We start from the raw sequence: 72089 nt of genomic DNA on the forward strand, positions 1-72089 counted from the left end.
AAATATAACAAAATAATGTAACTATAGTTCTTCACACGACAAAAAATTAGGAGAGGCCTAATATTTGAGAAAAAAATTCAACGAAAATTTTAAAATTGTCATTTATCCCCTTTAAATACTATATAATTATATTTTGATGTAACTATATTTGGATATAATTATATTTTTAGATAATATTAATATAAAAATTGAATGTTAATTATATAATATTATTTTGAATGATTTGTATTATTTTTCTTAAAAATATTAATAATATTGTAACTGTGGTATTTATATTGATTGATGGACTAAGCCAACGAACTATTAACTACACTTATAATTACTATTAACTTCAATTTTTAAACCGTAGTTAAAGACAATTATTTGCGATAAAAATACCATCTTTATATATAGCCAACTAACTATTAACTACGGTATTTGTACCGCCTTTATAACCACTATTAACTACGGTTTTTAAACCGAAGTTAAATATTATTACTTAGGGTAAAAATACCGTCTTTATATATAGTCAACTAACTATTAACTACGGTTTTTTTACCGCATTTATAGTCACTATTAACTGCGGTTTTTAAACCGTAGTTAGAGACTATTACTTGCGGTGAAAATCCCGCATTTATAAGTAAATATTTTACTATAGTTTTAGAAACCGCAATTACAGACTATTAACTACGGTCTTATAAATCACAGTTAGAGACTATTAACTACAGTTTTATAACTCACAATTAGAGACTACTATTTGCGGTTTTATAAACCGCAGTTAAAGACTATTAACTACGGTAAATTTACTGCCCTTAATTGTTATATTCTTTTTAATGACGGAACTATTAACGGCGGTTGACTACGGTAATTTTATCGCCGTAATTGTCTTTTAACAATGGTAAATTATACAATAACAGCGGTAAAAACCGCCCTTAAATGTTATTTTTTTTACTAGTGGTAGATTGCTCATAATGATGTATTTAACGAAACATACCAAACAAATCGAAATTGACTATCATCTAACACGGCATCATGTCATTAATGGTACTATACAATTGATTTCAATTTCTTCGCAATCTTAGATTGCTGATATTTTTACCAAATCCCATTATTCTTAATGTTTTTAAGATTTAGTCTCCAATCTCAATTTGTTTAAATATATTTCATCTTGAGTTTGAGGGAATGTGTTAATAATATATTATTCTATATTTATTATAAGAAAAAAATTATTTAGACATATATATACTTGTATAACTAGTTCATTTAGATGCATAAACAGTAAAAGTTAATTTAAATGTATGTATTATTAAAATTTGACTTATTTAGCCTCTATTACACTAATGGAGTTAATTTATTTTAAAAATTTATCAATCTTTTAAAAAAATATTCTATCTTTTTCTCTCTTATCAATTTTATTAATTAATTAAAATATTGTTTTACTTAAGTACCTTAATTTCATTTTTTTTGAAAGACTTATATGAAAAGCTCTAAAATAATATCAGTCTAAAATGTCTCTCTATCTAGAAACTTAGTGCAATGTTCAGTTTAGAAGTCTATGTTTGGATTAGTTGGGTTTTCCGACGAAGGGTGATCGCTAGATATTGCAATTCACCGAAAATGTCATTAGTATAGGCTGAGAAGTTGTTTAAGGTGTGAGAAAGCTCTAGAAAGTTTTTCTCATCTTCCTCAAAAAATTATTTAGTAGAACTTTTATGGATTTTAGCGATGAGCTCCAAGCGTCTTTTATTGAAGTTAAAAATGAAATCAATCGTCTCTAATTAAAGTTTAAGATGAAACCAATCATCTTTGATTGAAGTTTAAGATGAAACCAATCATTTTTTATTGAAGTTAAAAATGAAACCAATCGTCTTTGATTGAAATTAGAGATAAACTAATCGTCTTTGATTAAAGTTTAAGAATGAAACAAATCATCTCTAATTGAAATTGGAGATTAACTAATTGTCTTTGATTGGAGTTTAAGATGAAACTAATCGTCTTTGAATAAAGTTTAAGATAAACCAATCGTCTTTGATTGAAGTTTAAGATGAAATCAATCGCCTTCGATTGTGGTTTATGATGGAATCAATTGCCTTTGATTGAGGTTTATGTTGGAATCAATCGCCTTCGATTGAAGTTAAAGATGAAACCAATCGCATTTGATTAAATTTAAAGATGAAATCAACTGAGTTCGATTAAATTTAAGAAGAAAATAATCGCTTTCGATTGATGTTAAAGATAAAACCAATTGTCTTTGATTGAAGTTAAAGATGAAATTAGTCGTCTTTGATTGAAGTTTAGATGAAATCAACCGCCTTCGATTGGAGTTATGATGAAATCAATCGCCTTCAATTGAGGTTAAAGATGAAACCAGTCGCCTTCGATTGAAGTTATACATGGAATTAATCGCCTTCAATTGAGGTTTATGATGAAACCAATCGCCTTTGATTGATGTTGGAATTAATCACCTTTGATTGAATTTAAAAATGAAACAATCACCTTCGATTGAAGTTAAAGATAGAATCAACCGCCTTCGATTGAAATTAATAAATATTCAATGCAAGATTAATTGCGAGGCTTAATAAATTATGTCTCATCGGTTCCCGCTTCACCATCAATTCGGCCAACCATATCTTTTTTTTTAACTTCACACACCATCATTATTACTTCTTCATCATTTCATCTTCTCCATCTCCCAATTTCTTCATCATTTCAACTTTTCCATCTCTTAAACAAAATACTTTCTTTAACCCATTTCTCTCTCTAAACCATTTTTCTCTACATTTCATCATGGTTTTCACAAGATATGCAAGAAAAAGTCTTCTTTCAAGCAAGACAAGTTCATCTACTCCTATATATGAAATAAACTCCGAAGATGACATGAAACTACACTTGAGAGAGCATCTACGGAGGTGGAAACTTTAAAAGCGGAGCTTGCTGCATCTAAAACAAGAATGGCAAGCTTAGAAGCTTAGATGAAGGCCACAAATAAAGGTATATACAATGTTCTTGTAGATATACGGAAAATTAATAGTACAACTATCAAGGTTGTGAATGACACAATAGAAAAAGTATGTCATATTTTTAGAACACTTTGATTTTTGTTAAAATGTTACATTTTACAAGTTTTGATAGTACTAATTTTGTTGTTTATATTCATTAGATCAAAAAAGTGTTGTTGGTGGAAAACAATCTGATTGAATACATGTTGGGTGTCATGGATGCACAAAATTTGGAAAGCAATTTGGAAGGCAACAAAAGGAGAAATATTTAATTTCAGAACTTTTATTTTGTTAATGGTTTGTATGAATATTTTGAACAATGGTTTGGTTGTTTTGTTTTATTAATGTTATGAATGTTTTGGTTATTAATGATTTGGTTATTATTGTTTGTTTATGAATGATTTTTGGTTATATGAATATTTATGCTCATGTTATGATTATGATTTTATATTTTTTGCTTAAATAATTTTTGAAAAGATTAAGGTTATAGTTTATTCATATAGTTTAGTCTTTAAAAATTACATTTTACATACATTTTTATAAACTTTGCACTTTTTTAGACATATTTTCCTGGGAAATTATTGCGAATAATATTGTTGTTCAATGTCTAGTTCAATAACAATATGTTGAAATTATTTAAGAAGTATTGCCCTGTTTGAGTGTGCAGTAAACTTTGCACTAAAATGTGTTCAACATCGAATTGTTTTAAATTTTCAATATTGATAATACGCTTTATTGTGAAAACTAGTGCAAAACGAATGACATTTATAGTAAATATTTTTTAACTCTCTGTTATAATTCTTTTGTTTGAGAGTGCAATAAATTTTGCACTAAACTGTGTTCAACGCCGAATTGTTATAATCCTTGTAATATGGATAATACGCCTTATTGCAAAAACTAGTGCAAATGAATGACATTTATAGTAAATATTTTTCAACTCTTTGTTATATTTCACCTGTTTGATAGTGCAGTAAAATTTACACTAAATCGTGTTCAATGCCGAATTGCTTTAATCTTTACTTTAATGATAATACGCATTATTGCGAAAACTAGTGCATAACGAAAGTCATTTTTAGTAAATATTTTCAATTCACTGTTCTAATTCCCCTCTTTGAGAGTACAATAAACTTTGCACTAAATTGTGTTCAACGTCGAATTGCTTTAAACCTTGCAATATTGAAAATACGCTTTGTTGCGAAAACTAGTGCAGAACGAATGACATTTATAGTAAATATTTTTCAACTCTCTGTTATAATTGCATGTTTGAGAGTGCAGTAAATTTTGCACTAAATCGTGTTCAATGCCGGATTACTTTAACGTTTGCAGTATTGATATAATATAATATTGCAAAACTTATTGCGAATATCTATTAAGGTAAATATAATGTCTTCTTATATATATATATATATAAGTAGATAATATTCTCATTTTAATTATATTTTTAACCAATTTTAAAGTTAAAAATATGTAAGTAGTAACATAAGTTATAAGAATCTTTAAATATTATTTGATGATCTATTTAACAAAAGAATTGTAATAACTATTAAAAAAAATAGTTATTTAGTAGTTTAATACTTTAATAGTTGATGTTAAAATGATGATATATGATAAAAGAAATAGTAAGAATACATAAATTTGAAATTAAGTAATGAATGTTAAATACTGTATTTTAATTATTTAATTAGACAAGTATGTGAAAAAAAAACTTAATAAATTAAAACATCATCTTATATTACTTAAATTATTTGTACTTATCCCTATAGAGCTCATATATCTTATATAATATATTTGGCGGGCCTACAGGATTTCAGCTTTCAAGATTCATTTTTATTTAATTAGATCCATACAGAATTAGGTTAAAAATAAAATTAAGAAATTTTCTTTCATTCAAATAAAGTAGTTAATCAAAAAGACAAAAATACGAATGGAAACCAAATCGAATGGAAACCAAATCGATGTATATGGTGTAACACTTTCACACACGCTACGAATAAATGTCCAGTCAATAATAATCTAAAAACGAAGGCCAATAACAACACTCAAGTAAGCGATATCAATGACTCTAACCAGGCTCAGGTTGAGAGAAATGTGAACATGTCTGAACTTAACAGCAATGAACGCACTAAGGATGATAAGATGGGCAACCAAAAGCAAGAACAGATAAGGGTAAGGAAGAAGATAGGAAAAAGAATAAAGTGGGTAATGGTACAAGCTGGCCCTACTAACGTTGATCATATTGGTCATGTTCAGGGCACCGGTCCTAGGGATTCTGTTTTCTCAAGAATAGATCCTGTTCAAAATGTCAGTCCTGGTCAGGGTATCGGTCCTGATAAAGCTGGACATAGACACACCGGTCCTAGAGCTTCTCATAAAGTTACTGTTCCTGGCCATATTGACCATATTAAGCCTGGTCTTGGACTTGTTGATCATGAAACTACTCAAGCTAGCAGACTTGCTACTACAGGTCCTGATGAAAAATGTGCAACCATTGCTGATCCCGGCTATATTGGTCCTGATACTGGCACAAGTCCTATTATTGTGGATGATACTATTGTTGGTCCTAACTCCACCGATCCCAATACTGATCAAAGAACTAGTCTTGATGTAACTACATGTCCTAGTTCCAAAGTTTCTGAAATTCAAAGATCTATGGGACGGGGAATACTTGGCCCATATGAAACAAGCAAAATTGGATCTGAAGGCACTCCAATAGTTCGTGAGTCTACTCTTGACAGTTCTAGGAATGCAAGCAGGAACCGAAAAAACAATGTCATCAAAATTCGAAATGACCTGATCCTTGGGCTTAGAGCCACCTTTCGAGATGATGAACAGGAGAATCTTGGAATAAGTAATAAAGAAGCTCTTGAGAATGGACGGGGAAATCTTGGGTTTTGTGAAATCAAAAGATCAAGTGCAGAATAAGACAATTTGGTCTTGAATAAGGCAGTGAGCCTTATTCTGAAGTAGGGCGAATTGAAACCGATAACAAACATGAATCCAGTAGTGAAGAGGTTCAAAGTCAGAAAAGACCTACTAAAGTAGAACAAGATGAAAATCGAAGACAAAGTAGAAAGATCCTGGATCCAGAAGCTACTAAATCTATCATGGGAGAAGATGAGATCTACATGAGGCAACCCTCACTCAATGGCAATAGTATTCCATGTAATCAAACTGTAGCCATTGAGGATAGTGAGGCAAGTGATGCTTATGATTTCTTTGATAAAGAGGTCCAGGACAGTCTGGAAAGTCAGAAACCCAACACTTATATTCATTCATGAATATAGTGACATGGAACATAAGGGGACTCAATGACCCTCTAAAATGTAAAGAAATCAGGAGGATCATTGAGAATCAGAAGATCACTATTATGGGTATTCTTGAGACAAAAGTCAAAAGTCAGAACGTTGAGAAGGTTAGCAAACTGTGTATTGATAGTAGCTGGGAAATCATTCACAACTCAAATGACAAAACGGGCAGAATCTGGGTTATTTGGGATAACAAAGTTGTTGAGGTGATGACTCTCTTTTCGAATGATCAAGCAATCCTGGTGGAGGTCAAAGACAGAATCACAAGAATCGTGTTTAATCTTACTATTGTCTATGGTAGGAACTCAAGCACTGACAGAAGACTCCTCTGGAATTGTCTTAGAAACTGGATCGGTATTGATAAATCTTGGGCTGTCCTCGGTGATTATAACGTAACCAGAAACGAATCTGATCGTAGCCCAGAATCTGAAATTACTCGGGATATGATTGACTTTAATGACTGCATCAGAGATATGGGTTGTATCGAGCCTACCAATTCTGGGAACTTATTCACTTGGTCTTCTACGAGAGGGAATGAGCAAATTAGAAAAAGTAGAATTGACAGATGTCTGGTAAATGAGAACTGGATTAACCAATTTCCAAGAAGTCAACTTCATGTTTTGAATCCGGGTATATCTGATCATTGTCCGATTAAATTGTTCTGGGAAAAGGAAGAAAGGTTCAAAAGGCCCTTTAAAATTTTCAATTTCTAGATGGATAATGATAAATTCAAGGGTATTCTCGAAAGCGTATGGTCAACAAATATCAGAGGTTCCAACATGTACAGGTTTCTGAGAAGCTTAAGCTCCTGAAGAATCATCTCCAAAGCTTTGACAAGAAGAAGTTCAGCAATATCTCCAATAGAGTTCTGGCTTCTAGAGAAGAACTGTAAGAGGTTCAGAAAAAGTTATTAAGGGATGATAGTGATGAACAACTCAATGAAACAGAAAGATATACGCTTGAAAACTTCAGGAAGCTGAGTCTGCTTGAAGAGAATTTTGTTAGACAGAAATCAAGACAGAGCTGACTTTCGTTGGGTGACAAAAACACAGCTTTCTTCTACAGAAAATGCAAGGCTAGAAACATGAGAAACAATGTGTACAAGGTGAAGAATGATGATGGTGAATATGTTCAGGGTCAAAAGGGTGTCCAAGATCTGGCTATTGATTTCTATAAACAACTTATGGGTACAAGAAAGCAGCATCAAAATCACCTGAATACCTTGTATCAAATTATTGATAGAAAAATCTCTGCAGAAGATAGTCGTGAGTTGATAAGGGTGGTCACGAAGGTTGAGGTTAAAGAAGCTCTGTTTAGTATTGATGGGAATAAAAGCCCGGGTCCTGATGGGTTTAATGCACAGTTCTTCAAAGATAATTGGTCGGTTGTGGGTAAAGATGTTACTGATGGGGTTCTGGAATACAGCGGTCCTAACCTTGATCCCCAAAACTGCGGTACCTGAGAAAGTACAAGATTTCAGACCAATTTCCTGCTGCAATGTGATTTAAAAAATAATTTCAAAAATCATTTCTAAACGTTTTAAAAATGTTATAGGAAAAATAATAAATCTTAATCAATCTGCATTCATCCCCGGTAGGACAATCTCTCATAATATTCTTCTCATGCAGAGCCTATTAAAAGGCTACGGGAAAAAGAAAATATCCCCGAGAGTGACTTTCAAAATAGATATCAAGAAAGCTTTTGACTATGTTAGATGGGAAGCCATTCGAGACTTTCTGGTTATTTCTGCTTTTCCTATGATTTTTATCGATTGGATTATGCAATGCGTTTCATCATCCTGCTTTGTTGTTAGCGTCAATGGAGTCCATAGAGGCTATTTCAAGGGTGAAAACGGGGTAAGGCAAGGGGACCCCCTCTCTTCTTACCTTTTCGTAGCTATCATGGCGATCTTTGAGAGCATCTTCGCGATGTTCCGAAAGAATTGTCCATACATCTTTCACCCATTCTGTGAGGTAGAGGAGGTAACACATTTATGCTTTGCTGACGATTTGTTCATTCTAGCGCACACAGACGTTGATTCCATTAACACTATTAGGGCTGCACTAACGTTTTTTTCTGAGGTAACAGGTTTAACTATTAATGAAAGCAAAAGTGTGGCATTTTATGGAGGCGTGAAGGATGAAACAAAGCAGAACATCTTCAACATTATGGGCATCAAGGAAGACAGCTTTCCCATAAGGTACTTAGGAATTTCGTTAACTACGAAGCAGATCGAGATCTCACACTGCAAGTCGCTGATTGGAAAGGTAAAAAACACGATATCTGGATGGACAGCGAAAAAACTTTCTTATGCAGGGAGGATCGAACTTATCAAAACCGTGGTTATGGGCATAGTTGGTTATTGGGCGCAACAAATGGTCATTCTGAAGAAGGTAAAATGAAGGAACTCGACACACTGATGAGAAACTTTATCTGGGGTAGTAGTGGAAGAGGAGGAAAGAAAGTCAAATGGACCGCTCTCTGCAAACCGAAGGACGAGGGAGGCATCGACTTGAAGAACTGTATCGAGTGGAACAAGGCTCTAACCTTCAAGCATTTGTGGGCTTTGGAGCGCAATCAGGAGTCACTATGGATCAAATGGGTGCATACGAGATTTATGAAACACGAAACCAACATCTGGACCTGCAAAATTCACGAAGGTATGAGCTGGTCTCTAAAAAAGATTCTTAAACTAAGAAGCGATATTGCAGATCTTTATGACATCCGACTAGGGGACGGGAAATGTACTTTATTCTGGCACGACCCTTGGTTTGAAAACCAACTTATCATCAACAAGGAGGAGTTTCAAAATACTCGTATCAGAAGGGACTGCGCAAAAGCGAAAATTAGAGACATCAAAGACGGGAATTGGAACTTGCTCTTGAGAAGAATTCCAGAAGGAAAGATGATACTTGATCATATAAGTAACATACAACTACACGACAGACCGGATATTCATGAATGGAAAGCTGAGGACAATGGGAAGCTGGTATTGAAGAAAATATGGGAGGTAATCCGGGAAAAAGCGCAGAAAGTAGAATGGTCTCCTCTTGTATGGTCAACGAAGATTATCCCTCGACACCAGTTCATCAAGTAAGTATCAGTAAGTAATCCTTCTGGGAAAGACTCAGCACACGTGATCGTATTAGTAAGTATATGAGCATCCTGGATGTGAGCTGTCTTCTATGCATAGGAAATGAAGAAACCATAGATCACTTATTCGGGAGCTGATGTATTGCTTCAGAGCTTTGGGACAGATTCAATAAAAGTCTGGAGCTGATTAGTTTCCCGAGCGAATGGAATGAAATCAAAGAAGCGGCACTACTCAAAACCAAGGGAAATAGATTTGCAACAAGCGTGTTCAAGTGCGGCTTTGGAGCAGTGGTGTATAACATTTGGCAAGAACGGAATGCAAGGGTATATGACAGAATCCGTAGGAGCATTGACGAGTTATAGAAAGATATTGTATCGGATTGCAGCGCCCTCGCGGGAACGTGGAGAGGAATTCCAAGCACGGAGCAGAACTGGAATATTTGTAGGAATTGGAATTTACCGTTTTTAAACTCACTAGAATTGAAAACATTGTAAACATATAATTCATTTACGTTTTTAGCTTTTATTCAGAATGTTACGACTTCAAAATCATTCTAGGCCTGTCTAGAATGATATCTTAAACTCGTGGTTTTTTTTCCCGTTTTGGGGAATTTTTAATGAAATGACGCTAAGTCGTTTTTCCTAAAAAAAAGACAAAAATAAAACAAAAAAATAAAAATAAAGACACAAGACGCACAAGGGAGTTACCTGAAAACATGACAACAAAAGATGACCAAATACATTAAAGATAAATAACACCAAATAAGCATTTTGAATTGTCCACACATTAACCCTACCGAAAATATTTCAAAATGTCAACGATGAACCCCACTTCCCTCTGAAACAAAGTGAACGTGTATAAACTAGCAATTAAAATAGGATAATCCAAACATGAACCAAATATATCAATATTAAATACAAATATAAATCATCAAAAATACCCCAATAACATCAATGTGAACAATAACATCAATAAATGATATATCAAGTACAATAACAACACATATTTTATTGGTAAATATGATTCACAATTAACATCGGAAACATTGAAGTACTAATCTAACTCTTTTGATTCACAAGTTTTCTAACCCACGGGAGAGATTTTTTTTCGTACTTTATTATGATTTTGGTGATTATTAATATTTGTGATATTTTTAATTAAGTTTGAATAATATAACTTATGATAAATTATGTCTAGCTTAAACTATACCATATTATTTTTATAGGTTTTCACTATTTATTATGATCTTGTGATTTAATATATTTCAAAATAAGTAAATACCATTCACTATCCAATAATATAAGAATTAGTAATTCACTTACTTATAGAACACAAATAAAATTGTTTTGTAAGATTAGTGTGTATTACATTATATCTCAAATAAATACTTGCAATTTAACTAATATATCAAAATAGACTCCAACTATTTTAAGTTTAATATTCCTTATTGAGAAAATTTATGTTAAAAATATATACATTCCAGGAATGTCTAGAACAGAGGTATTGATGAAGAATTGGATTGGAGTAGTTGAAGAAAAAGAACCATTGATAATATTTATTTATATATACTATATTATTTGTAAGTATTGAAATCAATTTTCTCAATTCAAATATAAGAGCTAACACACTAAGATAATTTAAGTAGCATGGTTCTTAAACGATAAAAATTACGGAATCAATTCTCACTTAGAACACCATAAATTGAATTGAAGAGAATGATTGTTGGGTTAGAATGTGATCTATATTGATTTCATCTCTTAATTTATTGACAAAAAATTGTGATCATTCTGCAATTTTATATAATTCAAAGACTTTTACTTTAATTCTAGTGTTAGATTTACAAATTTTTATATCATTTTGATCCAATTTTGAGCTTCACATAATATCATGATCAATTCATCATTCAATCACATCTCAAGGTATATATAGTTCTAACTTTTAGATAAATGTTGAAATCAATTTTGTTAATTCTTCAAATGGAGAGTTTCATAGATAGCATCAAGTTGATCATCAAATCATTCAAACTCAATCAATTTAGTTTGTTTTAAGGGATGAAACCACAAATTAATATCCAAGAAAAAAAAGAAACGTATCTTGGATCCATTTTCCCCAATTTCCTCTATACAAATTAGAAGAACCCATCTCAATATGATAGAGAAGATCCAAAGTGAAACACAAATTTTTGGAAAATGTCAATCCTTTTATGTTTATGACAATTCTCTCATCCCAAGGAGAAGGACACAATTGGCTTTGTGACAAACATCAATTTCTATTAATGAAACATTTTTTTTTAACATTCAATTTTAATTTGTTAAATGTTATTTTGTTTAGAAAAAATAAACATAAGATAAGATCCTACACTATTTTTAATTTCATACTTTGTTCTTAAGCCACAATCCAACCTACAATAATATTGATACTCCAATTTACATACAACTTTAATTAGATATTCAATTAAGGTATTCTTAGTCTACAAGATTCTTGAATTCATTTGATAAATTAGATATCTACTTATATATATAAATTATTATTTGTTGCTCGCGAATAAGAAGAATAATTACTAAAAATTACATTGAATCTGTATTAAAAATGGCATTGTCCATCAATATGCAGTTCAACGCTAAATGAAAATTAATGCATTGATAGTTGCTATCAAAATATGTATTTGTTATACAAAAGATGAAAAATAATTAACAAATATGTCATTGGATCTGCATTAAAAATGGCATTGGCCTTTAATATATATTATTGCCAAAACTATTGCAGTTTAGCGCTAAATGGAAATTAATGCATTGATAGTTGTTATCTAAATATGCATTTCTTACCCGAGAGCTGGAAAATAATTATTAAATATGCCATTGGATCTGCATTAAAACGGCATTAACCTTCAAAATATATTATTGCAGTTCAGCGTTATATTCCACTTTAATGCATAGGTAGTTGTAGAACTCTTTAGTCTAAAATTAATTCGCGATATATATTTTTTAATGCAAAAATTATTGCAGTTACCTTTCGTTGAATTTTTTTAATATACCGCGTAAATATTTTATTAGCGCCAAAACTCCCTCCCAAACGCAACACTTAACCGATTACCTTCATTTCTCTCATTTCCTTCTCTCTCCAAACCTTCTCCTCCCATTTCCGCCCACATCCTAAACCCTAGCCTCCCCAAATTCTAGCCAAACCCTGTTGTCGATTCTCTAATACATCACCGATTCTTTATTACATCGCATATTCTCTAATACATCGCCGCCCATATCGCCGATTCTCCAAACCCCGCCAAACCTCAAAGCTAATCCCTGATTATCTAATACCCGATTCTTTAATACCCCGCCGCCTCCCTTAGCCAAACCCCTCCTCCCATAGATTCACTTTTGTAGAAGACAATGAATCTATTTGAAGACAACAAATCTATTTTCTATTTGTAGAAGAAAGATTCGCCTCCTTCTTCACGATGAATGTTCTTCTCATTATTCTTTATTTGATGTCTCCTCATTCTATTTGTAGAAGACAGATTCGCCTCATTCTTCACGGTAACTATTCGCCTCATTCTAATTTTCCTAATGGGTTGTTGTTCTTCTTAATCAATAGATCAACGGAGAAGCTTCTGGAGTAATATTTGTGTTCATCTTGAAGTCGAATCATTATAAACCACAGAGTAAGTTCTTCATATATATGATGCCTCTGTTTAAACTGTAACTGTAAACCAATTGTGTTTTTCTTGAAGTAAGTTCTTCATATATATGATGCCTCTATAAGTAAGTTCTTGAAGTCGAATTTTGATAATTGTGTTTTTCTCTACTACATTGTGAACTCTACCAATATGATGCCTTTGTTTAAACTGTAACTATAAACCAATTGCTAGATTGCTAAATATTATAATATATATGCTTTTTATGATTTATATGATGCAATTCATATATTATGATTTATATGATGTTCATGATTTATATGTTGTAATTCATATATTATGATTTATATGCTTCATAAGAACTCATATATATGATTTATATGTTGTTAATATTACTTTAGGTGATGACTGTCATAGTACTTTATTATCTTCAAGTCTATATTATAATTTATATGATATTTATGATTTATATGCTCCATAAGAACTCATATATATGATTTATATATTGTTTATATTACTTTAGGTGATGATCGTCATATTACTGTATTATCTTCAAGTCTATATTAATGTTCTTATATTACTGCATTTTTTTTTATCTAATTGTAATTGTTGAGATCATTCTTCTGACAATATAATTTCAAATAACTGTTATATCTTTAGTGAATTCTCTTGCCTAATATTTAATGTAATATGCTGAAGATTGGTAATTTCTTTATAAAATATCTATTTTGCTTATAGCTAATATGATGCTCTTAGGTGATTTGTTTATGTTGATATTTCAAGTCTAATATGATGCTTATAGCTAATATGATGTTCTTATGTGATTTGTTTGTGTTGACATGTTAGTTAGTATAGAATTATGTTATAGTTTAGGATTGTTTGAATATCTTATTTAACTTCTAAAACTGTAGTTTCTTCAACTTTAAGATCCAATGTTTGAATTCTAATTGATTTTATATTTCATATTGATTGAATAGAGTATCTTACAATATGAGTAGACAATTTCAAAGAAAACGGGATCTAAGTGAATTTGAATATACAGAATCTAACGAGGTATGATTTGGTTGATAGAGTTATAGTTTGGTTAATAATGTTATCTGTCTTTACAATGTTTATTACTTATTGTAGTATGTACGTGAATATGAAATTAGCGATAGAAGAACAAAAAAGGACAAAGAGGTTCCAAAGACAAAAGCTTTTATTTAGTAAGTTTCAAGTAATTAATTTTTATGTTCAATATATGAGTTCTTTTAATGTTTCTTTTGTTGAATATATAAACTACTTAGCCAATCTAATTGATTATTTTGTTGAATTAATACAGGTTTGCAGAAATGACTGGTGTGCTTCCTGCTCGCGAGGAAAGAAAGAAGAGCGATAAGGTTGGAGAATGGATGGATTGAAGCTAGCATTATTAGAAGTTACTAGCATTTAGCCCCGTGCATTTGCACGATTAATAATATAAAAAACCGTGAAAAAAAAATACGGATAACATTTTTAATTTTATTTTTAACCGTTTTAAGTTTATGGGTAGGTCAACCCATAATCCGACCCAAGTATCCATTTACTCAACATCATTATATATATATATAGATTAGTTAGTTAAAAAGTTAAACTTATATTAATATTAAAACGTCCTGCGTTTATCAAATTTAGTGTTGAATTTAAAATATAAAATCTTTGTAGCCTAGTTGGTTAAAGAGTTGTACTTGTTTTGTTAGGTTGCAAGTTCGAAACATACCTCTAGCATTTTTAATTTTATTTTTAACAGTTTTAAGTTTATGGGTAGGTCAACCCATAATCCGACCCAAGTATCCATTTACTCAACATCATTATATATATATATATATAGATTAGTTAGTTAAAAAGTTGAACTTATATTAATATTAAAACGTCCTGCGTTTATCAAATTTAGTGTTGAATTTAAAATATAAAATCTTTGTAGCCTAGTTGGTTAAAGAGTTGTATTTTTTTTGTTAGGTTGCAAGTTCGAAACATACCTCTGGCATTTTTAATTTTATTTTTAACCGTTTTAAATTTATGGGTAGGTCAACCCATAATCCAACCCAAGTATCCATTTACTCAACATCATTATATATATATATAGATTAGTTAGTTAAAAAGTTGAACTTATATTAATATTAAAACGTCATGCGTTTATCAAATTTAGTGTTGAATTTAAAATATAAAATCTTTGTAGCCTAGTTGGTTAAAGAGTTGTACTTGTTTTGTTAGGTTGCAAGTTCGAAACATACCTCTAGCATTTTTAATTTTATTTTTAACCGTTTTAAATTTAAAGGCGGGTCAACCCACAATCCGACCCAAGTATCCAAATTAACCACAGCTCTTGACCCGGCAATCCGGACATTTTAAAAATTAAGCATCATTATATATATAGAGATTAGTTAGTTAAAAAGTTGAACTTATATTAATATTAAAACGTTCCGCGTTATCAAATTTGGTGTTGAATTTAAAATTTAAAGTCTTTGTAGCCTAGTTGGTTAAAGATTTGTACTTGTTTTGTTAGGTTGCAAGTTCGAAATATATCTCTATCATTTTTAATTTTATTTTTAACCGTTTTAAATTTAAAGGCGGGTCAACCCACAATCCGACCCAAGTATCCAAATTAACCACAGCTCTCGATCCGACAATCCGAACACTTTAAAAATTAAGTATCATTATATATATATATATTTGGAAATGCTATTTTGTGTAAAATTTGGCATATTTTTGTTAATATTTTTGGCCATATTTATGGAACATGCATAAGTAGTTGATGAATTTAATTTGCAAATGTGTTTTGTAAATTTGTATTGAATTTATGTTGGTGTAATACAGGAATCATTAATGAATATAAGCTGGTTTTGGTTATTATTTATATACATGAATTTTAATTCAATTGAATTACAATATATGTTTTTTAAATAATGCGCTAAAGGTTGAAAAAATTATGCAAATTTATTGCAAATTTTGAAAATATATTATTTAAAATTATGAAAATCGTGCATTACAAATAATGCAAATGAAGTTGTATCGATTATTATTAATATTAATGCAAAGTTGTGAATAGTTGTAGTTTTATCAAATAATAACTGTTGCTATGATAATGCAAAGAAAGTTGCAAATATGTATAATGCAAATGATAATGCTATAATATACGAAAATATAATTTGGGTAATATAAATAGAATTTCAAACGAAATAATGCAAATTGAATTACACATATATTTGTAATTGATTATGCAAATTATAAATATAGATATTACAAAGATTATTGCAGTAAGAAATTTAATATATTATTGCAAAGAGTATTGCGTAACATAATTTTATAAGCTAATGCAGTTTCATTGAATGTACGTTTTTATATAAAATGTGTAAATAATGTAGTATTTATTGAATATACTTTTATAGAAAGATGCAAATTGTGTTGCTTCATTTTCATATATTTGTTATATTGGCTATTGCGAAACATATTGCAGTTCATAATTTTATACGTTAGTGCAGTTTTTGTTGAATATATATTTTATTGTTAAATAAATTTATCTTATTGAATTTCTATTGCAAAACATTAAATTTATTTACAAAATATATATTGCAAATCTTATGGAAAATATACTTTAACCATGATTAGTTACATTTTCAGAAAAAAATGAATTTTCTACAATATCTCTGTATTTAGTAAAAATTTTGTTGAAACAGTTAGTGTAAACACCAATGCAAATTTGTAATCAGAGATTTGCAATGTTTTTCGGTAATTACAAATGTGGTTACAAAATTCCGAAATAATGCTAAGACAAATGCTATAGACCGTTTTAATGCAAAGATAGTTGCGGAACACCTGTTGCAAATGAGCAGTTTTTTTGTAGTGTATCTTCAGCGGTTCTACTTCTTCCACTGTGAGTTCTTGAATTTCTTTCTTTTCAGATATTATATATTACTGCTCCAAAGTAACATTTTAACATACTTACATAGAAGGATCTTCATTTTGTTTTATTCTTCATCCACTCTTGAATTTTTTCCCATATTCTTAGAAAGTTGATGATGTTCATGTTTGCAGCATACCTCCTCCAAATTTGTATTAAAATAGAGCATTCTACAAATAAATTGTTTATGTTTTCCACAACTCCCGAACATAAGACAAAGTTGATATTAGGAATGTTTATGTATTTTCAAATTCTGTATTTTATTGTTAACCTTTTTTTGTGTACCAGACAGAGAATAAATATGTGACGAGGAATAATCTTTGGAGACCATACCACATTATGTCAATCTAACTCATATCCTTTTGTTCTAACCATTTCTTATGTCTTTCTTGTAATGAACTTCTCATTGTCTTCTATTTTTCAGCATATTTCATTATTTTTTTCATTGTGTTGCTTCTGCCTCATTAGATTTAGGATTCTATCACCTTTTGAAATACGCCTCAAAAGTGAATTACATTTACCTTCATAGACGTCTATATGAGTATTTGATGTATTCTAAATTAACTTTGTTTCCTTGCATTTCTTCTTTGAATATATTGGGAATATTATCCAGCCAATGATCATGCTAGAATAGTACCCCTCTTCCATTTCCAATTGTGGTTTTCACCATTTAAAAGCATTTTTCTTGTTTTTAGGATCTTCTTCAATGACCATGCCATTCTTTCATTGATCTTTCGTGTCCAGATACTCCGCTCTTCTTTCATAAATCTTGTATGCACCCATTTGACCCACATGTAGTCCTCTTTTTGCTCTAACTCCCATAAGCTCTTGATGGTGAGGGTTTTGTTTCATTCAACACAACTTTTTATTCTTAGTCCGCCTTCTTCTATGGGAGTGCAAACATACTCCCATTTGACTTTTTGCCTCCTCTGCGTTGTGTTCCCCATATGTAATCTCTCATGATTTTATCGAATTTAGCCGTTACTTTTTTTTCAAAAGAGAAAATTCTAATATAACTAGTTCTTGTCTTTGTCTTTTTACTACTCAGATTTTAAGAGTAAACTGGTCAAGAAAGACGTGTGAGACGCAAAGATGATCAAGAAAGACAAAAAGACTTAAAGACTTGAAGATTTGAAGACTTAGTCTAGATTTCCTTATGCTTAAAATGTAAAGCTCTTTATGAAGAAACAATGATTGATCAATGTGACGTGAGGGCGATGGGTGCATTGTTTGCGATTGTGAGTTTGCATTTTATCCACAAACATAAAAAAAATTGTTAGAATTTTTAAATTAATTATATAAATTCCATTAATGAATGGAAATTAGAACGTGTGTAATAAAATTAAATCAAATTCACATGAAATTCAAACATGAATTAAAGGGTGAAATTTGATCCAAATGTATAATTTGAATTAATTAATTTAAAATGCATTGATGACCAATTAACAAAATGTTTTAATCTCTAGTGTAACTTATATGAGTTCATTATTATTAATTGTTTAATAGTTTAATATTATTATTAACAATTGAAAAAACCATGTAACGTGAGTATTGCAAAATAAATGTTTTAATTAATTTTAACAAACAATTACCCTTTATTAAGAAGAAATATTAAGATAAATAAATAGGCATGCAATGTCAACTGTTGGATTAATTGATGATTTAATTAACAATTATTATTTCAACAATGTAAATAGCCATTATATCCCACACCATCTCATGTACAAAAAATACTTCATCCTCTTATATTTTCTCACACTAAAACTCCAAAAGTCATCTTTTTGTTTTTGCAGAATCACTACTAGATTCATTGTACCTTAGGAGACGGTCATCTGCGATAAGCTCTAGCACAAACGGGAGACAGACGGTCATCTGCGATAAGCTTCAACACAAACGGGAGACAATGAAACTATTTTAAGGGAAATGTGCTAAGAACATGCTTCGAATCAACATCTCAGTCGGTGATTTCGTTCTTTGTATATTTTATTTATTTGTAACATCATATGTAATTATACTTTCTGTTATTCAAGACAAGATTTCTAACAATCTTAAAATAGTTTCTTTGTGCTAAGCTATTTAAAAGCTTGTACCATCAATTTTTTTGTTTGTTTGTCTTTGATGTTTCAGAAATACGAGCTGCGATGTTGCGAAAGAGATGATGTTCATTTCGAAAAATAAAAATGGTTCATCTTAAAGAATAAAAAACTTAAAAAATAAAGATAAGTCTTTATTGTATATAGATATGTTGATTATTAACAAATTTGTTCTTATATTGTTAAAGCTTAATTTTATAAGCTACTATATTTTGATATAAATGTTTTCTCAAAAAACATTAATATGTATATTCATTATACAAATATTATATAGAAAATAAATTAGAATAAAATAATTTAATTTGTTCTAGTTTTAATTAAAGATTTGATTGGTTATTAAAATTATTAATAATGAATGAATAAAAATAAGAAAGTAACTAATATGTTAGCTTTCAATTTTATGAAAATTAATGGTGTTAAAGTTAATGGTGTTAATAGTCCTCTTTTTGCTCTAACTCCCATAAGCTCTTGATGGTGAGGGTTTTGTTCCATTCAACACAACTTTTTATTCTTAGTCCGCCTTCTTCTATGGGAGTGCAAACATACTCCCATTTGACTTTTTGCCTCCTCTGCGTTGTGTTCCCCATATGTAATCTCTCATGATTTTATCGAATTTAGCCGTTACTTTTTTTTCAAAAGAGAAAATTCTAATATAACTAGTTCTTGTCTTTGTCTTTTTACTACTCAGATTTTAAGAGTAAACTGGTCAAAAAAGACGTGTGAGACGCAAAGATGATCAAGAAAGACGAAAAGACTTAAAGACTTGAAGATTTGAAGACTTAGTCTAGATTTCCTTATGCTTAAAATGTAAAGCTCTTTATGAAGAAACAATGATTGATCAATGTAACGTGAGGGCGATGGGTGCATTGTTTGCGATTGTGAGTTTGCATTTTATCCACAAACATAAAAAAATTGTTAGAATTTTTAAATTAATTATATAAATTCCATTAATGAATGGAAATTAGAACGTGTGTAATAAAATTAAATCAAATTCACATGAAATTCAAACATGAATTAAAGGGTGAAATTTGATCCAAATGTATAATTTGAATTAATTAATTTAAAATGCATTGATGACCAATTAACAAAATGTTTTAATCTCTAGTGTAACTTATATGAGTTCATTATTATTAATTGTTTAATAGTTTAATATTATTATTAACAATTGAAAAAACCATGTAACGTGAGTATTGCAAAATAAATGTTTTAATTAATTTTAACAAACAATTACCCTTTATTAAGAAGAAATATTAAGATAAATAAATAGGCATGCAATGTCAACTGTTGGATTAATTGATGATTTAATTAACAATTATTATTTCAACAATGTAAATAGCCATTATATCCCACACCATCTCATGTACAAAAAATACTTCATCCTCTTATATTTTCTCACACTAGAACTCCAAAAGTCATCTTTTTGTTTTTGCAGAATCACTACTAGATTCATTGTACCTTAGGAGACGGTCATCTGCGATAAGCTCTAGCACAAACGGGAGACAGACGGTCATCTGCGATAAGCTTCAACACAAACGGGAGACAATGAAACTATTTTAAGGGAAATGTGCTAAGAACATGCTTCGAATCAACATCTCAGTCGGTGATTTCGTTCTTTGTATATTTTATTTATTTGTAACATCATATGTAATTATACTTTCTGTTATTCAAGATAAGATTTCTAACAATCTTAAAATAGTTTCTTTGTGCTAAGCTATTTAAAAGCTTGTACCATCGATTTTTTTGTTTGTTTGTCTTTGATGTTTCAGAAATACGAGCTGCGATGTTGCGAAAGAGATGATGTTCATTTCGAAAAATAAAAATGGTTCATCTTAAAGAATAAAAAACTTAAAAAATAAAGATAAGTCTTTATTGTATATAGATATGTTGATTATTAACAAATTTGTTCTTATATTGTTAAAGCTTAATTTTATAAGCTACTATATTTTGATATAAATGTTTTCTCAAAAAACATTAATATGTATATTCATTATACAAATATTATATAGAAAATAAATTAGAATAAAATAATTTAATTTGTTCTAGTTTTAATTAAAGATTTGATTGGTTATTAAAATTATTAATAATGAATGAATGAAAATAAGAAAGTAACTAATATGTTAGCTTTCAATTTTATGGAAATTAATGGTGTTAAAATTAATTATAATTGAAACATATGGTTTCAGTTTTAAAATAATTAGTTATAATATATATACATTCTTAAATTAATTAAGCGTGTTAATTAAAAGAATGTGATATTATAATTGATAACTAAGAATAGATAATATAATTATTTATATAAGTACATATATATTGTCTTATATATTATAGTTTGGTTATGATGTTAAATTATAATTTTAAATATGTATATATTCATTTATTGACATAGTTTAGTCAAATACGAAGAATAAGTTATCTCTAAAAAGAAAACAAAGGGTCGTAAAAGCGGTAAAACGAGGAAAGAGTGCGTTGGTGCAGTGGTTCGAAGTTCGGACGCAAGTGTGCAAGGCGGAAATGTGCAAACGATGTTCAAAATTCGGTTCGAATCCTAATTTGGAAATGATTTCTTTTATAGAAATATGATTTTCTAAAATGACTGTGGTCATTGATGTTAAAAACTATTTCAATTTTTTATGTAGAAATTATGAGTTGAATGGGGGTAGACAATGATTTCTTTATAGAAATCAGACTAGTTAAAATGACTTTAGTCGTCATTGATATTGAAATCATTCCAATTTCTTGTGTAAAAATAATGAGATGAATGGGATACTCGATGATTTTTTTGTAAAAATCAGACTTGTTAAAATGACTCTAGTCATTGATGTTGAAATTATTCAAATTTCTTGTATAGAAATTATGAGATGAATGCGCTCCGTCAAATAATTTTAATCATGGATGTTGGAATCATACTAATTTCTTGTGTATAAATTATGAAATGAATTGTGGGCACTTAACAGTTTCTTATATATAAATTTAATTTGCAAAAATGACTTTGTCAATGATATTTTGAAGCATTTTTATTTTTTTTATAGAAATTGTGTGATTAATTATTAGATGACATAGAATGAATGTCATTTGTGTTATAACTCATTATATTAATGCATTCAAAGAGACAACTATATGAGTCAAAATTATTTTCGCAAGAATTATCTCGGTGAGAACGATCCACCTATATTTGTTTTGAACATTGTCGCTTCACGTGTATTATCGGTCAAAGCGCGATAATGTAATTACTTCGATTAAATCATGAAGTACATTTGTAGCTATATAATGTGTTGCTAAGTGATTTCTTATATATATAACATGCATATTAGCTAATAATATGATAACTTGTGTTAATTCATAATATGTATGATTAACTAGTTATTTGTATACATACGTGCATAAAGATTATTGTATATCTATTTTATTTTAATAGAAAATTTTAAACATTTTTATAATTTATGTGTCTTTTGTTATACAATAACTCATATGGAGAGTTAAAAGTCATCATCAATTAAGAAATTGATGAATTGATGAATTGATGACATGAATAATCTATATATATAATGATGCTTGATTTTTAAAGTGTCCGGATTGCCGGGTCGAGGGCTGTGGTTAATTTGGATATTTGGGTCGGATTGTGGGTTGACCCGATTTTAAATTTAAAACGGTTAAAAATAAAATTAAAAATGCTAGAGGTATGTTTCGAACTTGCAACCTAACAAAACAAGTACAACTCTTTTACCAACTAGACTTATCTGTAATTTTTTTTCACAAATTTTTATATTATTAATCGTGCAAATGCACGGGCTAAATGCTAGTTATTTATAATAATTAGTTAGTTCTATATTTGATTAAAAATAAATTGTCAATAGTCATATTAGTTATAATAATTAATATTCTAATTAATTATAATAATTAGTTATTGATGTATTTTATAAAAGTATTTGTTTAATGATATATGAAGTAATTATAATATATATGAATATAATAAATATTACTTAATTTGATATTTTTGAAATCAAATAATTATAAGAAAAAGTCTTGTTTGATTTAAGAAATAATGTGGCAAACGTGTCGATATTATGGGATGCAAACGTGCAACCGAAAATAAATGTTTAAGCGACTTCGGTCAAAGATGCTTAAAACATTATGGTTTCTTTTGTAGAAATTATGTGATGTGGTGAATATTTATTTGATTAAATATCATAATTTCTTTTTATAGAAATTAAGTGTTGAAATAAATATTTTAATTAATTAAATATTTTTAATTTATTATATAGAGATTATGTGAAGAATAATTTATATATGAATAAACATTATAATCTCTTGTATAAAAAATATGTTTTATTCAATTAAATATTTATAATATATAGTTATCTTATTCAATGTATGATAAGTATAACAAAATAAATTTGTAAAAGAATTGTGTAACAGTTTTTTAATTAGAAAATCATTGATTTAAATCATATAAATGTGTGTGATTTAAAAAATGGTACCAACACGAATGTGAGGGCAAATATTTTTATTAATAATAATACAAAAATAATTGTGTATATTATGATAAATAAAAGATAATTTATTGTTAGTGAAATATGTTCTCTACAAAAGATAAAGTTGCGCAACTTTACAAAAAAAATAACAAGAAAATGTCTTGTTCGTATTTGTTGAGTTGGTGCTCAAATCGATATTTTAAATATAAGGATTTTGAAATCAAGAAACGTGTCATATTTTGACATTATTTTCATAAAAATTTGAAGAACCAATGTCTTCAAAATGATTTTATGAAATAAATGAAAAGGGAAGTTTATAAGTTTTGATATGACTTATAACAAATTTTATAATGATGCTATGAAAATTTGATCATACTTTTATTAAAAAGTGGATGTGACAATTATATATATCATGAAGGCAATGAAAATTATTTCATTACATATCTTTTGTACGATATTTTATCGTTAAAAATTACGATAAAAATGATTAAATTTATTAAGGATGTGAATTGCACTACACGAAATATCATGTTGTTATCAAATGATATATTGATATTATTAAATGAAAGACTTTACGTCTACAAGTGAATATGTTTATATTTGAAAGTGCAATCTACGTATGGAAATCTTCTAAAAAAATTATGATTGATAGATTAAACGTTATAATCTATAATTTTGACTTATGTCAAAAAATAAAATATTTTTATGCAAAATGTATAATCGTTTACACGAAGGCATAATAGTTCAAATACATTTTTGTCTACTAGTTAGCCAAGTAAAAACTATTTTCATTAAAAAAATGTTTAAATGGTAAGCATGTACGAATGGTTATTTTTCTTATTAGAAGATATTTCAAGATTATCTAAGAATGTACTAACGGAAATTTCTAATTATTGTAATAATAATTTGAAAATTGGATAATTTTAGAGTTTATGAAAAGTCTAGACATAAATGTCTTAAACATAATGTCATTAAACTATACTCTCTAATAGAGTTATCACATTTGACTATGTTAGTCAAAGATAACATTGTGGATCCACTAATCAAATTATTGAATAGAGAGTTAATTTGAAGTCTTTTGATATATTAGCCTACTATAAGTTGGTTTGAAGAAAAACTCAACCTATGTAGACTGGAGATTCCAAGAACTATGTTCAATGGGACAACCTAATTGTACTGACTTAGAAAGTTATTGTTGAGGATTAATCCTATAATGAAACAATATATATTTTGACGAGGATAAAAATACATTTTGTCTACTAGTTAGCCAAGTAAAAAATATTTTCATTAAAAAAATGTTTAAATGGTAAGCATGTACGAATGGTTATTTTTCTTATTAGAAGATATTTCAAGATTATCTAAGAATGTACTAACGGAAATTTCTAATTATTGTAATAATAATTTGAAAATTGGATAATTTTAGAGTTTATGAAAAGTCTAGACATAAATGTCTTAAACATAATGTCATTAAACTATACTCTCTAATAGAGTTATCACATTTGACTATGTTAGTCAAAGATAACATTGTGGATCCACTAATCAAATTATTGAATAGAGAGTTAATTTGAAGTCTTTTAATATATTAGCCTACTATAAGTTGGTTTGAAGAAAAACCCAACCTATGTAGACTGGAGATTCCAAGAACTAGGTTCAATGGGACAACCTAATTGTACTGACTTAGAAAGTTATTGTTGAGGATTAATCCTATAATGAAACAATATATATTTTGACGAGGATAAGCAAATCACTTTTAATGATTCTTTGTGAGCAAAAAGATCACCTATGTGAGAGAAAAGTGGGTCCGCTTCGAAGGAATCGCATGGCTCAATTCTAGACCCTCTCACAGAACCAGACGCGTGTTCCATGGCCAAAACGGACACAACCCTAAGAGCTTGACATGTATCAGGGAGAATTCTACGTGAAAGTGTGTAATCATTTACACAAATGGCAGAATAGTTCAAGAACATTGAGTCTATTAATCAGCTAGTAAAGTTATATACTTTCATAAGGGAAGGTTCAAAGGGTTACCCCTACCTATCCTATGTATAATTCAACTGTTGAACCTTTCACTAGGTTAATCTTTTAATTTCCTTTAATGTCGTTGGAATTTGTAAGCTAATTATATAAATTTCATTAATGAATGGAAATTAGAATGTGGGTAATAAAATTAGATCAAATTCACATGAAATTCAAACATGAATAAAATGGTGAAATTTGATCCAAATGTATAATTTAAATTAATTAATTTAAAATGCCTTGATGACCAATTAACAAAATATTGTTAATCTCTATTGTAACTTACATGAGTTCATTATTATTAATTGTTTGATAATTTAATATTATTATTAACAATTGAAAAAAACCATGTAACATTAGTATTGCAAAATAAATGTCTTAATTAATTTTGACAGACAATTACCTTTCAAGAAGAAATATTAAGGAAAATAAAGAGGCAATCAATGTCAACCGTTGGATCAATTGATGATTTAATTAACAGTTTATTATTTCAACATTGTAAATAGGCATTCTATCACGCACCATCTCATGTACAAAAAACATTTCATCCTCTTATATTTTCTTACACTAGAATTCTAAAAGTCCTCTTCTTGTTTTTGTAGAATCACTACTAGATTCGTTGTACCCTGGAAGACAGTCATCTGCGATAAGCTCCAGCACAAACTGGAGACGATGAAACTGTTTTAAGAGAAATGTGCTAAGAACATGCCTTGAATCAACATCTCAATCGATGATTTTGTTCTTTGTATATTTGATTTTATTTTATTTATTTATAACATTATATGTATATATATTTTCTGTTATTCAAGACAAGATTTCTAACAAAATTAATAAATTTAACTCTTTTGATACTCACGTCTCTTTTTCACATAACTAGTTCTAAGGATGAGCTATTATTACATGTTAGGAATTACGTGCATACGAGCAACACATTGCTTGTCCTATTTTGATAATTTCTTGAACTTACCTCATTTCTTGAACGTAGAACCCGTCTTTCACAACTACTTCTTCACGCGATTTGGGGTGAACTTAGTTGAAATCCTAAGCAAGAGATTTGTGACACAACCACACTAGTTGGTGCTCTTGCTTGAGTTTAAAAAATGGATAGCCTAGGTGTGATTTTGTGGAGGAAGAAAAACGAAAGCGTCTAAGGGTACTTGGAGATAAAAAAAATTGTCATTTTTTTAAGTGCTAAGGGTGTGTATTTATAGGGAAAACATGAGAAAATCTAGGACCCAATGCCCATTTATCACCCTTAAGTCATGAGAAAATGTTCCTCATGACTTTGTAAAATATAATTTTTTATTTAATAAAAAAACACCAACTCTTAAGTTATCATTCCTTGCTCATGGTTAAGAGGGGCATTTTAGGTCCTTCCACCGCCTTCTAGGCCTTTCACTTGGATTTGAAATTCAAGAGTTAAGCAAGTCATGGACTTCCCTTTTCTGGCTCATGGTTAGAAATCTTCTAGATAATTTCCACCACCTTCTTGAACTTGAAACTCTTCAAAGTCCACTCGATTTCCCCATTTTGCTACAAAAACATGTTAAACAAAATAAATAAAAGAGAAAAGATTGTATTTATCCTAAACTAAAAAGAAATAAAAAGATTATACCCAAAAAGATTTTATTAAATTAAATTTAATTAAACTAATATAATTTAACAAATTTAACGAAAGATGTTTTGAAAATTTCGTTAATGTTAATATAAAAAACGTTTTTTTTTATATAAAATACTTTATTAGTTTATTTTATCTTATGTTTAAGATGATTTAATTAATTAAAATTCTTTTACATAATAACTTATTTAATCAAAACTTAATTAAACAAAATGTCCAAAATCTTGTCATTACACAAAAAAAACGTTTTTTTCATTAAATTTTTTATTTTATTACTTAAGGTGTTATTAAATGATAAGGATAAAATCCTTGTCTTCCATAACTTAGGCTAATTATTAGCTTAACTTTATTGAAATCTAAAATTAGCTTTTCTTGAAAATTCATTTATTTCAAAAATTAATTATTTATATACTATAAAAATTAGGGGGTGAAAAATGAGTGTCTACAAAATGTCCTTTTGAATTTTTTTTATAAAGCACTCAGTTTAGAAAAATGCATGTTCAAAATTGAACATAGACACTGCGTTTTGAAAATCCCCAATTTTATAATTTATTTCGGATGTATTGAGTGAAAAGAACAAGTTTGACGAGTTCCTCAAGTACTTGTGGGATGACCCTTCATTATTTAGATTTGTTGAACAGTCTAATTAATGAGGACTCAACTCTATCTTAGAATTGATGTTAAATACCATGCCTGAGGTTTCGGTTGTCTTTTTTTGAAGTTCAAAGTGAATTTGTGTAACACCAATCGCCTTAGATTATTTATTCATAAACTAAAGGAAATAAATCTAATTAGCATAAAAAAATAATCTTTTTAACGAGGAAAAAGACTAAGTTGATAAGCGGTAAACCTAGTATTATACTAAAAAGATTTTATTTAATAAAAAAATTAATTAAACTAACCTAATTAAACAAATTTAAGAAAATATTTTTTGAAAAATCCGTTAATGTTAATATAAAAAACGGTTTTTATATAAAAAAAATCTTTATTATTTTGTTTTATCCTTGTTTAAGTTGATTTAAATAATTAAAACATTTTACATAATAATTTATTTAATCAAAACTTACTTAAACAAATTATTTATTTAATCAAAACTTACTTAAGCAAATTATTTAAACAAAATGTCTAAAATCTCGTTATTACATAATAAAATTTTCTCTAATTTCTTTTTTATTTTATTACTTAAATATATCAAGTATAATAAAATCCTGTATTTTTATAACTAGGTTAATTATCACTTTAACTTTATTGAAATTCAAAATTAAATTTTCTTGAAAATTTAATTATTTTAAAAATAGTTATTTACAAACTATAAAATTTGGAGGGTCAAAAATGAGTGTCTAAGCTCTGGTAATATTAGAGCGGACAGTTCGCATCTTGAAGGAGGAGAATGCAGACGATGAATAGATGGTCCAAGTTGGTTGGAACTCGATTAAGAATCCTTCAAGGACACCATATTGTGAAGTGGAGATGGGAGTAAGGTGAGGAAAAAATTTATGGGCGATGACGATGAAAAAATTGTGTGAAGAAGAAAAACATTTATTTCATATGAGAAGCAAAATGTTTTAATGAGTGGGTGATGTTGAAGAATTTAATTAATAAAAAATGACAAATTACCTGGGTGATCTTTCAATTACTTAAATCGCTTATTTTTACTCCTCAAATTATTTTTTAAAACAAATCGTCTTTCAGAAAAGTCACCAAACGACATTTTGTCATTTTTCCATTATGTTTATCCGCCCTTTTAATTAAAATCTCTTCAACTATCCTAATTGTTGATTTTTAACCCTCCAAATATAATAATTGTTGACTTTTAACTTTTGAATTATTTGTTTACATTAATTGCCCCAAAATTATTAAAATGTTCATTCATGACGTTTTAAAATTTTATTATGGAGATGTGTAATCTATTTTTTAAATAAAATATGTAATTTATATTAATGGCCAAATTTACAGATAGTTTGATCTATGCTAATCTATTAATATTTTTTTCTCTTTATAGAGTAATGTAAAATTATTCGGGTGACCCTCCAATTACTCTAATCGCTTATCTTTAACCTTTTAATTGTTTTTTATAATAAATTACTTCTCAAACTTTTAAAAAGGGTCACAAATAACCCTTTTGTCACTTTTTCATGTTAACGACATTATTATGTAAAAAAAATTGATACAACAAACAAAATTATCTACAAATTTAATTATAAAATAGTATAAATTACATATTTTATTTGTAAAATAGATTACACATCCTCTATAATAAAATATAAAAAAAAAGTCAAAAAGTGAACATTTTAATAATTTTGGGGTTATTACTATAAACAAATAATTTTAACAATTAAAACTCAATGAAAAAAAAAATTAGAGGGTTTTAGTTAAAGTTGTTATATTTAATTAAAAAAAAAATTGACAGAAAATATCATTGAAAGTTTGAGGAATAATTTATTTTAAAAATTAATTTAAAAATTAAAAATTAACGATAAGATAAATTGAAGGATTTGGATAATTTGAAATGTAAAAATTATAAATGAAAAGAGAGAGAAAAAGATAGAATATTTAATTAATTAATAAATAACTCCATTATTAACCTAGGCTAATTAAGATAAATTTTGATAATATATATATATATATATATATATATATATATATATATATATTTAAATAAAATTTTAATAATTTATATGTTTAAATGACGTCATAGTTATATATATATATAAGTGCCTAAATAATATGAGCTTTTTTTCTTTAATATATTTTTATTATATTTATTAATATAACTCATATATAAACAATATTAAATATACATACACAATATTATTTACTTTCTCTCTTCTTACAAGATCATTTTCAATTTATCGAATAACTCTAGCCGACAAATTTTATATACGTGCCTTTATCTATTTCAAATTTCATAATAAAGTAAATGTCAAATTGCAGATCTTAAGTAATTCAAGCATGTATGTGTTTTAATTATTAAACTACTTGTAATTTGGTTCAATTTTAAGAATACAAAAAAAAAGAGAGTCTAATTTCTATTTAAAAGACAAAACCCTAAATCGATTTTAAGAATAAACATACCTAAATCGGATTTCTTTGTAAAATATTTAAAAAAATACCCCAATTTAAGTTTAGAAAGAAAAGAACATTTATTTAAATTTTAAAAAACTCTAAATTGAATTGAAGAACAAAAACCCTAATTTTAATTTTAAAGACTAAATCTCTATATTAAACATTTAAGCATACCGAATTAGAATAGTTAAGTTGTGGGGCAAGTTATGAATGAACGGCGACGAGAGATGGCCAAAGAATCGCAAAATGAAGGATATTGTGGTCTTGCTTAAGGTGAATTACAAAATGGAGTAGAGTTGTTGTAATCTTGATCTTCTAGGTGGTAGAGGAATTGCGACAGTGGTGAAGACAGAATTGTTGGTGGAGTGTCTTGTAGACAAAACAACGCGGTGGAGGAGAGCGCATAACGGATGAAGTGAGTCTTTTTCGGGTGTAGTGTTATATGCTTCATATCATTTTTCTTATCATTTTAATGTATAGATATTAACTCGTTAAAAAAAATAGTTAACAATCAATTAATGACATTCATTTTTTTTTAGTTATAAATTCTATCTCGTAAATAATAAATTAAATATTAAAAACATTAAAAATAAATCTCATTTTTATAACTTTAATGATAAAATGTGTCAAAGGGTCCGATTTAGATATCCTAAATTTCAATTAGTCTTTAATAAGATAAAAATATTAATATATATATATATATATATATATATATATATATATATATATATATATATAATATATATATATATGCGTTTGTTATATTGTATTAGTTATATAGGTATTAATTATAAGAGGTATAAGTTATATATGTTATTTGTATTTGGTTGAAAATATAACAGGGTTATAAGTTGTATAGATTTAATGATTTTGTGTTTGGTGGGTAGTATAAAAATGTTGTATAAAATGTAAAAGACGATTTTGCCCTTTATATTTATATAAATTTAATTTAATTGTTAAGTTAATATTTACTTAATTTTAATTATTTTATTATTATTTCTCTTCATTAATGTATTTTTTTTTTATTATTTGTAATTGGTAAACACATTTTTTTTGTTATGTTATAAAATGTTGTTAACAAAAGGAGATCCTTGTTCATATTAAATAATAAGACTTTAATTCTCACTTCCAGTTTTTGTATTTCTATATTCATTGGAAAATCTTATACTCTTTTATCTAATTTAAAAAACAAGTTTCTTATCATGGTATTAAATTATGACTTTAGTAATAAGTAATTTTTTTTACCTCATTTAAAAATATATTAGTTGTTAAAAAAAATGATTCAAAACCAAACAACTTACACTGCTCACATAATTAAATTACCAAAATTATAATTAAAATAACATATCAAATAGGGATGTTTAAGGGAAAAAAATAATCAAAATAGAAAGATAAATATAAAAATATGACTTTTAAAGAAAAACTACATAATCAAATTTAAGGGTAAATATATAAATATATTTTTTATACATGTTTATAACTGGTTTTACTAGGTACAAGATAGTACCTAGTTTAAAGTATAAATTATATCACTTTTAAATACTGTTTATACAAAATAATAAACCAAACAACTAACTAAATTTACTATTAGTATTATAATCCTATATCTACAGTTTATTACTACATAACAAACACGACTTTAAGTATAAAATATTTTGAATAAAAATTCTATTTTAGACCTAATGTTTCATATATTAAAATTTTAAATATATATATTATTAAGTTTTTGAAAACAACATATTATAAATATTTTATTTTAAATGATTTATTTTATAGATTAAAATAAATTAAAGACAATAAATTATATTATTAATTTGTCTAGTTTAGCTATGAAAAAAAATGATTATTTTTACAAAATTCTCTGATTGACAATGAGAAAGCCTTCCCCCATAGTTTGAATCTCTCCTTCATTTATTTATATCCAATTGGTATTCAAACTTATTTATGGGGTCCATTTACATCCATTCCTCTATAAAGAAAGAAAGAAAAAAAAAATGAGAGGGAGGAATTAAAAAAATGTTAAAACAAATATTTGAAAGTTCACTTTTTCACATTTCCTCAACCTTTAGGTCACGTTTGAATATAAGTTTTATTTTTTTGGGTAAGACCTATTGAATGGCCGTTGGCAGCAGCAGCTTATAGTGCATATATGGACTCTGCTGAAAGTTTGTAACTACTTCCTTATTGATCTGAGGCGTATCGTTCTCCACACGCGACGACGAATTACGATGAACTTGCTCGGAAATCCTATCCCATTTGGCCGCATATAATACGTGTACAGAGATATTTAAATAAGAGGGAATCTTCACCCAAAAGATCAATCCTTTTGAGTCCCCTTACCCTCAATTCATTACATAGAAGAAGAGGGGCAAATTTCTCTCGTCAACCCTCGTAGAATTTCGACCCAGGCGAATAGGTTTTACGGTAGGTCATCGATGGCGCCTAATTGGGCTTTCATTTCCCGAATCACCCTTCTTCTCCTCCTTGTCGGAGCTATTGTCACCGCTTGCCTCACTCTCCCCGTCGATAAGGTCAGCCTCTTTTTACAGATCTGATTGATTGTTAAAATCTTTGTTGGGTTTCATCAAATGATTGTTGTATCCCTCCTCGTCTTCTCTTGATCTTTATCAACCCTTTTTACATTGAAAAGGATGTGCTTTATCTGAATGTTCATTTACTTTTGCTGGTCATTATGTTTATGAAATTAAATGGTTCCTGCAGATAATGAAGAATTTTTTACAATGGATTCAAGAAGATCTCGGTCCTTGGGGGCCAATTGTACTGTATGTGAACTTGTCCTTTCCCGTTCTTTAAATTTGCTATGCACAAAAACCTCTTTGACTATTTGTTTCTGAGAAGATGATCTCAGAATGTGATTACATGGGCCATAGGTTGATATCAATTTGGCTAGATAAATAACAAAGTTTGCATAAGTTGTATTGTATTGTATCTACTATGTTTTTGATCATGTATAACATGCTCCCATTAGAAGAGCTCAACACTAAGGATGAACTATTGGGAGGGAAGTGAATGTTTTTTAACACTAGTTAACATGTATATAGCATCAATTGGATTTGAGAAGATGGTAATTGATTTCTTTGTTTCGCGTGGCTGTGTTGTATTAATGAACAGAAGAAAAAAGAAAGAAAGGTTGTAGTCTTACACGGATTCATTTTATTTATTTATTTACAAAGAATTGTTTTGAGGGTCTCTTCAAAACTCAAACATCTCTCCAATCATGGCATTTTGTGAAATTATATGTTCCAGTGAAGAATTTTACATTAGCCATACAGAAAAGGATATTGCATCTTTTTTGGTTTAGTAGTAACTGGTGCCTTCGCATTCACGGATTGATTTGTTTTCTTTGGGAGATCTTTGCAGGGCTTTAGCATATATTCCTTTGACTGTTCTTGCTGTTCCAGCTTCGATTCTTACTGTAAGAATCTATCGCTCTCTCACTGTCACTCATTAGCTTTGACATGATTTCTCAAGATCTTAACATATTGTTGATTTCTATTCACTGGTATATATGATTTTTGTTTTTTCATTTGAATTGTCTATCATTGCTATACTTCTTGTATTATGATATTCCCATGTCAGACATGGAATGATAATTACCATTGATCAAGTTTCACCATCAATACCTGATTTCTACCAAGGATTGTGTTATGATATTATCATCTTTTCTATGTGGAACCAACTTGGGAGATGTTGGGCTCATTTGAAAACACCATTTATATCATATTTTCCATAAAGATGTGGATCCAAATGAGATCGCATATGAAAACATGACAGTTCTGAACTTAGTGTCTTAAATGGAAGTGGAAGTCATGGCTGTGGGGTGTCATGCTAACTTCCTACATTGAAAAAAATGGTTTAAACTTAGTGTGTCACAAATTAAAAAAATTATTGACAGTTTCTCTATGAGATCGAGATTCAGAAACCAAAGTGTTTTCAAATGGGGACATTCGTTCAACTTGCTACGACTGATACTTCATTCCTATCTCTGTCCTTTAGGTTGGTGGTGGTTATCTGTTTGGCTTGCCTGTGGGTTTTGTTGCTGATTCTATTGGCTCTACACTTGGTGCAACAGCTGCTTTCCTTGTCGGCAAAACTGTGAGAGTCATCCTCTGATCAAGTTTTTTTTGGTGAAATTTGGAATTCCAGATTTTAGTCATTTGTGCTCTCTATTAAACTGTATAACGCAAGCTACCTATATTATCTATTAAGTTTCCAATTTATGTGAAATTCTCCTTTTTGACAGATTGGGAGGTCTTTGGTTGTATCCAAGTTAAAGGATTATCCACAGTTTCGTGCAATTGCCATCGCAATTGATAGATCAGGCTTTAAGGTTTGCTCCTTGTTTTCTTTTGTTTTGCAACAATTTGTTAGATTCACATGTAAATTGTCGTCTGCAAATAATCAACACATTGCACACAAATCTTCAGAGGAATTTATTAAAGGGTTTCCGATTATTTTATAGACTTTCAATTGATTCCTTATTCTCAAACATGTTTGTCATATTAACAGATTGTGCTACTGCTCCGACTTGTTCCTTTACTTCCATTCAACATGTTGAATTACCTCTTATCAGTCACTCCGGTTGGGTTGGGAAGTTACACGCTTGCATCTTGGTTGGGAATGATGGTATCTCTCTTTTTTCTTTTGGTTCTTTATCTCCCTTTTCTTCGTTCTTTATGATATCACCAATGTATGTTTCTTTGTTGTCATCAGCCAGTTACTTTTGCATTAGTATATGTCGGAACAACTCTCAAGGATCTTTCGGATGTCACACATGGATGGCACGAGTTCTCAAATGCTCGTTGGGTACAAATATTTTTCTTTTTTTGACTTACCAAAATTTTGTTCTTCATTTATATTGGCCTGATGTTTCTTTTTCATTTTGTGATTTAACAGGCATTAATAATAACAGGCTTCATGGTATCTGGTGAGTATTTTGACAACCATTTGAGAGGATTTTAATTTTACAGTTTGGTTAAACGCGTGCTTTTCCTTTTGTCCAGTGGTACTTCTAATTTGCGTGGCAAGAGTTGCGAAGAGCGCATTAAACAAGGCACTGGCTGAGTGCGAAGCTGACAGTAATCTTCCCTCGTTACCAGTATCTGATGCTTCGGATGTGGCCAGCCATCTCCATCAGCCACTCATAGTAAAGATAGACGAACAATCTAATGAGGACCATCGTGAAGATTGAAGCTTTACATGTAGATTCTTAGTTTTATTATTCTTAAGCATTTTGTGTAAGCCTTCCCTTTTCTTAACTTGTACAGCTACCTACACTCGATTTAGTGTGTATGTATAGTCTTATGTATGGGCTGCAAACCAAACCATTTCCATCAAATGAACAAGTTAACAACACAAAATGTTTCTTTCTTTACCTTGTTCTTGATCAACATCTTGTAGTTTAGCTGGAAGACTATCCATTTATTTGAGAGGCTAAAACTATCTTTTAAAAGATCAAATAACCATTTTGATTAATCAGGTTTAATTTTAAGGATCTGTGCTTTAAAGGGTAATCATGGATTGATTCAGACATAACTTACTTTAAAGTTAAGGGTAAGATTCAAGATTCAAGATTGAAAATTATTATTTCTTGGAATTACGCGGTAGGAAATACCCTTTGGAGGAGAAGGAAACCTGCAAGAATTTTCTTACTTACAAGTCGTCGGTGTGCAATATACGCGTAGAGCTGCCAAAATCATTTCTTGAACTTACCCTTTTCCTCGTCTGAACTGAATCAATCAATCCATCTTCATTTTTCATCGTTGACCTTACAAAGGTTCTCTAAATCCGATCTCTCTGTGTATCTTCGCCTTGCAGCAATAATGGGGGCTTTCTGGAGTAGCCCCAGAAGGAACAACTACAACAACTATCACAATCCTCACGCTAGGCATTCTCAGCTTATTTCTTCATCTTCTTCTCCATACCCTAATCCACCTTCTTCCGACCCTTATCCTGTTCCTCCCACTTCCTCTTACCAATCCACGGTTCCAACACAAATTCCTCCACCTCTGACCCCTGCTCCTCCTCCACAGCAGCAGCAGCAGCAGCAGCAGCAGCAGCAGGGACCGCCGCCGGTCTACATGCCTTACTACTACTCCGGTGGGTTACATCCTGTCTGTAATTATGGTAATCCGATGGTAGGTCGTTCTGGTTATGGACCTTATTATCCTTATCAGAACAATGGTTGGGCTGGAGCTCGACCTCCTCCGATGATGGTGCCTCAGCTAACTCATCAACCTCCACCTCCACCTCCTCCTTATGTGGATCATCAGCAGGCCAAAAAGGTTAAGAACAATGTTAATGTGCATAAGGATACAGTAAGGCTCGAAGTCGATGAACAGAACCCTGATCATTACCTGATCTCATTTGTTTTCGATGCTTTATACGATGGAAGGTATTGATCTTAACTCATTATGCATGTTTAAAAGAAGTTGATGTGTATGTACTGCTTCACATGGGGAGGTTACAGGTTCTAGATTAGAAGACGATTAATTTAGGCTGTCTCGAAGAACAGGAAAACCACTGGGGTTCAAGAGATTCCTTAATATGAGGGATTGTTTTTCCTATGATATAGTTAGGATTCTTGTCTAATTTTGAGAATATCAAGTGAATTAAGTTTTTCATTTCATATAGAGAGTAGTTATGATTGATAAATAAACAATCTCCATTGTAACATTTTCTGGTTGCTGGGATTTCTCATCATACATTTTCAAGTTCCATGGTGCATTCATGATGAACATAATGAGTGAGCCTACATGGAAACACCAAAAACTCGAATTAAGCTCTATGAGTCGTAATCAGGTACTATGCAACTTATTATAAAACCTTTTTAAAAGGGGTCATTGTCCAGTACATCACTGAGAAATGTGCCGTCTTTTGGTCCCCAATCGATACAACTAAGAGCTTGCTGATCTCATAACCCAGATTTTTTCAAATAACCCAAGATCAAACAAGCTCTAGGTTAATTGTTGAGAATATTGTAGATAAATGATCTATTATATATCAACCTAGGTCATCTCAATGAAGCCTCTTCTTATAGTTTAGTTTGTGTTGGTAGGTATGGATTTATGAAAGTCCAGAGCCTGATGCAGGCCTTAGTTATTATTGGCTATAAAAGTTACTCCATGGTCCTCAAAATTCCCTTTCTTCATAATGAACTGCTTGACATTTTTTTTGCGTATAAATACCTGATTCTTTTTATGGGAACAAACACATACACATTTGATCCCAGTTGATTTTGATCTCTGTCGATATGCTTTTTCAGATGAATATTAACATTTGTTTTCTGTAAACAATTTAATTGATTTCTTCCTTACTGAACAGCTTTACCATATTCTACTTTGCCAAGATCCAGCAAAATTGTACATTTGTCCCACTCTTTCCAGATGCCTTCAAACCTGTAAAGGTTCCTTTTCTGAAAGGATCAGGCCAGAGATTTCGACAACCTAATGAAACTGGCATTGACTTGGGGTTCTTTGCATTGGAAGATCTTTCAAAACCATCTCCAGAGGAAGACGTTTTCCCACTTGTGATATCAGCTGAAACATATGTGCCTTCCTTTCCAGCTGAAACAAATCCTGCTGAACCTCTCACGGCTTCATCACCCAATTTTAACATAACTCAAGCAATTATAGAGAAGAAAAATGATCTACCTTTTCAAGTCAGAGTTGTCAAGCAGATATTATGGATTGATGGAGTTCAATATGAACTTCGAGAGATTTATGGAATTGGAAATACTGCTGAAGGCTTCAAGGATGATGACCCAGGGAAAGAGTGCGTGATTTGCATGACAGAGCCTAAGGATACAGCTGTTCTTCCTTGTCGACATATGGTGGGTTTTCTTTTAGCCTTTGTTTTTTCTTTTCATCTAAACCATATTATTATAGAATTCCACCAATTCATTACGTTTTCAGGGACAAGTATCCATTACATTGCAAATTTTGTTGTCACAATAAATGAACTTTTGTTAGTTGAAATTAGGGAATCATAAGATGCTGTAAAAAAATATAGTATAAGTAGCAAAATTCTGAAACATATGCTTCATGTTTATTTAGAAACTATTTATTTCAAAAGAAATGTTTCTGGAGAGTAGATTATAATGATTTATTCTTATTCTGTAACTGTAAAAACAATGAAATCTATGTAAAATTTTCAAAACTGAGAAATATGTTCCCCTGTAAGTTATTGAAGAACCTGGAAATTTTCCTATTTAAATACATGATGAAGAATGACCATTTGCTTCTCCTGATACAGTTGAGTTTTAACCTGTTTAGTTATTAGTCCTTGAATGCTTGTAGCATGGTATTTTCAGGGACAATCTTTGACCACTTTACCAGAATGACATATACTTTTTGTCCTTTGAAGAATATGTTTTCTCTGTCGCTCCCTTTTTGTTTTTTGACGGTATGCATATTTTTGTTACAGTGCATGTGCAGTGAGTGTTCCAAAGCATTGAGACTTCAGTCAAACAAGTGCCCAATTTGTCGTCAGCCCATTGAGGAGCTCATAGAGATCAAAGTGGGTCAATGATTTATCAAATGTATGTTGTTACTCACAAGTATTCTTTAGTTTGGAGATATTATAATCATCTTCATCATCATCATGCTATGTATGCTCTCTACTGTGTGTGTGAGTGAGGTATACATGCATATATAAGAATATGGGTCGAATTTACATACATACATATATACGAATATGGGAATTTACATATCTTTTTTACATGATGGGGTTGGGTGGGATGTACATATTTCTCCATATCTGTTTTCTTTAGTGTGATATTCATGTAACAATCAGTTTCTTACTTGAGAATGAATTAAAGCTTCCTTTGTCAACTTCTTCTCTCCTTTGAGAAGCAATTCCTTTAAAGGGTGAGTGACAGCAATTGTGTCTTATCATACAAACTATAGGCAATAATTTAATTTGACTAATTAGAGTTTGTTTGATTTTGGGTTATTGACAGAAGTAGATATTTTTTTTAATGTTTTGGTGTTTCTCTTCTGTCTTTTTTGACCATTAACTTCCATTCCTTTTATTTGATTTCTATTGTTAATCTTTTAGGGCTTACACGCTCCAAGTTGTGAGAGGGAAAGAAGATAAATATAGGTTAATTATGTCTTCAAAATTGCACAATGGAATCAAATAACACTATTATTTGAATGGGTCACATATATTGTTCAAGAAGTTTATCAACAACTTATTTTTCATGTAAAACTATGTGGTCTGATGAGACGAGTTACAATCTATAATGAGTTATCTCTTTTTACATGATGAAGGGGATATTTCTAATTTATGCATATGGACTAGATGTTAAGGGGTTTATTTATCTTTGGCTATAAGTTCAGTGACCTATTTGACAATTTTGTTTGACAAGAGGAGTGGATTCTTTATTAACCAACAAATTTATGGTAGAGATCATACATTCATTCCTCTCTGTTTTCATGTTATAACACTGGAAGTTCTTCAATCTCGTAAGGATACTCAATTTTCACCACAACCACTTCAACCTAAAGCGTTTTTAGTATACAAGACTCTTGTTATTTGAGTTAACTTATTAGAACTTAATTTTTATGATAAATCTAAAACGATATTAAAATAAAAACTACTGAATGCAAAATGTTGGATCATATACACATACACAGTACCTTTAGTTGCACACTGAGCTAATTTGATGTAGTTTATTTAGATATAATTCAAATAAATCACAAACCCATTAACTATTACATCTATAATCTAAGCAACTCAATTATAAGATAAATTGCTAAAATACCCTTCTTTTTCCTTTTTCTATGTCATATACATCATTAAAGTTCAGGATATTTTGGTAAAAATACCTGAATAAACTTGTTTTTTTTTACAAAGGTAGATGAAACAAGATTTTTCTTCTTCCATATCCAGTTCTTTTTCTACAAAATGAACAAAGCTCATTGACTAATTCAGGAGGAGGCTTATTACAACCTTGTCACCCACACTTATCACAATCAAAGGCGTTTTTTAAGTCTTAAGGCTCTTGCAGGCCGGCCCTGGGGCAAGCCCTCGGGCTAGGGAAGTCCACTCCCTAGGGCAGCCCATTTATTAAAATTAGTAAGGTTTTAATTAAATATATTGTAATTTTAAACATAAGATGTTGTAGTTTAGTAGTTCTAGATAAAAAAATTTAGTACGTTTATTTGGTTATGGGTTCATACCTTACTAAAAACTATTTTCTTATTAAATTTTTTAACTCGACCTAGGGCAACAAAAAAAAATATCGAATTTTTTTCTAACGGGGGCTGGGAGAGCCCAAAACACGGGGCCGACTCTGGGCTCTTGTCAATAATATGTGGGGAATCTTAAATATGATTAGAGGGTACAAATGCTTTTGTTGGCACATGAAAGTGGTCAGTGTATATGATTGTCCCTTTCTTTCAGTTCCATGCATGTCTTGCGGCCTATCCTTATACTAAAGAAAGATATAATAATCCATTTTGGTATAATATTATATATGATCGATCGATCTATCTTTTCGTGTTTTTGGCAGCCACACACCACCACCACCACCACAAGTTCATATCTAATGCCCCACCCCCAATAATTGCTACTGTTATTCTACTGTTACAATGTTTTGTATCTTTCCCACCCAAAACCAAACTTTAAATCTGAAACAATTATCTTATATCTATTCCACACATCCAGACTCTTTGTTTTCTTTCCCTATTTTTATTTTCCCCAAGTCATAGACAAGGATGGTTCATACCCAGAATCTCATTCATTATGACTCACATGATAACCCTGTTCAACTTTCATCCCCTTTAAACTTCATTCCTGGTGCTCCTTACAATCCTTTTATGGGAAAATAACTCCCCTTTAAAACCCTTGTCCACAATGTGTGCTGCACCTTACTCATTAGAAATTTTATTCTATGAACTACTTTTTTTATTCAGATACCAATTTGGCTATTGTGTTATTCATTGCAGCATGCCTGGTCTCATTTTGGAACTTGAAAATATACATTTTGTATAATATGCTGGCCGGGCCTGGGTAAGCCCGGAAAACCTTCGGGCTCCACTCTCTTCCAGATCAACCCATTTATTTAAATAGTAAAATCTTTGGTTATGGGTTTAAATCTCATTAAAAACTAAAATTTTATCCATTTTTTAAACTAGACATAAAGCAACACAAAATATAAACATTTTTTTTTCTACTGTCCAAAAACTCGGGACGGCCTCGTGAAAGGACAATAACCCAAAAAAAATGAAAATAACTAGTAAAATAAATAGATATTAAAGGAAAAGAAAAAAATATTAATGTGACAAATTAACATACATTTTTACTACTTTTTATTATTATGTTAACCAATCAACCATTATCCCTTAAATTGATACGGTAAATATATAAGTATTAAAGTTGTAAATACGAATTCAACCAATTTATTTATTGAAATTTTTATAGATATTGTGTATTTAATTACTTTAAAGAATGAAGTGACAAAGTATATCACATTTGAATTAAGTACATAAAATATGTGATTGAATTGTGAAATCAAACATTTAAAAGAAAATATACTTTTATTAATGGATAAAAAAAATGTAACCATTTGAATAATCTGAGTGTAGTTTAAAAATGATTATTTTTTCAATCAATGTAAGTTATTAAGATATTTAATCATTAGAAGCAAATTTATATATAATAGCTATACGGGCCGGCCCTATGGTAAGGCAACCTATGCAGTTGCATAAGACTCCCCACTTTTATAGGCCCCTTTTTAATATTTAATAGTATTATACTATTAAAATTATTTTCTCTTTTTATTTTTCTTTTAATATTAAATATATTATATAATATATATAACTTTTTTTTTATCACTTTTATTATGTTTTCCTTTTTAATTTTTTATTTATATATTATAATATATTAATTATTTATATTTCAGTTTATATTATTATAATTTTTTTTTTTTACTGTTTTAGGGGCCTAAAAATTTAATTTGCATAAGGCCTCAAATTCTCAGAGCTCAGAGCCGGCCCTAATCTTGTAGTCATCTCTAATGTTAAAATAATAATAATAAAGTTTTCTTAATACTTTAAATATATATATATATATATATATATATATAATTATTTAATAATCTTTATTATTTATTTGGTAAGAGAAACAATTTTTAGAAAAAGACTTTTGGTTACGGTATATAGGGTTAATTATTTAACAAAAATAATGAACCAAACAAATTTTCTGAAATAACTAATTAGATTGTGGTGTGGAATTGATGATAACTTTTTAAATTCAAATAAAAAGTAAAAAATTGATTATCATTACAAATATTTAAATTAATTTTTTCGCCAAATAATATTTATTAGTGGAGATGTTCATAAACTCTAATAAACATTCTCACCAAATATTTAAACAAACTGACTTAATGTTCGATCCATCTGGCCTACTAAGTAAATAGTAGTTATTTTTTTTTAGAAATTATTTTTCCTGAAAACCATAATTTTTGGTGAGGGCAAACTAAAACAACTAATTTTTTTTATTAAAAAAAAAACTTTTAAGTTAATTGAACCATAAGACTCCCACTTCAACTTATAATATATATATATATATATATATATATATATATATATATATATATATATATATATATATATATATATATATATATATATATATATATATATATAATTAATGTTGCTTAATTTTTAAAGTGTTCGGATTATCGGGTCGAGAGTGATTGTTAATTTGGATATATATGTGAGAGTAAATGAATATTTTGGTCGGATGGTAAGTTTATCCGCCCATAAATTTAAAACGGTTAAAAATAAAATAAAAAATTTTATATGTATGTTTTGAATTTGTGACCTAACAAAATAAGTACAACTATTTAACCAAGTGTGATTGTGATGTGATGTGATTTGATGAGGGATAATAGACCGGTATCAATTGAAAATGTTTAATAAAATATGAATCAAATATTTTGTTGACTAAAGTGTGAGGTTACGATATTAAATATTAAAAAATGTGCATCAATTATTTGATTGACCAAAGTGAAATTGTAAAGTCACGAGATGAGAAGTTCATTCGGAAAAAAATATGTGATAAGATATGTAAGGAGATAAGTTGTTTTACCGAAGTGAATAAGTAATGAGAGTGTTCTATTTTTTATTTTAATATATTATTCGTGATTTATTAAGATTTTTAAACATTGAATACATATTATTATTATTTTTCATTTATATTTTTATTTGTGTGAATCGCAAGCGAATTTTCCTAATTAAGTAAAAAAATATTAAAAGAAAAAAAATGTGACGAATTAAAATATTTTTTATTTTATTTTAGTATTATGTATGAATTGCTCGACTAGTAAAATGATATATATATATATATATATATATATATATATATATATATATATATATATATATATATATATATATATATATATATATATATATATATATATATATATATATATATATATATATATATATATATATATATATATATATATATATATATATATATATATATATATATATAACGTTTTAAATACGAATTCAATCACCTCATAAATATGATGTATTATTTATTTTACATGAATATTTATACTACATGTGAAGGACAATAACTCAAAAAAAATACTTTTAAATTTAATATAGGTAGAAATTAAAAAAAGAATGATCGAAGAATTTGCATCAATTTTTGTTATCATTTTGTGATTACTATTTTAAAGGTAAAGTAAATAAATATTAAAGGAAAATAAAAAATGTTACGAGTTAACATATTTTTTACTTTGTTTTATTATTTAGTATTGACTACTATATCAGTAATATCAGTAAACCGATATTATATATATTAAATATATATATATAAATATTAACGTTTTAAATACGAACCACCATGTATTAATTACTTACATGAATATTTATATTACATGTGAAGACATTACCCCAAAAAAATAAAAAAACCTTTAAATTTAATATACTTAGAAAGTAAGGGAAAAAGAAGAAAATGATAAAAGACATTTACATCAATTTTTTTAAATCATTTTGTGATTACTGTTTTCTACCTTTAAATGGATGAGATATTAAAGGAAAAGAAAAAAAATGTGACGAATTAACCTATCTTAAAAGACATTTACATCAATTTTTTTTAATCATTTTGTGATTACTGTTTTCTACCAGTAAATGGATGAGATATTAAAGGAAAAGAAAAAATTTAACGCATTAACCTATTTTTTATTTTGTATTATGAATTTTGTATTAACTACTAGACCAGTAAACTTTATATTTATATATATATATATATATAAGTATTAATATTTTAAATACAAATTCAACCACTATATATTATGTATTAATTATTTACATGAATATTTATAATATATGTGAAGGAAAATAACTCTAAAAAAAATTAAAAATACCTTTAAATTTAATATACGAAGAAATTAAGGGAAAAAGAAGAAATTGAGAAGAATTTACGTTAATTTTGTTTTTATCATTTTGTGACGACGGTTCTACCAGTAAAGGAAGGAAATGTTAAAAGAAAATAAATAGTGACGAATTAATATAATTTTTTACTCGTTTTTATTATTTTGTGTTGACTACTCGAACATTAGAATGATATTATATATGTATTTACGTTTTAAATACGAATTCAACCACTTATAGATATTATGTATCAATTATTTGCATGTATATATTATACTATATGTGAAAGACAATAACCCAAAAAAATTAAAAATACTTTTAAATTTAATATACGTAGAAATTAAGGGAAAAAGTAGAAGAAATTGAGAAAAAATTACTGTTAATTTTGTTTTTATCATTTTGTGTTAACTCTTTTACCAGTAAAAGAAGGAGATGTTAAAGAAAAATAAAGAGTGTCGAATTAACATATTTTTTTATTCGTTTTTATTATTTTGTGTTGACTTCTCAATCAGTAAAATGATATTATATATGTATTTACGTTTTAAATACTTTATTTGCATGTATATATTTATACTATATTGTGAAGTACAATAACACCAAAAATTAAAAATATCTTTAAATTTAATATATGTAGAAATTAAAGGAAAAAGAAGAAGAAATTGAGAAGAATTTACGTCAATTTTGTTTTTATCATTTTGTGATGAATGTTATACCAGTAAAGGAAGGAGATGTTAAAGGAAAATAAAGATTGACGAATTAATATATTTTTTACTCGTTTTTATTATTTTGTGTTAACTGGTATGTTTTAAATACAAATTCAACCGCTTTATAAATATTATGTATTAATTATTTGCATGTATATATTTATACTATATGTGAAGGACAATAACCAAAAAAAAAAATACCTTTAAGTTTAATATAGTTAGAAATTAAGGGAAAATGATGAAGAACTTGCATCATTTTTTTTATTTTGTGATTACTGTCCTACCACTAAAGTAAGAAGATATTAAAAAAAAAAATTAAAGAGTGATGAATTAATATTTTTTTATTCGTTTTTATTATTTTGTGTTGACTGCTCGACTATATATGTATTTACGTTTTAAATACGAATTTAACCACTTTATAGATATTATGTATTAATTGTTTGCATGTACATATTTACACTAAAGGACATTAACCCAAAAAATTAAAAATACCTTTAAATTTAATATAGGTAGAAATTAAAGGAAAAAGAAGAAGAAATTGAGAAGAATTTACGTCAATTTTGTTTTTATCATTTTGTGATGACTGTTCTACCAGTAAAGGAAGGAGATGTTAAAGAAAAATAAAGAGTGACGAATTAACATATTTTTGTACTCGTTTTTATTATTTTGTGTTGACTGCTCAACCAGTAGAATGTTATTATATATGTATTTACGTTTTAAATATGAATTCAACCACTTTATAGATATTATGTATTAATTATTTGCATGTATATATTTATACTATATGTGAAGGAAAATAACCCAAAAAATATTAAATATACCATTAAATTTAATATAGGTAGAAATTAAGGAAAAAAAGAAGAAGAGAGTGATGAAGAACTTAAATCAATTTTTTTTATCATTTTTTGATGACTGTTCTACCAATAAAATTAGGAGATATTAAAGAAAAATAAAAGTATGACAAATTAACATAATTTTTTATTCGTTTTAATTATTTTGTGTTGATTTATAGAACAATAGAATGATATTATATATGTATTTACATTTTAATATGAATTCAACTACTTTATAGATATTATGTATTAATTATTTGTATGTATATATTTATACTATATGTGAAGGAAAATAACCCAAAAAAATTAAAAATACCTTTAAATTTAATATAGGTAGAAATTAAGGAAAAAAGAAGAAGAAAATGATGAAGAACTTACATCAATTTTTTATTATTATTAATATTTTGTGATTACTGTTCTACCAGTAAAGTAAGAAAATATTATAAAAAAATAAAAAGTGTGACGAATTAACATATTTTTTTATTTGTTTTTATTATTTTGTGTTGACTGTTCGACCAATAGAATGATATTATATATGTATTTACGTTTTTAATACGAATTCAACTACTTTATAGATATTATGTATTAATTATTTGTATGTATATATTTATATTATATGTGAAGGACAATAATTCAAAAAAAATTAAAATAATTTTAAATTTAATATAGGTAAAAGTTAAGGAAAAAAGAAGAAGAAAATGATGAAGAACTTACATTAATATTTTTTTTATCATTTTGTGATTACTGTTCTACCAGTAAAGTAAGGAAATATTATATAAAAAATAAAAAGGTGACGAATTAACATATTTTTTTATTTGTTTTTATTATTTTGGGTTGATTGATCGAGTGTAAAGTCATATTACAGATAAATAAGTATTAAATTTTAAATATAAATTCAACCACTTTATAGATATTACTTATTAATTATTTTAAAGAAAGTGTGATTGTGTATATCACAATTGAATTCAGTAAATAAAATATGTGATTGAATTGTGAAATCAAACATTTTAAAGAAAATGTAGTTTTATTAGTTGAAAAAAATGTAAAAACGGGAAATGTTTTTATGTGAAAAATAATATAGATGAAGTACAATTTAAAATAATGTGTTGTTGAATTTGAAGGAAAATGGGAAAATTAATAAATACTAGTTTTAATCATAGTTTTTTAAATTCTAATATAGTTAAATCAGATTACTACAAGGAAAAAAGTAACTTTAAAGGATTATCTGTGATAAGATTTTCTACATATTATGTAAATCCTAATTATATTATAACAAATAGTGATAAGATTTCAAATATAGATTCTAATAATCTAATTATAGATTTCAAATATTTCTTTGACCTTTATCTTTTACCAGAATATTCATACATTTTTTTTACATTTTCATTAGTATGTATATTAAACTATAGCCAATAATTCACCGTTACATATCTTAACGTCGTTATATTATTTTTATTGAAAAATAAATTAATATATATATATATATATATATATAAATTAATATATATAAATATATATATAAATATTTGTTTGAAAAATTAATTAACAAATGATTCATGAGAGTACATTTGATCAATATTGTTAGATTATATTATGATATTGTATTTTAATTGTGTATAAACCCATACATATATATTAAGCTTAAAATATATATTTGAAATGATTCATCATCACCCATAATTTTTTTTTGTATTTTAATTAATTGCCTCTTAGAATAGAAAATATTATAATCACAATCATAATTAATTTAATAGACTTAACACCCACCAATTAATCACTTACCTTCCATAAAAATAAGTTTAACTAGTTCTGACATTTAGGTTAGAAACTAAATTATCTTTTAGTACAAATTAATTATTTCTTAATCTAAACTAATTCATATATAATTAGCTAGAGGAAACACTATTATTGTATTTTAATAAATTTATCATTGAAAATACAAGTTCAAAGTGAGTTGATTCATAGTCTTGTCAAACTTTTTGATATGGAAGTCCTTCATATAAACTATTTAAATTTTAGCACAGAGCTTTTCTCAATCAAAATATTACAATTTTATTAAGAGTAATTGATACTTCCATAAAATAATAACAAATTAAGTAAATTATTTAATTGTATTGCCGTCAAAATTTGACGGAACATTTTGATAACTACAAGAGAAAAAGATTTGTTCGCATTAATTTGGTTTAATAAAAATATTTTTTTAATTACTAAAAGGTTGTTTAGCGTCACGTGAGTTTCTACGGGTCTCACGTGCGCTTCAAAGTTCTTATAAATTGGTGTAAAACAATAGGCAGAAACATATGGATTTCCAAATGTGTTTTAGAAACTTGACCACAATACGCGCTTGTTTTGTTTCCTTCTCGTTTTCATGGTTAATGTGTTTAAAAGTATTTCAATGTAAGTTTTCGTTTCTTAAAATGTAGATCTAAGAATGATTATGCTCTATCTTTGTTAGGGTTTTGTCATCCAAAATTAGATCTATTTTGTTTATAAGGTTTGGTCTAATTAGATCTATTTTGTTACGGTTTTGTTCGTCAAAATTAGATTTATTTTGTTACGATTTGTTCGTCAAAATTAGATCTATTTCCTTTTGTAAATTTCTTTAATTTTCTTGGATTTGTTTGGGCTAATTTTGATAGATTTCTCAATACATTTTCAGGAATTGGGTGGCTAAATCTCTGAATTTATCCCATATATAAATTACTACTAGATTCTATATAAGAGTTATTTTAAAAATAAATATTAATTGACTATTTAAAATTAGTTTTGTATGCTTGGGAAACAAATTTACATCTAAAAAAAATTAAATAATTAATTATTTTCAACAAGTTAATTATCATTTTCTTATATAACGTAGATTTAAATTAATATTTATAGAAAGATTGCGTGGATTTAGTTATTTTTAAGCAAATTAATTTTCTCGATTGATCTTATAATTGTAGATTTCTTACCGTTATTCTGATTTCCATCTTTTGTTTGAAATTATTGCGTAATTTATTTATATATTGTTTCTTACGAATATTAAAATATTATTATTGTATTTAATTGAATATATTTTTTTTTCATTCAGGTTCTCTTAATGTAATTTGGGTGCATTACGAAACTATCATAACAACTTACCGCAGTTATATCATCTCTCATTATAATTTATTTAATGGGAATTGTTCTCCACAAATGGTGAGTTCTTATTTATTAATTAATTATTTATATTTTTATTACTGTTGACAGTAATGTAATTTCTTCATATCTGTAATATTAACTTTTCATTAAATGTTATAGGGATTATGTATATCTAAAGTTTTATTTAATTATTTTGTATTAATCCAAATATGGTCACCCTTAACTTTTTTCTTTTTTTTTTAAATGAAACCAGTTATATATATATTTGAAAAAATTAAAAAACAAACGCAGCCTAAACCAAATCCATTAAAGTGATAAAGCCAGTTTTAAGAGATGAAATCTGAAGGATTCAGGAGATTGAGAATTCAAATTATTTTCAACAAATTATTTTTTTGCTTTATTGAAAAAAAGAAATAGTTAATTCCCATTTTGCCCTTGGAGTGGTATGTATAAATGCATGGTACAACAGGCAAGATGAGCAGGCCATTAATCATCTTCTTGAGCAATCGATCATTGAGCTGTTTTTGATTTCTCTTGTTGAAAACAGTCTTGTTCTTGTTCTTCTTCATCATCTTCTTCTTCTTCGTCTTGTTAAAATAATAGCCAAAATCCCTTTGATTCAGACTCTGTTTCTGTGACTCTCTGATTCAGACCATCTCTCTCCTTTTGTCTTTGCTCATTCTCTCTCTTAGAACTCTGAAATAGAGAGTTTTTAGTGTCATCTCTTCTGATTCTCTCTGAGAGAACATTTTTCATTTCTCTCTCGGGTGCATTTTTACTGTTTATAATCTGCTTTAGTCTTTTCTATAGCTCTGTTCAGATCTATAGGCACCAGAGAGATCCTCTTTTTTCTTTCCCCCATTTACTTCTTCTTCTTCATCATCGTCTTAAGGGTTCTTTAAGTTTCAGTTGAAATGATGAACAAAGAAGAGTTCTTGAAGGTTCAGGTATCCATGGCTTTGACTGTTTATCTCTTTGGGTTGTTTATTAATTCACGTTTGCAGAGAATTCCGAAATGGATACTTCGTTATCTGAATATTATTTTCAATTGGGTTGAATGAATGAATGACTAACCACACTCTTCTCTTTCTTGTTTTTCATTTTGGGTTGATTGGCGCATGCAGACTTGTGTCTTGAAGGTGAACATTCACTGCGAAGGCTGTAAGCGCAAAGTGAAGAAAATCCTGAATGAAATGGATGGTAATATCAAATCAACCTTGAACTAACTTGTTGGTGGGTCTTAACTTGGGTTCTGATTATTAATTTATTGTGCATTTGAATTCACAGATGTTTACACCTCAACTATAGAGGCGGAGTCGGGGAAGGTGACCGTCTGTGGAAATGTAGACGCAGAAACACTGATCAGGAAGCTGGCCAAGAAGGGCAAGAAGGCAGAGGTTTGGGGAGCACCAAACCCAAACCCAACCGAGAATGATCAGAATCAGCTCGGTGCCACCGCAGCCCAGATGGGGAACCTTCAGATTGGCAGTGGCAGTGGCAGTCGAAGAAGAGGAGGAGCAGGAGGAGCAGCAGGAGGAGGAGGAAGTGGGAATAACAGCAGTAATCAGGCAAGAGGAGGAGGAGGAGGAAGCCAGCCCATAGCGCCTGCAGGTCTGACCCCACAGCAAAAGCATCAGCTGCAGCTTTGGCAGCAGCAGATGAAGGGGGGTCAAGATCCCTCCAAGTTGCCCCAACTCAAGCCTCAGCAGAGCCAAAACCAGAACCTGAGGATGTCCATGCCTCAGAACCCGAACCAGAACCCGAACCAGAACCCGAGGATGCCAATGCCAATGTCAATGCCTCAGAAGAAGAACGGGAATGGTGCCAGCTTTAACCACCCTGTGGAAGCTGATGACCATGATGACGAGGTAAGTGATGGTGATGAAGACGACGACGTCGTCGATGAAGAAGGTGAGGGTGATGGAGGTGTAGCTGCTCATCCTCCACAGCACCAGATGAACAACAGGCCGGGGATGGGTAATCCACGAGGAGGGGTAGGGCAGCCAATGCCTGTCCAAGCCAGGGGAGTTGGCAATGCACAAGGAGGAGGAGGAGGAGCAGGGCAGCAGATGCCCAACATGATGATGCTGAATGGCCAAGCCAGGGGAGGTGCCAATAATGCACAAGGAGGTGTAGGCGGAGGAGGAGGTGCAGGGCAACAAATGCCCAGCATGATGATGATGAATGGCCAGCAGAAGCAGCAGCAGCAGCAGCAAATGAATCCTCACCAGGCCAGGGGAGGTGGTGGAAATGCACAAGGAGGAAGAGGGCAGCAAATGCCCAACATGCCGATGAACGGCCTGCAGCAGCAGCAGCAGAACCAGCCCCCACCTCAAATGAATCCTCAGGCCAGGGGAGGTGGTAGCAATGCACAAGGAGGAGGAGGAGGAGGCCAGCAGCATCAGCAGCAACTAATGCATCCTCAGGGCCAGCCGATGATGACGATGAATGGTCAGGCCAAGGCTGGTGGAGCAGGACAGCATCAGCAACAGCAGATACCTAACATGGTCAACGGTCAGGCCAACGGTGGTGTTAACTATGTGGCTCAAGGAATGACCAACCTTGGTAATGGCAATGGTGGTGGTGTGGCTGTGGCTGGTGGCAACGGTGGTGGTGGTGGTGGTGGTAACATGGGCCAAATGGGTCCAATGCCAATGGACCAAATGACCCATAATAATATGATGGCGATGCCACTTGGCAATGGGAACGGGGTTGGCCTTCCAACCAACGGGTACTTGGCCGGAGATGGTGGTGGTGGTAACAACATCCCGGGTATGATGATGAACCAACAAATTGGGATATCCAACAACAACAACACCAACATGAACATGAACATGTTCCAACCACAGCAGCACCAGCAGCCGGGTATAAGCTACACTCACCAACCCTACAGCTACGGCTATCCACCTCCTCCACACTCCAACGATCCATATACGCATGCATTCAGCGACGAAGATACCACCAGTTGCAGTGTCATGTGAACTAGCTAGGAGGAGCCAGGAGATGCAACAACATTGCTTAGTCTTATGTTTTTTTTCTTACTTTTTGTAACAATAACAGTATTTATCTTGATAGATAGATCAAAGTTAGTTAATTAGCCAAAACATATGTGTGTTTAATTTCAAATGAATGAAAGATATGTTTAATGGTTATAATCTTCTTCTTCTTCATTTCCATTTCCATTTCCCTATGCTCATGAAATTTTAAATATTAATATCCTTAATTTTTGTTGCTTTTAATTCTTTGTTTAAGTCCAACATCTTCTAATCCTTTTCTTTTGGTCGGTACACAGATAGACAGTCAACGTATTTTTTTTCAGGTTTAACTTTAATTACTTGTTCTGAATATAACTTTCAAATTTTAATTTTTTGAGTAAAATAATTAATTTTGTAAAGAAAGAGAAAGTGACAGGCCATGGGGTTTATCATTGAAAGAAAACAAAGAGGTTGGCAGTGGATATGTTTCTTGTCCTTATTGTGTGACAGTGATTCATGTGAAACATATGCATTATCATTTGACTCTCTATGTTTTATTATTAATTAATTACAATTAATTAATAATTATAATAATAATGGTTTATTTAATTGAACTTTATTTATATTATAATAAAGCTGTGGACTGAATATGGTGTAGTCAGTTATTGACATGGACTGACTAATTAACTACTTTAGAGATATAGAGAGAGATCTAACGGACGGCGTTGACACTTTTTTTCTTTTTCAAAATTTTGTTTCACCATAAATATTTTATTTGGGTTATTTCTATTCATTTTCAAATAAAAAAATAAAATAAAATGGGATAAAGATGTAGAATCAACTTTCTTGTAAGTACACTACTTTTTTAGGACATTTAATTATCATTGTTGTTATGTCTACTTTATAAATATAAAAATAATTTAATTTATGAATTGATTATGTAATTATTACAAAGATATTAGAGTTTGAGCTTTTTTTTATTAACTTTATCAAAATTATATTTGACTAAAAATTGCTTTCAACAAAATATTTAAGGATATATATTAACTTTTTATTTTATTTTATGAGTTACATCTTTTACTTACTTTTTTTTATATAAAGTTTAATTTAATTTAATTTAATTACATCTACACATTAAATATAAATAATATTATATTAACTTTTTTTACTTTTAAACAGTTTTTAAATATGATTGTGACAAAATAATATTTTTAATAGATATTTATATTTAAAAATAATTATTTTATTTATTTTCTTTGGACTTTGTTTGAGAAGGTGGTTTTATATTTTAAATTCAACCATTCTTTCATATTCATGTAATTACTTTTTTTATTTATTAAAATATTAAAATCGTCTTTTATTTACTCCAAAAAAAGAAGAAGAGAAAATCAAAATATTAAGGTAATTTGGTATATTAAAAAAATAAGTAATTTCTTAAAAGTATTTATCAAACAACATTTTTTTTTAAAAAAAAACACCACTTCCTCAAACACTTTGATTAAGTTTTTTAAATTTTTTTTAATTAATTTGTTATCCCATCAAATAAATCCAGCGCATTACTTGAGTGGGTGATAAATAAAAATAATTAATCCATCATAAGTTTTTTTTCTTTCCAAATAGTATTATTTAATATAAAAAAAAAGTAGGGCGACAATTTGGGTAAGTTTTTAGGTTGGCGGGTTCGGGTTGGCAGGTTAACGGGTTTAATGATTATAACGTAAACCTGACATGTTTAATAATTTGGGTAAAAAATCTCTAACCTAAACCTGACATGTTTATTTGTGTTTGACCTGAACCTGACTCGTTTGACCCGATTTACCTAACTCAACTCGAACCAAACTCGATAAAATTAATTCAGATCTCTCTATTTCAAATTAAAATGACATTAATACAAAATAAAAATGAAGATAAATTACAATTTTACTTATAAAAAAAATTTAAAAAATGAGAGTGAATATGAAAGATTAACACAAAATTCAAAAAAAAAAAACTTGTAAACGGATTATCGGGTCTACTTTGGGTCATGTCAGGTCGACCCGATTTTGACATATTTATTAATCAGGTTATACCGGTCGACCTAATTTTGACTAGAACAAAAAAGTACATGACCCTAACCTGATTTTTTCGCGTTCGGTCCGGGTCGTGTTTTTGTGTCGTGTCCAAAATTGCGAGCCCTAAAAAAAGCGGGATTATTTAATTAATATTTTAATTACTAATTTAAATAATTAACAGTTATTAAAAACGATAGTTTTATAGAAAATAATCCAATCAAAGCTCAATATTTGCATTTTTACTAGCTAGTAGCCTAATAGCCTTTATTTTAATTAATAGAAAATTTAATATTTAAAATAAAATAAAAAGATAGAAAAGGTAAGGCACGCTGCCCCAAACCAATGGAACATGTATGCTTTCTGCCCCTTGTTTCTGAAACAAAACTTAAAATGGAATCTTAATTAATATTAATATGAATACGAATATTATTATATATGAATAATAAATATATATGATACAAAACTTGCCAAGAACAGTCTGTCATTTTGTTTGGATATTTACTAAATATGCATAATTTGCTTTAAATACATATCTGGTCCTTTGCAATATAAAGTTTTTAAAGTCAAAACCCAAAATTGTAATGGATTGATTTTGGTGTTTTACTTATTTAACTCGTCATGTACATCATTTCTAATAAAAAAATTAAATTGTTGATTATAGTTTATAGATCGATTCATTTTAATCGGTTAAAAACTTAAAAATTAAGTAAGAACACCTTAATGTGCCAAACATTGCAATATTTTATACTTCTAAAATATTAGTGTACAAGTGTTCTTCATGGATTTTCTTTTTGCTTTGTTGTTAAAAATTATTAGCAAAAAGAGACAATGACTTTCATTTTAATATCTATGATTTGACTAAAATATTTAAATACATAATATTTGTTAGAAAACTTTTATATATTTCCATTGACATTCCTTTTTCTTGATCCCATCCATGGAGGTGTTTGTCTAATCACGACATCCCAAATCATCAATATTCTTATTACCCCAATAAAAAATTTTAAATGCCCCAAATAAGATCCAAAAAAATCATATTAATTGTTTATCTAATAGATATTATGAATTAATTAATTAATCAATCAATCATGAAGCCCCAGTGTCATCTTTAACACACATATACATGGCTTAATCTAATCATCACATTAATTAATTATAATATCCATTCATCATTTTTTTTCTTTCTAAAAAACATATTACATTCAACATGGGCTATATAGTATTTATTTATTTTTTGCTAGAAATATATATATATTACTTAAAACTCAAATGATTCCATTTCCATTAACAACTTAATTTAATTGAAACTTATAATAATTAGGAACTTATTAATGTATATGTTTAATACTTGCATCATAATATAAAATTACAAACTCGATAACTCATTTGATTAAGCTTCATGATTAGATGAGAAGCTTTGCTGAACTTCATATGCTAGTTCTTCTACACTTAGCCCGCAGTCTAGCCCTATCTACTTGCAATCAAAGAAAGTAAACGTTTATTCTTTAGAACATGTTAGCACGATAATTCACAACCATAACACAATTGAAATAAGTAGATTTTTTAGTGAAAATCGAAAATGAGCTCAATTAAAAGATTTGGTCACATACCTTGACGACAAACGAGTAGAGGACAGTGTCCTCCATGCTGCTAATGTTCAAGTTGAGTATGTCGAAAGAGAACTTTTCGAGAACACCGATAATCTTCACCACTTGTCCATGAATTCTCTTTGAAACCGTCCTCAGAATGACGTTTGATCCAGAGATTTTAGCCTCAACATCAGCCAAAGGAGAGTTGCAAGACGCGATAAACTCTTTCATGTTGTTGTTTTTGTTAAGGATACTAGTAGACGTCATCATCTCATGAACTAATCCAAATGGAACAATTGACTTATTATTAATATCAGGAACGTGAGGAGTAAGTTGCAAGAGTAAGGATGATCTCGGACTAGGGTTAGGGCTAGGGCTCAAGCTCTTCCTTCTCTTCTTGGACTCCAACGATTGAAGCACTTGATGCAACTCCTTTATGAACTCCACCACCCCAGCTATTATCGATGCTTGATCTCCCTATATACATAAATCAACAATATAAGAATTAAACCTATCCTTTATGAACTCTAAACCAAATAGAAATGAATTTAATTAAAAATCAGAAACTGATGAATATGGAAGCTTAGTTACTTACCCTCTTGATATAGAAGCAAGGAGTCAATGATCGGAGGACCTTGAGATGTTCATTCATCTGTCTTCTCCTGTTTCTTTCCACTGCTATGTGAGACATGGTGAAACCCTAATTAGGGTTAGAGCCGACTACAGAAGAGAAGATAGAGGAGATCAATCAGTACTGCACGTGGGTACCTATAGGCTAGCTTCCATATATATATATATATATATATAGAAGAATAATAAGTGCAACTTTAGTCTTAAGGTAGCCGTAAAGTAAATAAAGACTTGGGATTTTTGCCCATTTAATGCTTTATGTTACACTCTCGTGAGGTTCACTATTCACCACCATAACTACTAAAATTGCACCTATGCTTTTGTCTAATTTATAAATAAGTCTTTCAACTTTTAAATGTACAAAACATAATTCACACATGATGTATTATAATTGTATTTTTAATATATCTACATGTTTTATTAGTTATCATATATATATAGATGTATTTTGATAAATCATTTATATGACAAAGTATAATGTTATATGATGATTTTGTTTTTGTAATTATGTTTTGGTTTTCCCATATGAGGAGATCTCCCATATGAAGCATAATAGTTAGAATGTTCTAGCTAGCCTTGGTTTGTACATTTTAAAAGAGAAGCTGGTCATTTGGAAATGTTAGTGAAAGATTGGGGACTATTTTGTTTATTAATTCCTAGTTTTACTTCTCTTTCAACCCTCAAGGGGAGGCAGTGTTATATAATTACATCTCACGGTTATGATATTACAAAATGTATGCACCTGCGTGAGTTAAATTAATATAACGGATAGAGAATAAGTGAAAGATGAGATAAAATATTCAAGACTCTCGAACTTCCTAATTGATCATGTCATGCACATTACCTGGTCATTCATGCCTTGCTCTTCCTCTTCATGCTTCCCCCACCATCAATAAATTAAATAAAACTAATTGTATAAATAAATAATATAATGCAAATAATCTCAAGTAAAAGCTAGTCTTGCGAATTGGACCCTGTTCTTAAAATTCGCCACCGGTTTGTAGACTATTTGGAACAATTGATTGAGCATGCACGCAAAGATAGTTGCCCATTTGAACCAAAAGTTACACTTTTCATGAATTTCGCAAGTGAAAATATGAGAATACATAAAGATATTGTGCTCATGTCGGGTATCGTTGAAAGCCCTATTTAACTCATTTTTTAACTTTTAAAATTAATAAAAATAACTTAATTTAGTTAGTTAATTATCTTCTATTTTTTATAAGTTTAGTGATATATATATATATATATATGTTTAGAAATTTACTTAACTTTAAGGGCTACTTATACTAATGTATATGTTGCATCACCTTGAGATCAACTCTTTTGATAAATGAACCATTAATCACAATCCCTTGATCAGGATAAATGATAACTTGGATCAATATACATAAAGAAATATACTAATATTTATTTGGTCACTTGATCCATTATTCATGAATTAGGTCAACTTTTACTAGGTCAAAACTAATTTTACTACTATTTTAAAATTTTCAGATAAATAAATAACAAGTCGTAACTTTTATTGATAATAAATAATGCCAACGTGTATCGCAGAATAAATGGTAACTTGAGTTGTAAAGTTAGCCACGTCTATTATACGACTGATTGGTGAAATGTCACAAATTTTATGAATAAGGTTATTTCTGTCGCTAAACAAGTTGTAAAGTGTCACTTTAAATGAAAATTCAATCGCAAATATCAGTGTCATATTTTAGCCTTATTTTTTTAGTGATTCTATTTTTTATTTGTACTATATATATTGCTTAAACCATAATATACTATAATTTTATTTGCTTCTTTAAATAACAACCCTATATGCAAATCTCAAAATAGTCAACATTTGAAATCCTTTATAAACCTAATTATGCATGTATATATAGATAACATTCCAACAAACCAAAAAATGGCATTTACCCTAACCCGTCTCAACCTTCTTATGATATTTGCGGTTGCACTCTCGGTTATTAATTCCAGTAGTGTCCTTCCTAGAAAACGAGGTCTAATTGCAACCATTTCCAAAACTAAAACCAAAACAAAAACAAAAACATCGTCTTTCTACTTTTTAAATATGGGCCAATATGACTACATCATGGATCTCAATTTCGATTTCTTATGGACTTATTGCCATGAATTTCCTAACGCGTTCCCACCTTGTCCATAGAGCGGATCACAATCTTCTCCACTGTGTTCATCGATCAAATATGATGATCAACTATGTCCTTGTGCCATATACTTAGAGACTTAGAGAATCAGGTCTTACCTAGCCCTTCGCATATATCCGAGACCTATGAGTTCAACTTCGTTATTCTAAGAATATAAAAGAATTGTATTGAATTGTTATATTATAGAGTTACATAAGTTATCTATATTATATAAACATTAAATTAGACTTACAAGAAAACTAATATAATATAATAATAATATTATCACAATTTATAATATTATAATAATATCTAACAGAGATATTATTATATATTATATAACATCCAACATCAAATTCAAGATGAAAAAGACTTGAACAACTTGATGTTGAATACGAGTTTATAAAATGTTGATGTTAGTTCTTCAAACTCAAAAACTCGTGAGCTCCATCCAATTATTGGATGTCAGTGTGTTGACTGATAAATCAATAAAGAATGTAGAATCTCATGGACATTGAGTGTTGGGTGAAACAACAATCGAAAATAAATTTCGAAGTTACTCATGAGTCTCGAGTTCTATCTAACGACGGGATGACAATGTGTTGCCAAAAAATAATACTAACGATAAAAGTAAAATCCCATGGGCATAGAATGTTGGGGTGAAATAACATCCGAAAATAAAATTCATCCTAACAAAATGATTACATTATGTTGACTAAATAACTAGTACGAAACACATATAATTGAATTAAGACTAATAAAAATCGAGGGTTTCCAAATGGTGGATACGGGTACTTCAATTCGATCTTGATAAGTGGTTTACTCTACCTTGTATACCTACCTAACTAAGTTTACAATTCAATGAAAACCTTAGTCTCTTTATCATGAATAATTTATAATATTTAAATTTATGTAAATTAATAAAAGCTTATATATAGTCATGGTCACTCAGGCACAAAATAATATAATAAATATGAATTTCTTTCTTTCAAACCTATCTATCTAACTTAAGAGTACATTGTTCAATGTCTATTATTTGCCTCTTATTAACAATCAAAAATAATTTTTAAGATAATTAAGAATGAATTTACTTAAAATCTTTGTGAACTTATAAAATAAAAATAATTTAAAAACTCATAAATTTTAAAATTTAAATTTAAAATTATAACTGTTTAATTATGTTAAATATTTATTTTTATTGAAAACACTTTAAGTTCAAACCAATGTTAAATTAGTTTCGTCTGACGGGTTCGAACTAAGGATCTCTCAAATAGACTAGGGTGTTATACTAGTTCTCCTTTAATTCTAAAAACAATAATAACGAAAATATGTATTAGGAAACTAATAAGAAAATGTATTAGGAAACTATTGCATTATTATATTAATGGGCTAATTTCAGAATATTCATTTTGAGTTATTAAAATTTGATTATTTGAGATTATTTTGTAAACAATAGTTAAGAATAAATATATAATAAAATTATTTATCATTTAATGTAAAAGCTATTTTAGTATTTTGTTTTTTGGCCTGTTTTAAATATAAGAATTTAGTTAGTACGAGATTATTTGAAGAAAATTGAATTATTGTTTATTGATATAGTTGGATGAAAATATAAATCATTTGGTTCAATTATTAAAATAATTTTTATATTAATACTTTAATTTATAAATTACCTATAAAAATAAGATTATTTATAATAAGTTCAAAAACCTATATATCATACAAACTCATGTAAAAGATATATTAATTTTAAATTTTTTTATTTATTTTAAAAGGTTTTATTTCAACTTAAAATGTTCTAATAACTAATTTTCTCATTTAAATTATCTTAATGAGTTAAAAAAAATTAATAATACATAACTTATTGGGATAGTTCAAGTGATAAATTACACGATAAGACACGACAATCCTTAAGTTGAAGTGTGGAGATGATTATGTTATAATTAGTATCTTTTAAGTTGAATTGTAATAATGATTATATATATTATAATTAGGGAATATAATCCTTAAGTTCAGACAAAAAAATAATAATACATCTAAAACGTACTTTGATTCATGTTCAGAAAAAAAAAAAACATATAAAGTGTACTTTATTTTGATTCATGTTCAGAAAAAAAAATGATAGTACATATAAAGTGTACTTTGATTCATGTTTGACCCGCATATAAGTTGGTGCGGACAATATAAATTTCTAGTTAAAATTGAAGTGACATATATAAGTTTAATTCAAATAATTTAATATTTAATACATTCTTTTATTTTACTAGTCACTACTCACTAGTAATTTAATAAAAAATATAAGACTATTATCATAATTTTTCAAATAATCTAATTGAGCTGTTTTTTATATATAAAAAAGTAAAATTACTAAAATATCATTTTTTTGATATTGGTTTTGTTGATTGATTGTGTACACCAATACAATCTACAATAAGGGTGTCAGAACTCACAACTCACAATCAATTGTAAAACTAGAAAAATTAAAAACTTTTCAAAATTACATTTTTCTATCATTTGTTTCATGCATCGACTGATAATCACTCTATCTTATTTCATTTTTGCAAGTGTTTATTATAGTAGTAATCTTCTATTCTCACTAATAAAAAAATTCTTGTATTGTTGAAACTCATGGTGCCATACCCAAAAATGTGTTATATGATTTATATTTTTGAATATTGATTTAGTAATTCAAAATATACTTCCCCACCTTATGAATAAAAAAATAGGATTTATTACTTTTGCATGCAAATGAATAAACACGTGTCAATCGAATTTCTGATTAAGCCAGCAACAGAATACCAGTACTGTAGAATCAAACACACACCAATGTTTCTGACTTTTTTGGACTAATTTCGATACCTAGTGGGGTCCATCTCTGAAGTCTGATTGTCGTGAACAACGCCAATTTTTCAAACATTTGTTTTATCGCTTGTTTTATATTCTAAACGCGTTCAGATTGAATTTAAAAAGGTAGGATCCTATGTTTTCAAAAGCCCCTTGTTTCTCATTTTCCATTTTAAAAAAATAAATATATATAATTACATTTTTGTCCCTCTATATAAAAACAACTCCAAACATGAAAGTATGAAACATTTGAGATCAGACAATCCCAATTGAATTAAAAAGGGAACAATGATGATGATGTTGAATAATTGATTTTTTTTTTGGTAAACTTATATATAATAATAAAATAAAAAATAATTATTTTGTTATAAATTAGTCATCTAATGAATTTATGAATGAAGGTGGAGTGAAATAATTATTTTTGGAACAGTGTTATTTAAATAATCAAATCCAAGTCCTGAATATATTTACCTTTAGGACTTGTTCAATATTAATTTTTAAAGATTTTGTTCCAAAAATCTTGTTTAATGAAAAAATAAGTTATTTAAGTTTTTAATTTGTTAAATTATTATGTCTTTTTATATTTTAAATTTCATTTTTTTAAAGATAATATAAAAGTATATTAGTTAATAAAATGAGTGATTTAATGGTTATAATAATAGTGATTGATAGAGATAATTTTTTAAAAACTATATAAAATCCAAAATATCTCAAAAAATATATATGAAATGTGCTCAAAAAAGAATAAAAAAACATCGAAACCAAAACTCCATGTAAGTTCTAACTACCGTAGGAGTATATTTGTGAACACTTTGAAAGAAGATAAGAGAGTTTGTTGATGAAATAATATAATCAACTGAGATATGCAAAACTGAGATATGCAAGTACAAAATTTAGCATTTTTGGAAGTATTAATGAGTTGAAAAATTACTAATTAAAAATGTGTAAGTTGAGTTCTACCTAACAAGTAGGGGTGATCAAATTCAAACCTCACACTTTTTATCAGAAAATGTGTGAAATAAAATTAACAAAGTATATTTTTTCGGTATGAAGGTATATATCGATACCGTACTCAAATAAATGTATACCGAAATTAAGATACGATAAAAGTATGAATTTTTCTATGCAAAATTTTTGGTATGATATAACTATAGGTATAGATAAAAAAAAATAAAGATATATCGGACCAATTAGTTATATATTATTATTGTTAATGTAAATTAAAAAAAAATTAATTTGTAAATACAAATTATTATTTTTCAAATCATATAAAATTGTAAACAAAAAATAATTTAAAAACTCATAAATTATAAAATTATAAAAATTTAATTAGTTTAAATGTTTATTAAAATCTCACCATTATCATTTTGATGTGTAATGATAAAATTATTTAAAAAGGGGCCGGTCCTATGGGCTTATATTAGATTTGGATAATTTTAGGGCAGTGCTGCATTATATTTTTAGTATTGATTACCCTAAAATTAATGTTATGTTTAATAAAATAATTAAGTGTTATTTAATATCAAAACAAAAAATTATAAAATTTTACAAACTAATAAAAATTAATTTAAGAGAATATCATATCAATAACTTTCTTTTAAAATATACTAACTATCCTAGTCAAATCAAATCTCCATACTCAAATAAAAAATAAAAGTATTAAAACAATAGATAATTGAAATAGATGATCAATTAAAATATCAGAAAACATTATTCAAAATGACATGTAATAATTAATTTAAATTGATATATTTTCTTAAGAAAAAAACAATACCAATGATATATATTTTACTATAAAATAATGAAATTCACAATTTTAGAGTTGGAATTAAGGTGACAAGATATAAAATTGCTGGTGAGAATTGCATTATATATATTTACATAATTGTGTGACCTCTCTCACACAATTAAGACCTAGATATCATTATCGAACAAAAACAAGGAATTGACATTTTTTCTTTTAAGACCTGATTCTTCCTAGATATTTTTAATTAATTTTTAAAAAATTAATTTTTTAATTAATTACTTATTATTAATTACATTACTCATTTCATTAACCAAAATACTATTTATTTTAAATTATTATTTTTTATTTTATTTATATATATCAACACTCTTTATGTCTTTTTTAACAAAAATAATCACAACCTCCTCAAAAATCATCAACCATCATTATTTTTTTCTAACTCTATGTTATTCAAATAACTTCGATCCAACAAGGTCTAAGATTCATCCATTCTCCAATAATAATAATAATAATAATAATAATAATAATAATAATAATAATAATAACATTAAAAAACTTAATAATAATAATAATAATAATAAAAGTAACTAAACACAAAAACAAATCATAAAAAAAATCATTTATCTTTATAAATTTAATAAAATTATTAAAAAAATTATTATAAATAAAGTTGTCTTATGTTTTCATTTTTTTCTATTTACAAGTACAATCAACTTTTTTTTATCATAATTTTATCAGATTTTTCTCATTATTATATATATATATATATATATATATATATTAACAAATTATAAATTAATAATTTAATATATAAGTTAAAAAAATATTAGTATTTATTTTTATTATTTTTGTTTAATATTTAAATATTTTTGTTTGATTAATTAATTAATTTTTTTTATCTCAATATATTTAAGTTATTAAATATTTAGAATTGTATAATGTATTATATCTTAATTTTTAATTATATTAAAAATAACTGCCTAATAATAAAAACATATGTATGAGGAAAACAAATGCACAATTCTATTGTTGGGCTAATTTCAGATTCTTCTTCTGAGTTATTACAAAGTTGATTAGTCAAGATTATTTTGTAAAATATAGTTAAGAATAAATATATAATAAAATAATTTATCTTTTAATGTAAAAGTGATTTTAGTATTTTGCTTTATATTTTAACTATTTGATAATGAGTATAATTTTATGGCTTAGTTTTTTAAATAATAGTTTATTTATAAGTTTGAGATTATTTGAAGAAAATTGAATTGTTGTATATAAATATAGTTGGATGAAACTATAAATTATTTGGGTTAACTTATTGAAAAGAACTATATTTAATATTTTAATCTATAAATTACATATAGAAATAAGATTATTTATAATATGTTCAAATAACCTAAATATCAAAGAAGCTCCAAGTAAAAGCTATATTATTTTTCAATTTTTTATTTAATTTAAAATTTTATTTTGTAGATATCACAATTATGAAATTTATTTGAGCATAAGATTTTTTTATTAAAAATTAAACTTGTAACATTTTTGTCATTTAAGTTAGGTTAGTGGGTTAAAATATTAATAGTACATAACTCACTTAATTATTATAAAATTCGTATCTAAAATATCAAGACACGATATTACTTCATTCGAAGTGTGAGATTTGTATACAATTATTATTAGTATCAGTAAAGAAAAAAAAATTAATAATACATATAAATCTTACTTTGATTAATGTTTGGCCCACAAAATAAATTGGTTTAATTAGCGGAAGTGTCCAAATAATTTAATATTTAATACATTATTTTACACAATACATTATTTCTAGTCACAGGTCAATTTAATAATTATAAGACAATTATTATAATTTTCTAAAAATAATATAAATTTATCTGTTTTTTATATATTGGTTTTTGTTAGTGATTTTTTAAACCAACAATACATATTAAGAGTGTCACAACTCACAACTAATTATACAATTAGAAAAAATTTAAGCATGTATAAGTCTTGATCAATTAATACGTACCTTTCTACTTTTTGAATATCCAATATGACTACATCATGGATCTCAATTCTGATTTCTTATGGACTTATTGTCATGAATTTCCTAATGTATTCTCACCTTGTCCATAGAGTGAATCACAATCTTATCCATTGTGTCCATCGAGGAAAAAAGATGATCAACCGTGTCCTTGTTCCGTATACTTAGAGAATCCCGTCTTAACCCAACACTTGTCATATATTCGAGATAACCTATGAGTTCAACTTTTTTTTATCAATAGAACACTTGTCATATATTCGAGATAACCTACGAGTTCAACTTTTTTTATCAATAGGACCAAAAACAGAACTGGACATACATCACAAAACAGTGCAATTAGTTAATAATTTGAATGGCTATCAGGTGGCGTGCATGGCTTTGGTCGATGGTGGAAAAGATGCAGAGCAAGCGATGGTGATTGGGGGTTTCCAAATGGAGGATATGGTCCTTTAATTCGATCTTGATAAGTTCAAATTCGGATTTACTCCTAACTTGTATACCTACCTCCCTTAGTTTGCAATTCAATGAAAACCTTAGTCTCTTTATCGATAATGAATAATTATAGTGTTTAAATTTATGTAACTCAATAAAAACTTATATATACTCATGGTCACTCATGCACAAAATAATATAAGAAATATGATTTTAAGACAAGATATTTCTTAATCACTCATTGTATTAACATTTAAGTGATAATTTCATGTCTAAAGATCAAATATGACATGACAGACAATACTTAAGTTAGAGTGTGGGTGAATTTTAATGTATCTTAAATTTGGAAAAATAAAATAGAAATGAAACTAATAATACATATAAAAATTACTTTGATTAATGTTTAGCCCACCAAATAAATTATTGCCAAAAAACATAAATTTTTAATTAGAATAGTGGTGACATATACAAGTTAATATACATTCTTTTATTTTCTAGTGACAAGTCAATTTTAAAAAAAATATAAGACTATTATCATAATTGTTTCAAATAATCTAATTGAGTTGTTTTAGATATTGATTTTGTTGAGTGATTGTGTAAACCAATACAATCTACAATAAAATTGTCATACCTCACAATCAATTATACAACTAGAAAAATTCAAAACTTGTGTAGAGTAGTCTCAACTCTCAATCCAAAATTAGTATAGTAGTAAATTTACATTTCTAACATTTGTCTCATGCATCATCTTATAATCACTTTATCTTATTTCATTTTTGCAAGTATTTATTATAATAGTAATCTTCTATTATTACTGATAAATAAAAATTCTTAGATTGTTGAAACTCATGCTGCCATACCAAAAAATGTGTATTTGATTTATATTTTTGAATCTTGATTTAATAATTCAAAATATACTTCTCCACCTTATGAATAAAAAAATAGGAGTAATTACTTTTGCATGCAAATGAAAAAACATGTGTCAATGAATTTCTGATGAAGCCAATAGCAGAGAATCAAACACGTTCAATGTTTCTGATTTTTTGAATTAATTTAAATAGCTATAGCTAGCTAGTGGGATCCACCTCTGAAGTCTGATTGTCGTGAACAACGCCAATTTTTAGACTAATTTGTTTTATCGCTTGTTTTATATTCCAACTAAACTAACATAGTCCAGATTCAATTATATTTACAAAGTATAACATTGATGATGATTTTGAATAATTGAATTTTTTGGATAACTTATATATAATTATATTTGATATATTTGTATTTTGGATAATAAATATGTGAGGTAATTGAATGAAAGTGGAGTGAAACAATATTGTTTGTATTGTGTTATTTAAATATCCAAACCGAAGAAGTCTTAAATATATAATTACCTTTAAGATTTTTTGGAATTTTGTTCAAAATTTACTTGATTTGATGACATAAAAAAGAAGTTATTTGAGTTTTATAATTACCTTTAAGAAGTCTATATACAATAAAGGTAAAATTATTATTAGACTTGACAAAGATGGGCTTTATTAAACCTGGGCCGATCCTATGGGCTTATATTAGACTTGGACTGATCTTAATTTTATGGCAATGCTGCATTATATTTATAGTATTTATTACCCTCAATTTATTGTTATGTTTAATAAAATAATTAAGTGTTATTTAAAATCATAAGAAAAAATTATAAAATTTTACAAACTAATAAAAATCAATTTTTAGAGAATATCATATCAACAGTTTTTTCTTTTAAAATATATAAAAGTAACTATTTACTAGTCAAGTCTCCATACTCAAATAAAATACAATAGATATTGAAATAGACGATGAATTAAAAATCAGAAAACATTATTAAAAAATAAAGTGTAACATTTAATTTAATAAAATGACATATTTTTCTATGAGAAAAACAATACGGATGATAATTTTTTCTATCAATTAATAAAATTCACAATTTTATAGTTAGAATCATCTGTCACTAATCACTATCAAACAAGGAATTCATATTTTTATTTAAGATTCCTTCATTCTCAAGTAATAATAATAATAATAAGAATAACAGTAATTAAACACACAAATTACAAAAAGATCAATTTATCTTTATAAATTCAATAAAATTACATTTATAAATAAAGTTGTATTATTTTTCATTTTTTCTATTTACAAATATAACAAACTCTTTTTTTTAATCATAATTTACAATTTTTTCTCTATATTATAAATTTTCAGAAATGTGAAACATATATATATATATATATATATATATATATATATATATATATATATATATATATATATATTAACAAATTATAAATTAATAATTTAATATATAATTTGAAAAAAATATTAGTATTTATTTTAATTATTTTTTATTTTTTATTTTTTTTATTTAATATTTAATATATTGAGATTATTAAATAATATAATAGTCTTCATATATTTTTCAGTTATAGATATTATAAAATAAATTCAAATATTGAGTATTTAAAATTTAAATATTTTTGTTTAATTAATTTAATTTTTTATTTCAATATATTTAAGTTATTAAATACTTAGAATTGTGTGATGTATTATATCTTAATTTTTTATTTTATTAAAAATAACTGTAAAATAAAAAAATATGTATGAGGAAAACAAATGCACTGGAACTATTGTTGGGCTAATTTCAGATTATTCCTTTTGAGTTATTAAAAAGTTGATTAGTTGAGATTATTTTGTAAAATATAGTTAAGAATATATATATAATAAATTAATTTATCTTTTAAATGTAAAAGTTATTTTAGTATTTTGTTTTATACTTTTAATTATGTGATAATGAGTATAATTTTATGGCTTAGTTTTTAAAATAATAGTTTATTTAGTATGAGATTATCTGAAGAAAATAGAATTGTTGTTTATAAATATGTTGGATGAAAAATATAAATCATTTGGGTGAAATTATTAAAAGAAATTATATTTAATATTCTAATCTATAAATTACATATAGAAATAAGACTATTTATAATATGTTCAAATACCTTAATATATCAAATAAGCTTAGTAGAAGTTATATTGTTTTTAAATTTTTATTTAATTTAAAAAGTTATTTCCACCTATTAAAATTTATTTAAGTATAAAACATTTTTATTTAACATTAAACTTGTAACTATTTTTATATTTAAGTTATCTTAGTAGGTTAAAAAACTAATAATACATAATTTATTATGATAATTTAAAGTGATAAAATCCGTGTCAAATAGATCAAATATGATAACACAAAATACTTAAATTGAAATTTTTGATGATTATATAGTATCTTAAATTCAGAAAAGTAAAAAAAATTAGTACTACATATAAAACTTACTTTGATCAATGTTTGGCCCTAAAATAAATTGGTCCCACAATAAATTTTTAATTAGAACTAGTGACATGTATAAGTTAATTCAAATAATTTAATATCTAATACATTATTTTATTTTCTATAGTCACAAGTCAATTTAATAATATAAGATGATTATTATAATTTTTTCTAAGTCAATCAATTATATAGTAAGAAAAATTCAAAAAGCATGGATTAGTCTTAATCCAAAACTAGTATTAGTGACCAATTAACTAGCAAAGTTACATTTATAACATTTGAGGGTGCACAAGACAATATATACATCATTCAAAGTTAGGGCTGACATACAAAAATTTAGAGTATATTTTAAAAAAAAATAAAAAATAAATTAAGTATATATTTCTTTGAATAATGAATCAATCGAAAAAAAGGAAATTAATGAGAAATTTAACCTTGCACTATTAAAAAACAATTAGTGGGATTAAGCCGCACAGTACAACCAACCCTAAACCTAAATTTGTGTCAGCCTACACATCATCTTATCATCAATTTATCTTATTTCATTTTTTCATGTGCCTATTAAAATTATAATTGATATTATTTGGTCATATTACCCATAATCTTGTGTTTTATGGATAAAAATGGAATTTTTAAATAAAATATTGTTCATTAGATTGTTGAAACTCGTGATGCCATACCAAAAAATGTGTTTACTAGATTTATATTGTTTGAATATTGTTTGAATTTTAGTTTAGTAATTCAAATTATACTTCCCCAGCTTATGAATAAAAAATAGTTGTTACTTTTTTACATGCAAAACCAACAACAGAATACCAATACCAGAATACCAATACCAGAATACCAGTACCAGAATACCAGTACCGCATAATCAAACACCGTCCATTGTTTCTGACTTTTTTTTTTTTTTTTGACTAATTTAAATAGCTAGTGTGGTCCACCTCTGAAGTCTGACGTGGATCAGACCAATTTTTTGGATTAATTTGTCTTATACCCTATTTTATATTCTAAACCTATACTTTGCGCCTTGTTCGGATTTAAAATATATATATATATTTCATTTGTAATATATATATATATATATATATAATATCAATTTTTCAAAATGACCCATCAATATTTTTAAATAAAACTCAAAAGGAGTTATTTTTTACACAGTTTACTGGGCTTTCTCTGTTATGAGTTTTTATTTTTTTACATTGAGAGAGACAGCACAAACAATCATTTCTATACTGTGGTCCAAAACCCTAAACCGTGACCTTACTAGAGGTTCACTTTAAAGTTATTTCAAATCTTATGAATTAATAAATTAATGTTTTGTTTTTATCTGATGATAGCATAAATTAAATTAATTTTTCTAATAAGATTTTTTTATATTGGGTTATTTAAAAAGGAATGATGGTGATAATTTAAAAAATATGGATATTTGTTTAGTTAGTAAATTAATAAAATGATAAAATAAAAAATAATAATTTAAAATAAAAGGTATTTTAGTATTTTGATTAGGAATTGAGTAATTTGATAGATAAAAGTAGAAGAAAAATGACGTTTGATTATTTAAATAACTCCAATCGAACCAGCTCTTAAATGTTTTAAGATAATTTAGTGATAAGTTTTAATAAATCATTATGTATATGCAGTGTCGGCCCTGAGACTTGGGCTGCCCCACCCTCGGGTAGGGTTGTAAATGAATCAAATATTTTTGATTCGATTTGGTATTCGTATTCGAATTTTGATATTCGTATTCGTAATTTTGTGATTCGAATTCGAATAAAAATATTCGATTCGATTCGACTAATAAACGAATACGAATACAAAATCAAGATATTCGATTCGGTATTCGCTAATATTTGATTAAATATTCGATTATATATATATATACCGTTTCATTAATTTTAATTTTATAAATATTATTTATTCTAAAACCCTAGTACATATATACATTTCTTCGGTTGAAAACTTGAAACCCACAATAAAAAAAATCGAATCGAATACTTGAATCGGATCGAATAATACGAATATCAATTTCAAATCGAATACGAATCACATTAATTATTCGAAAAAATTTCGAATACGAATATTCGAATAGTTTCATGAATACGAATCGAATACAGTAATATTCGCTTCGATTCGATTCGTTTACAACCCTAGCCTCGGGTAAAAAAAATCGAAAATATTATTGCCCTAAGTCTATTTAAAAAATAGATTAAAACAATAACTTTTAATGAGATTTGAACCCACAATCAACTAAACATTTTAAATACATATCTTTCACTACTAAGCTACAACACTTTTTGTTTAAAATTATAACAAATTTAATAAAAATATCTTATTAATTTTAATAATTGGGCTGCCCTAGCCTAAGGGCTTGCTGGGCTTACCCCAGGGTCGACCCTGTGTATATGTTAGAACATAATGCGAGAGATAACGTAAACAATAAAAAAATAACACATATTTAACGTAGTTTACCAAGATAAAATTTGTCTATGTCCACTCAGAAGAGAGAATATTATTGAGGTGATTAAAACAACGATATAACATAACAAACTAGTTTATATAACACTCGGTCCCTAAAATCTTAACACATACATAACCCTAACAAATAGAGAGTTAGGTTGGCCCATTAAAAACTAAATATTCAAAAGTTATTTTACCATATTCTGAATTCAACGGTTTTACTAAATTTCCTACATTAGTTTGTCTTAAACCGAATTTAAAACTATTCTCAATGATTTGTGTAGTCATAAATATATTATTAATTAAGATTTGTTGACTTGGTATACTACGTTAAATAAACAAACAATCGTATTATAATATTTGTTGAGGTCATGAAATTATATAATAATGGAACAACAACTATATATAGTCGCCATTTTTATATCTGGTTTACTAATAAGTTTTACTAGGTATGTCTTATATACCGATTTTGGGCAACCTTCTCAACAATTAAAAGATCCATTCGAGGAACATGGTGACTAATAATTGCCTATTCAACAAATCTCCACATTGACTTGACTTCTCTCAGATGTCCCGGATGTATTATTC

At 28.0% G+C, this 72089-nt stretch overlaps 4 protein-coding genes across 5 annotated transcripts; 3 read left to right on the forward strand and 1 right to left on the reverse strand.

Moving 5' to 3' along the window:
• The first annotated feature begins 32283 nt into the window (after positions 1 to 32283).
• Positions 32284 to 35587, forward strand: LOC124922038 (TVP38/TMEM64 family membrane protein slr0305). The gene is made up of 9 exons (XM_047462763.1): positions 32284 to 32723; positions 32914 to 32975; positions 33574 to 33628; positions 34210 to 34308; positions 34457 to 34543; positions 34723 to 34839; positions 34927 to 35019; positions 35110 to 35140; positions 35217 to 35587. Exons 1-9 carry the CDS (start codon positions 32628 to 32630, stop codon positions 35402 to 35404), a joined length of 828 nt encoding a protein of 275 aa, XP_047318719.1. The 5' UTR covers positions 32284 to 32627; the 3' UTR covers positions 35405 to 35587.
• A 268-nt stretch (positions 35588 to 35855) lies between these two features.
• LOC124920989 (probable E3 ubiquitin-protein ligase LUL3) lies at positions 35856 to 39498 on the forward strand. 2 transcript variants are annotated; one of them, XM_047461585.1, is made up of 4 exons: positions 35856 to 36607; positions 37537 to 38044; positions 38638 to 38752; positions 39271 to 39498. In XM_047461585.1, exons 1-3 carry the CDS (start codon positions 36036 to 36038, stop codon positions 38740 to 38742), a joined length of 1185 nt encoding a protein of 394 aa, XP_047317541.1. In that variant the 5' UTR covers positions 35856 to 36035; the 3' UTR covers positions 38743 to 38752; positions 39271 to 39498. The 2 variants fall into 2 exon arrangements, with proteins under 2 accessions (XP_047317541.1, XP_047317540.1); XM_047461584.1 differs by lacking the exon at positions 39271 to 39498 and having other exon boundaries at positions 35857 to 36607; positions 38638 to 39044.
• A 10884-nt stretch (positions 39499 to 50382) lies between these two features.
• On the forward strand, positions 50383 to 52250 carry LOC124917766 (heavy metal-associated isoprenylated plant protein 33-like). Its single transcript, XM_047458109.1, has 2 exons — positions 50383 to 50469; positions 50557 to 52250. Exons 1-2 carry the CDS (start codon positions 50388 to 50390, stop codon positions 52248 to 52250), a joined length of 1776 nt encoding a protein of 591 aa, XP_047314065.1. The 5' UTR covers positions 50383 to 50387.
• Positions 52251 to 55542: 3292 nt separating this feature from the next.
• LOC124921653 (transcription factor MUTE-like) lies at positions 55543 to 56647 on the reverse strand. Its single transcript, XM_047462336.1, has 3 exons — positions 56480 to 56647; positions 55906 to 56361; positions 55543 to 55766 (listed from the first exon to the last, which is right to left on the reverse strand). The coding sequence occupies exons 1-3, from the start codon at positions 56573 to 56575 to the stop codon at positions 55686 to 55688; spliced, it is 633 nt and encodes a 210-aa protein (XP_047318292.1). The 5' UTR covers positions 56576 to 56647; the 3' UTR covers positions 55543 to 55685.
• Between the last annotated feature and the right edge of the window lie 15442 nt (positions 56648 to 72089).

Source organism: Impatiens glandulifera, chromosome 1, assembly GCF_907164915.1.
Source record: "Impatiens glandulifera chromosome 1, dImpGla2.1, whole genome shotgun sequence".
Taxonomy (NCBI): domain Eukaryota; kingdom Viridiplantae; phylum Streptophyta; class Magnoliopsida; order Ericales; family Balsaminaceae; genus Impatiens; species Impatiens glandulifera.

Bases quoted from the DNA above. Each gene is read 5' to 3' on its own strand.
- LOC124921653 (XM_047462336.1), bottom strand. From the start codon at position 56,575: ATGTCTCACATAGCAGTGGAAAGAAACAGGAGAAGACAGATGAATGAA. The intron at 56,362-56,479 runs GTAAGTAACTAA...TTATGTATATAG, and splicing joins CTTGCTTCTATATCAAGAGG to GGAGATCAAGCATCGATAAT. The intron at 55,767-55,905 runs GTATGTGACCAA...GATTGCAAGTAG, and splicing joins TCTACTCGTTTGTCGTCAAG to ATAGGGCTAGACTGCGGGCT.
- LOC124922038 (XM_047462763.1), top strand. From the start codon at position 32,628: ATGGCGCCTAATTGGGCTTTCATTTCCCGAATCACCCTTCTTCTCCTC. The intron at 32,724-32,913 runs GTCAGCCTCTTT...TGGTTCCTGCAG, and splicing joins TCACTCTCCCCGTCGATAAG to ATAATGAAGAATTTTTTACA. The intron at 32,976-33,573 runs GTATGTGAACTT...AGATCTTTGCAG, and splicing joins CCTTGGGGGCCAATTGTACT to GGCTTTAGCATATATTCCTT.
- LOC124917766 (XM_047458109.1), top strand. From the start codon at position 50,388: ATGCAGACTTGTGTCTTGAAGGTGAACATTCACTGCGAAGGCTGTAAG. The intron at 50,470-50,556 runs GTAATATCAAAT...TTGAATTCACAG, and splicing joins AATCCTGAATGAAATGGATG to ATGTTTACACCTCAACTATA.
- LOC124920989 (XM_047461585.1), top strand. From the start codon at position 36,036: ATGGGGGCTTTCTGGAGTAGCCCCAGAAGGAACAACTACAACAACTAT. The intron at 36,608-37,536 runs GTATTGATCTTA...CTTACTGAACAG, and splicing joins GATGCTTTATACGATGGAAG to CTTTACCATATTCTACTTTG. The intron at 38,045-38,637 runs GTGGGTTTTCTT...TTTTTGTTACAG, and splicing joins TTCTTCCTTGTCGACATATG to TGCATGTGCAGTGAGTGTTC.